The sequence below is a fragment of the Ipomoea nil genome, unplaced genomic scaffold (genome assembly GCF_001879475.1).
Source record: "Ipomoea nil cultivar Tokyo-kokei standard unplaced genomic scaffold, Asagao_1.1 scaffold2610, whole genome shotgun sequence".
NCBI lineage: Eukaryota > Viridiplantae > Streptophyta > Magnoliopsida > Solanales > Convolvulaceae > Ipomoea > Ipomoea nil.
This window is the reverse complement of record NW_017619038.1, coordinates 1897333-1969421: the sequence shown is the minus strand read 5'-3', so window position 1 is coordinate 1969421 and position 72089 is coordinate 1897333. Positions and strand designations below refer to the sequence as shown.

Genomic DNA, 72089 nt, shown 5'->3' with positions numbered 1-72089 from the left:
AATTAAAACAAGACATGACTCACTTCCAACAAGAATGGAAGCAAGAGCTAAGGCAAGTGGCCTCCATATTAAGGCAAGAGACTCAGCATCAATCTGGAACTTTGAAGATCAAATGGCTTAAGCCGCCAAATGTGAAATGAAGGAGAAAACACTTGTTATAAGACCGATGTTGGTGATTGCATGCTTGAATGTGATGATGCTTGTGCTCAAACTTGTGGTGATATTTGTGATGTTGATGTTGTTGGTGCTTGTGGTGAGAATATTGGTGAGGTTGTGGATGATGAAAATGAAGTGAAAGGAGATGTGATAGAGGAAGAAAAACATAAAGAAAATATTGCGGACAAAGAAGAAAAGGTTGAAAGTAAGAATCTGTAATTTGAGGAAATTCATTGCCAAATCGTTAAAGAGGAAGAGAATAAGAAGATGGAGTATGAGAGTGAAGAAGAGGGAGGTGAAGAAAAGTTATGAGATGAAAATTTTGAAGTGGAAATGGAAGAAGAATGGGAAAAAGAGGAAGAGAATAAGAAGATGGTGTATGAGAGCATATTCTTTCAAGTAGATCAATGCCAAACCTTGGAAGAGAATATGCTAGTATTGAGCTTCAAAGAGTTTGTGAACGCCCGACACTTGAGGGCGTATCTTGAAGAGCAAGTGGATGGGGTAAAATGACTAGTTCTCATCCAAGTGTCCATGGATGGTTGGTTGTATGTTGCGTTGAGCCAAGGACGTTAAACATGGCGCTTCTTGGGAGGTAACCCAAGGTTATCTTACTTTTTATTATTTTCATTTTTTCCATTATATTGTGTGGTTTTTAATTTTCTAGGTAATCTCTTGTTGGTTCAAGATCTTCTAGAAGGAGATCGGAACTTTGGTGGAAAAACAAGCAAATGAGAAGGGGTTTTGAATGATCGGGATAGAACGGGCATGAGGAATGTACTACCTTTGACTATCACTCCAAGGGAGTTACCTACACCCTCCAATCCCTATTCTTGCATGATTTAACCATAACCCATTCATATGCTTGTTTCATTGTTGCATGCACCACCCTATTTTATAGGCCCACCCCCACACTAGTTGTTTGTCTAATGTTTTGCCTTGCTTGGGGGTAAGCAAGTTCTAAGTGTGGGGAGGTTTGAGATTGTTGAGAGTACCTTGTGTTTTCTTTGTGTTCATGCTAAAGATTGGGTAAATAGGTGGCACATTTGAACTCATTTGTCTGTTGTTGTTCCTTTTACCCTGCATTTGTTGTGAAAGGAGTGTTATAGGTTCAATTGGCTAAAAATTTTTGGAAACAGCCTCTTAGATCGTGTGAGATTTGAATAGGACCCAACTAGGATTTATATTCGTTTTGTATGCTTGTTTGAGGTTCAATCCACCACTTACATGGACCTAGGTTAATGATCTCTAAAAATGGGAGTGTATACGGGATAGTTTTGTGAAATGTAACGTGGTAAGACCTAGAATGAATTTTCTTGGTGTGACGCAAGGCAAAATGAGAGATTTTACATTTAGTGAGTTGTGTGATTCCTACTCCCAATAAAAAAAAGGCAAGAGGGTTGAAAAAAAAAAGTCAATGGAAAAAGCTAAAAAAGAGTTTAAGCTATCCTTGCTTGAGAGGGAAAAACATGAGGTGAGCCATCTCGTAGGATTCAGGTAACCATTGAGGTTTTTGGTTTTCTTAAACTTTGAGCCAATTGAGGGTGTCACACTCGTTTCACCACATTTCCCGGGTAGAAGGAGGATCAACATGTGTTTGATTTCCTGTGTATCACCTGTTTGCACAATCATTTAGAAGAAGTAGAATTATGATGAGTATGTTTGGCATTTCTACTTGTGATTTCTTGGATTTTGTCTTGCTTGAGGCCAAGCAAGGTCTACGTGTGGGGAAATTTGATATGCCATGAAATAGCCTTATATTTGTGATCATTTATGCTTGTTTTGGCTCAAATGTTAGGTAAAGGATGGTGCAACAATGCAAATTTGATGTATCTTGATTGCAGAAAGAAAAGATTGACTAACGGTGCAAGCAAGTATGAAATGCCGCTAATCTTGGGAGAAAACGAGGGTCGAAAGAACTAGGGAAGCACCCGAAGGCACACCGGGGAACGAAGAAGCAAAATGATAGCATGAAGGTCATTTGGCGGGACTCATGCTGACACTCACACCGTGAGTGCCAACATGAGTCCTTGGCTGATTCTCTGGTTAGGAGACTCACGGTGTTAGTCTCAGCATGAGTCTGCTGATCAGATTCTGATCACTGAACTCATGCTGATAGTCACACCGTGAGTGTCAGCATGAGTCTCAATGATCAGAATCTGACCAATGAGACTCACGGTGGGTCTCCGTTTTATATTTTTGCATTTATATTACTTGAACTTTTAAATTCCATGTTTATTACTTCAATTGATTCTAGTTTTACATTTCAATTATGAGTAGTTGAATATATCTAGGGATTTGAATTGAACTTCATTGTATGGATGCCAGTGTGACATGAATTGCATACATTAGATTTTGTATTGCCTTCATGTTGAACTTGGTTATGAATTTGATGAAATTGAATGTAATCTTTCATAGTTATGCCAAATTATGCCAAAGATATTTGGAATTGGTGAAATCACCTATGAGAATAGGGTTACACCATAGCCATATCGTTCATATTTCTTACTTTCCTTTGAGAAAAGGGAGTTTGAAGGAAATGAGCACACATAACAATAGTTTGTTGTAGCAAAACGAATCAACTAAACACAAGAGGTAACACATGTAAAGGTAGATAGGGTTGAATTTATTAGTGTGGATTGTGATGCTTTTGAATCATTTAACATAGGGAAAGAATGATGCAAATGCTAAGCCCTAGGGAATGACATATGTCCTTTCGTAACATAGAGTACTAGGACTTGCATATGACTTGCCTAAGCCTTTCATCGAATACCATGCCTACATTACCTTTCATCGAATACCATGCCCACAAAAGCATACATGAATCTAAATCTAATCTAAGCAATAGAAATGAAAGAGTAGATATTATACCAAACAAGTAGATTAGAAAATAAGAAGAAGTCTTGCAAGATCTCTTGAATTGGAAGTTGTCAATCTTTTCCTTCAATGAATCTCCCAAACAATCCAAGCATAGATTTGCAATCTAGAGTGTTTTCTATCACTACAAAATGTCGAATCTCTTCCTCTATCTAAAAACGTGTAAAAGTCTAAGAGAGTTCTTCCAAAAGTGGCTTCTCCTCCTCTAAAACTCTGATCTAAAACCTTTTAAATAGCATCCCCTTTCAGTCCCTATCGCAGCCTTCAACACCCGGGACAACGCACGTTGTCCGGGAACTTATTCTGCCTAACGCGCATCACAACGCACGTTGTGATGCGCGTTGAACTTTCTGGAAATCTTCTTTGTTTTTGCCTCTCCACAATGCATGCTGAAACACGCGTTGTGGCCTTCGTGGCTTAGTCTTTGCTCGTCTTCTTGTCCCGCTTTCGCTCTGGTTGTGCGACTTTGCCTCGTTTAAGCCTGAAACTTACCTAAAAATATATAAAACACAAAACCTAGCTAAATTGGCATAAAATGGATACACAAAGGATTGTTTTAGACTTAGAATTCACCCCAAATAGACCTTAAAAGTGTGTCTTCGACACTTATCAATAACTTAAACTTTTGACTGCACAAGGTATTCTATGCAATATTGTTTGGTTCAAATCTCTCATTTATACATTGTCCTTCAATTTAATTCACTTGTTATCAGTATATGTTGTTTGAATATGAAACACTCAATTATCTATTAGTTAGCTTTCAAACACTATATGAACTCGTGGTTAACCCCTCACTACTTAAATACTCTTAAAGCCATTCCTTGAGGACGACACTCTTAATTTTAATATCTCCACTAAAACCAACTTTCAAAACCCAAACCACCTTTCTCTTTCGGGACACTTAAACCATTCCACGCTCTCCACCTTATTCCTCGTCGACCACCTGCCGATCCAGTCCACCAATATTGTAACACCCCCGATTTTACTCACATTTTTAAACTTAAATTCAAACGATAAACAACTAATCATTAAGGCAATCAAAATCGGAAGTTATTAAAACCGGGAAAGGTGTTATGCCACACCCATAAACCATGGGTGCAAAGGCTAAATCTATCACAATCATTAAGCATAACAAGTCTAGGCACACAGGCCACTAATCTAGGCACACAGGCCAACAAAAGATAAACATCTAAGCACAGGAGCTACACTATCTAGAGTCCACATCTAGCCCGCTCGTCATCTACTCAAGACCTGTAAAACATAGGGATAACACCCGGTCTGCGAATAATGCTGGTAACCCATAAATACGCGTTAAATAGCATAGTATAGATAGATATAATCAAAGCCATTTGGAACTGAGGAATACAATATATAGTCATTTCAAAACGAGAAGAAGATCAACATCAAAGACTCATCACACTCTCAATAAGTAGAGGATCATCAACCTCAACAAGACAACTACCCACAACAACAAGGGACAACATAACTCTAGATGCAACCTACCATTCACAAGGTAGAGTTCATCAAACACATGCTCGTAAGCAAGGGAATCATACAATCACATAATGACACATTCAAGTTTCAAGTACCACCAATGTCATTCATATTCACACATAGTCATCATCATCAAGAGGACTAAGGCTCATCAATATCTCTTATCAAGTATCAACAGAGGGTACACCAATTTTTACAAGAATACACCATAATCAAGAAAGTCACGAGACAATACTCAATAATCAAGGATTAAAATCCAACTTCAAAATGATTGACAACACGAGTTGCCAACCCATAACAAGAAGGAACAAACCGTACATACTAGCATATCAACATCAAGCTAGCATGCTCATCAAAAGGATAAACCAAAAGGGTTCCAACGAACCTTCAAGACTCATATTAGCCCAACGAATCACAAAGTTGGACCCTTAGCACAATTCAGGACACCAAATCCTAACACATCGTTCTAGAGATACGAAAAGTCAAGAAGACTCACAAAGAGCTCAATAATCAAGCAACAGGAGGTCAAAACATCAACACCAAGAAGAAAATAATCACGGGGAACAAATCCCCGCACCAACAATAATGGTTCCCCGCGGGTGGGGCCACGGGTAGACCCCCACCTGTGGGCCTGCCCGCGGGTACATACCTTGTTCACCCAAGTTCCCCGCGGGTGGGGCGGCAGGTAGGCCTGTAACACCCCCGATTTATCTACATTTTTAAAACTTAAATTCAAAGGTAAAAATCTAATCATCAAGACAAACATTAAGCGGAAGCTATATTAAAATCGGGAAAGCATTATGCAACACCCATAAACCATGGGTGCACAGGCTAAAGACTATCAAAACAATAAGCATAACAAGTCTAGGCACACAGGCCAACAAAAGATAAACGTCAAACATGGGATATATACTATCTAGAGTCCTCATCTAGCGCGCACTCCAGACTAGGCAAAACCTGTAAAACATGGGGATAACACCCGGTCAGCGAATAATGCTGGTAACCCATCAACAAGCGTTAAGTATCATAATATTCATAGATATAAACAAAACCATTTGAAGTTGGAATACAGTATATATCATTTTAAAACCGAGAGAGAGGAAACATCAATAGGCTCATCAATCACTCACAACAAAGGTCAAAGACTATCATACTCAACAAGACAATAGAACCACAAGCAAGAAGCTCAATAACAAGGTACAACGTACGACACACAAAGAAGGATTCACAAAATATATGCTCTTAAGCAACGAGAGGCCAGATTCACACCATAACGACTTCCAAGTCCACATAAGACACAATCACACCAAGTCATATACCATGGAGTCAGCACCACGGCTTGATTCATAGTGGATCAGTGTGGAGGGCTCCAAATCATCAATAAACATGTATCACGTAGTCATCACAACGACCCGTATCACATGCATAGTGTCATCGCAATGACATGGAGCGCAGATCAATGGAAACAAAGCTAGTTACTTTAAGTGTATACACCCCCTATTGAGATCCCGAGCTAAACGGGTTAGCTACTATCTCTGGCAACTGCAAAGAGTATCCCATGTTGCCCACAAGTCACAAGTAACCAAACGGAAATCCGGAGCTTTAAACCCACTACCGGATGCAAGCACACATAAGTCCCCACACTGTCCACTTTACCAGCTCAATCATCATATCACATTAATCCATCATCTCAACAAGAGTCAATACACACGGAATCTAGAGATACAACAACACCTAGATTCCACATAAAATGTGTGTACAACACAGGATAAGCTCAACAATAGCTTGATCAAGGAAAAATCATACACACGGGATCACATCATGGGATTCAATCAAGGGGTTTCAATGGAGGACATGAAACAATACTCAACAACAACAATGGACCTCAATCCAATATCAACATGATTGGCAACACGAGTTGCCAATCCTCAATAGAAAGGGACAAACAACACATACTATCATCAATGACACCAAGACTAGCATGTATATCAAACGGTTAAACCAAAATGGTTCCATCGAACCTTCAAGACTCATATTTGCCCAACGAATCACAAGGTTTGACCGTTAGCACGATTCAAGACACCAAATCCTACCATGGATTCATAAAACATCGTTTTAGACATATGGAACCTCAAGAAGACTCACAAAAGCTCAACAATTCAACAACGGGAGGCCAAAACATCAAGTACCAAAAAGGAAATGACCACGGGGAAAAATTCCCCGCAGTCATTAAACATGTTCCCCGCGGGTGGGGCCACGGGTAGGCCCCCACCCGTGGTTCCACCCGCGGAGTACGTCCTGCACCCAAAAATTAGCATTCGCGGTTTTTCTTCTACAAGGCTAAGTTGAACTCCAAATGACCCCAAATCTTCCACACAACAAAGATATGACTTGAACCTATGAATAGCTCAAATAAAAGCATTTAAGAACCCTAAATACAAGCTCTAAAGATGCATTATCCCAAGATCATGCATCAATCACTCAAACACATCAAGAATGTCACATAGTAGCCAATAATCATTATTATCAAGTGAAAATAGGTTTTGTGTAGCATGGGTTACCTCTTGTAGACCAAGAACACCTTCTTCAACCTCAAAGCAAGACCAAAGCTCCTATAGATCAACCTAGCACTTCACCCACCGCTAGATCTTCTACAAACCCCCAAAACCCACAAGGTAGAAGAAAGATTTAGAGAAAAGATGGAGGAATCTTGTAAGGAAAAGGTAGGGAAGGATAGATCTTACCATTCCTATCCTTGTAGTTTTGGAAAGTTGGAATGTTGGTGGAAGACTATGAAAAGCTTGGAAGTTCCCTTTTTGACATGGAGAAAAAGATAGGATTCTTTTAGAGAGAGGTTGGAGAGTTTTTAGAACTTTGACTAGCATGGAATGAAGAAAATAGGTCTTGCTAGGGAAACATGAGCACTTCTCACTAGTGAAAAGACCAAGTTACCCCTACTAATGTTAGGATGAATAAGGGATTGAGGTACAACACATAAGGCACAAGGTGCACCAAGAAAACTAGTCAATTTCTAGTCGTTTGACCATGAAGTTTCAGAATTTTAGGAAGAAGTTACCAAGGAAGGCTAAGATTAATTCCTTAATTAATCCCAATTAGCATTTAGATTTACGGGGTGTCACATCCTCCCCCCTAACAAGAAGCTTTGTCCCAAAAGCTTGGGCACGACGAGTTACCAAAAGGACTATCAACGAACAAAGGTGTGACAAGAGAAAGCAATGAACAAAGGTGTCCACCAACTAAACAAAGCTAAAGAAATCAAGGTTTCAATTTACGGTGATAAGATTGATAGGCTTAGAAATAGGTTGAAGGTTCACAAAGCTAAGTCAAGAAAGAAAGATAATGTGATAAACAAAAGAATTAGCTTTGTTTAGAAATAGTGCCCCACAGGGTCCGTACCCGCGGGTAGGGCGACGGGTGGTGCCCCGCCCGCCGTTCCGCCCGCGGGTACAATCCTGTACCACAACAACACACTTCGCGGATTTTCAACTCCAAACCCAAATTCACGTCCAAAACATGCCAAATCTCACCAAATACAACAAAATGACTTGAATCAAAGGAAATGCCAAGCAATGGCACACAATAACCCTAAACACAAGCTCTAGATATGCATTTTCACAAGACAAATGCATAAACACTCACATTTCATAGCAAAACACAAGTAGAATCCAAGAAATCACATATAGGTAAGCAAAATATGTTTTAGTAGAGCATGGGTTACCTCTTGTAGACCAAAAGACTTCACTTACACCTCAACAAGCTCCCCACAAGGCTTACTTTCCAAACCCACTTCAAGAATAAACCAAAAGATCATAAAGACTTACCTTTAAGAAAAAGACATCTAAGACGGAACCAAAAACACAAGATGGACTTAGATCTTACCCTCCTAGATGCCCAAATAGGTGAAAGGTTGAATCTTGGAAGCAAATCTTGGAATCTTGGCAAGGTCTCAACTTAGCTTGGAGAAAAAGCTACTCACCTTTCTAGAGAGAAGGTAGAGCTAATATTTTAGAAAGTGTACGGATGAAATGAAGATGTCTTCTAGGTTAGGTTACAATACTAACACTTGGTGAAAGGTCAAGAATACCCTTACTAACATTTAGAAACTGTAAGGAACAAGGGAACTCTCTTCAAAGCTCAAGGTACAACATGACTTTGAAGTTGACTAGTCAAATACTAGTCTTCAAGTATTAAAAATCAAGATTTTAGGAATTAATTCCTCAATTGAGATAGGATTAATTACTCAATTAATCCATGGATTGAATGTGGATTTTTGGGGTGTCACAAGTCTCACGACTCTTAGAGTCGTTCCTTTGAAGGCTTCTAGATGGTTCGGCACCGGAAACTGACAAACTCATAACCACAGGTGCAACACTTGTTTCAAAACTCCTCTTACGGCTCTCCCGGATTCCTTTCTGAACTTGCTGCACCCGGTAGAGGTCGGCTGCACAAAGGTATGCCTCATTGAGAGTCTTGGGCTTTGACACAGTCATGGCTTTCCTAGCCTCGAAGTTGAGTCCGGCCACAAACTTCTCTACTTTACTCTCCTCGGTAGGTACCAAAACTGAGGCAAAACGGGCTAACTCCAAAAACTTCTTGTGGTACTCCATTACCGACAAGGGTACTTGCTTAAGGTGGAGGAACTCCTCGTAATTTTCCGCCTTGACATGAGCAGGATAGAACAGCTCACGTAGCTTATCCTTCAGGATTTCCCAACTAAACCCCGGATTTTGTCTACAAGCTGGCCTTTCAAGCATCCACCACAAGTCTGCTTCTTGCCTAAGGTAGACCGTAGCTAACTCCACTTGGCGATCCTCCAGGCAGACCACTACTTCGAAGATCTTGTCAAACATCCGAATCCACTCTTCCAGCACGGTGGGATCTTCTTCACCGGTGAAGATTGGGGGACGGAGACTTCATACTTGGCGTACTACGTCCCGATTCCCATTCTGAGGAGGGTGGCTGTTGTTGAGGAGGGCGTTGCTCAGCGTTTGGGTGATTTGCGCCAGCTGAAGCAGGCTTTGAACTAGCTGATCGTTGGTGGCCGCTTCTGAAGTCCTTGCAAGACGTCTTGATGGTTCCATCCCTGACTTCTACAGAAACAGCACAAAAACGGGAGGAAGCTTAGAAGCCCGCGCCCTTACCTGGTGCCTTAACTTAAAAGATCCCATAACAGAAAGAATAACAAAGCACAGGAAGCACAGCAGAAAAAGATACGAGAACTCACAACCTCACCGTGCGTCCTAAGGTTCATAAGACTTAGGTACTTAAACACTTAGGATTCGAGCTTAACTTCTTAAGGTCTTACACTTGAAAGCACTAACCTAGCTTCCACTCTAGGTTCCTAAAGTCCAACTCTAAACATCCTCGGCATAAACCTAGGCTCTGATACCAACTGTAACACCCCCGATTTATCTACATTATTAAAACTTAAATTCAAAGGTAAACAAGTAATCAATAAGACAAATATTAAGCGGAAGCTATACTAAAATTGGGAAAGCGTTATGCCACACCCATAAACCATGGGTGCACTGGCTAAAGACTATCAAAACAATAAGCATAACAAGTCTAGGCGCACAGGCCACTAGTCTAGGCACACAGGCCAACAAAAGATAAACATCTAGCATGGGATATATACTATCGAGAGTCCTCATCTAGCGCGCACTCCAGACTAGGAAAACCTGTAAAACATGGGGATAACACCCGGTGAGCAAATAATGCTGGTAACCCACCAACACGCGTTAAGTATCATAATATACATAGATATAAACAAAACCATTTGAAACTGGGAATACAGTATATATCATTTTAAAGCCGAGAGAGAGGAAACATCAATATGCTCATCAATCACTCCCAACAAAGGTCAAAGACCATCATACTCAATCGGACAATAGAACCACAAGCAAGAAGCTCAATAACAAGGTACAACGTACGACACACAAAGAAGAATTCACAAAAGACATGCTCTTAAGCAACGAGAGGCAAGATTGTAACACCCCGTGTTACGGCCTTCAATCCCGGATTAATTATATAATTAATCCCGTTAATAATAATTAAATATGATTTAATTCGGTTAGATTTCCCTTTAATTAATTAATAAGGCCTACCATGAACCGTGGGCCCTTGCCTAAATTAGAGCCTTAAGCCTATTAGGAATAAAGAAAGTAAACCTTTTACTATTCAGATTCTGATTAGGAATCCTAGACCTAGTTATCTATTAGGAATAAAGGAAGTAGGTCTTTTACTATTCAGATTATGATTAGGATTCTCGTTAATTAATTAATATGGTCCACTATGGACCATGGAACCCAATCCTTAGTCCCAAAAGGAATAGAATTAGCAAGCCTATAATATTAGTTCCTAATTAGGACTCCTAAATATATAAATAGGGAACTTAAGAGGCACCCAGAACCCCCCACCACAATAAACGACTTACCATCCCAAAAGAGCTCCAAGAATTCCCTTAGAAGAAATCAAGAAAGCAAGAAAGCTTAAAGAAAGACCTTTCATAGCCAAGGAATTAATTAAGGCTAAGAGGTAACCCATGTCTCAACAAAACCTATTTTCATAGTTATGATTCCCCCTTAGGGTTTCCCCCATATTATTGTGTATTGGCGAGATATGATGATTATTATTGATGTTTGATGTGATGATTCCATGAGGGATCTTGATGATCTTAATATTGGGAGATTCTTGATGATTATGGAATTCTTGATGATTATATAGAGTTCTTGATGATTATGTGTCGTTCTTGATAATTGTGTGATGCTCTTGATGTTTACGTGTTATTCTTACCGAATCTTGCAATTAGAAGACGAACCCTAGGTTGTATCGTATTATCTTATTCTTGGATTATCGGGTGGGGAAATCGCATGTTTGGGTGTTGATTTTATTTAGAAAAGCATGATAGGTTATGTGCCGTTCGTTTCTTGTATTCGATTCGTTAATTGTCTACGTGTTGTCGTTGATTGCATTGTAAAGTGTCTAAGCATGGTTTCGGGTTTCACAATGGTTCCCGGGGCGTAAAGTGTGAAAAGAGTCAGTGGGGGGTAGGTGGGGGGTAGGGGACCCGCCACCTACCCGGTGTCGAGAAACACCGCCCGGCAGCGGGTGGCCGGCGGGCGGGCAGCTGCCCGCCGGCGACCCGCTGCCCGGAACAGTAAAACCGGCGGGCAGCCGGCGGGTGGCCCCCCCACCCACCGGCTACCCGCTGGAAATTCGTCCCACCCGGGATCCCGGCTTCCCCGTTTGATGTTCCCCGTTCCCCGTGGTGTCCCAACGTACTCCGTTTATCGTGCCTATGTCTAGTTGGATATTTCGGGTACCGTTCGTAGGTTTACGAGTCTACTATATTGCATGCTAGTTGGATTGGTATCCCGTTGACCTAGGTGGAAGGAGTATGAACCCCTTAGGACTATTCTTAGTATGTGAAGGATCACGCATAAGTTTTGTTATACGCTTTCTCCCCCTTCCCAATGTGCAATGTGGGTTGCATGTGCTTGCTATGTGTTATGTGTGTGTGTTACCCCAATTCGGTTGCGATCGGATTGGTTATCCTGAGCTGCGGTTCAGAAGCTGGCTGCGGTCAAATTGATACTCTTGGGCTGTGGTCCACCGTTTGGTTGCGATCAAACGTTTCTATACGAGCTGCGGTTCGTCCTTTTTCCTGGCTGCGGTCAGATGACATCCTCTTGGGTTGCGGTCCACTATTTTGTTGCGATCAAACACTATGATGAGCTGCGGTTCATCGGTCGGTTGCGATCGACCCCTCCGTGTTGCGATACGGGGCAGGGTGCTGCGGGGCCGTGTCAGAGCTATATGCGCTGACCCTCATGTATGGGCATGCGATTGGTCCTGTGGCGCCAACAAAGTGTGTTATGTGCTGTGACATGGACGAGTTGTGATTACGAGTGTCTTGGGGGATGTGACTATGGGATTTATATTGGGGATTGTTCATGTTGGGTTATGATTATTGTTTATGCTTTGCCTTATTTGCCTTATCTGTTGTGAATTGCATATGCTCGTTATAACTGTTGCTTGTGTCTGGCCTTATCTGTCGAGTCATTCCCGTTTTTAAAGCTAGAGTTCGTAGGACATATCTTCATGCTCAAAATGGTTTTCGTATATCTATATATATCTCTATATGTATTGTATTTCAACGCGTTGGAGTGGGTTACCAGCACCTCTCGCTGAACAGATATATTTGGCTTTCAGACACAGAAGATTAAGTCACTGGAGTGCGCTAGAACTTAGAAGTAGATAGTTTCCCTTTTGGCCTGCGTGCCACGTTTACGTATTTACGCTTTGAGGATATTAGTTAGTTAGCCTGTGCACTTGGGTTCTCTAGCCCAGGTGTGGCATAGCACCCCGAACGCTTGTAATTATATCTTGGGATTTAATAAGATTCTACCTTTATTATAAGTTTTAAAAGTCTTGAAAATCTGGGGTGTTACAGTTGGTATCAGAGCTTAAGTTTTACCCTAGGATAAGACTCTTAAGACCGGACTTTATGACATTAAGCTTGAACTCTAGGTATTTAGGAACATAGGACTCAGGAATCTTAGGACGCGCGGTGAGATTGTGAAACCTACACATAACCTCCCCTCACTTTATCCCTCACTAATTTAAGGAACCTCCCCCTACGCTTACCACACCAGGTAAGGGTGCGAATAGATAAGTTTACTTCCACAACTGGGTAACGTACACTTACCCGATAAATCGCCTCGTCCTAACTCCCGTCAAAAGACTTGACAAGGACCCTGACCAAAGAAAAGGAAGATTTGGATGACTACTAAGAAGAGGCGTTACAGTCAGGACTGCTAAAAGGGATGGACTGCAATACGCACCAACCCAGGGTAACCACGATAACCCCCGAGTCAGACAAATGACATGCACCTTCCGACAAGTTGCCTTATCTCGGCAAACCCGGGTTGCGGCTACAACAAACAGGAAGGAGAACTAGGACACCTATCAAAGTAGCGAAGGAACGACACCATTAGTCGGATCCTTGGGTGCAAGATAAGTATATCGCGACACCTTGCGACCCCACCACCCCAATTTAAAATATCATCCGCCCTGAAACCACAGCACCTTGATACCCCTATTTGTTGAAAACTCCCACCCCGAATCCTTAATTACCTTAAGAGCAAATTCGCAACCGTCATAACCTTGCTCACCCTTTGTTGCGCTTAACCCAAACCCTCGGAAACCCTAAATTGTTATTGCCCTTACTCTAAGTTCATATCCCCACTCCGTTTGGAAACCCTGTTAAAAACCGTAGAGGAGCATAAGGCCCTTACCCTGCCCAGGGGCGTGAAGAACCGACATTCATTGATTCAATATTAAAATAAGTTGTTAGATAGGAATCGGCGAAGTAGGTGGAGGTTACGAATACGTATCACCCCACCCTTGCACGAAAACCGTGAAGGCTTCACGAGAAACCATAGCCTGTACGTACGCCACCGAAGAACGCCATGCGTTGACAACAGCGGGCAAAGAAATACGTTCAATGTGTCAGGGGCCCTCGCTACAGAAAACATCGTCAAATAGGTGCGACAGGCCGAACCTCAAGGAGGACATAAAGCCTTGCTAAGAATTTCATCCACCAAGGAAGGGATGAAACCCAATAGAACAAGAAAGACTAACCCGAAACCCCCCTTACCCTTAAGAACCCTCGGCAAGGATTAGGAGTCAAGACCTAGGGGTTTGACCCACTAAACCGACTGGGTCCAGACTTCTGGACATCCGAGGGGAACGTGCACGGAAACCATCACGAGAATTCCCCTGGAAGCCATAGAGACGAAGGGGACTTTGACACGGGAAGAGAAGATCAAACGAAAATCTTAGAATCAAACAAAGCCAAGGAAAAGGGATCACCAGTTCGACTGCACGCCACAACTAAGCCCCAAACAGGCATAATCACTCGAAGCCAAGAGTCCTTAGCCCCTTTCCCTCCCCTTGCCAATCAAGTACCATTTCGTTAAAGAATCCGTCCTATCACTCCAAACCTCGCTCTTGATCCCTCATTACAGACAAACTCGTACAAGGTGGCAACCTTCCTTCCTGTATTACGACCTTGAGACATCGACCCTATCCGCCCCTCGACTTTGAAACCTAGCCCTTGCACTTCTTACACCCCTTTAAACCCAGACCAAGAAAACATAGATATATATATATGTATGTATATCTACCTCTAGAACTCGTGCTTAAGGATCAATGAACATTGTACGATGGGTCATCCTATGTATCCAAGTCCCTTTTATTGTGCACAAGGGCATGGGACTTGTCAGGACATGAATCTGTGCATTTCTGGGGTCTTTCCCGAAGGAATTAACTATTCCTAGTCACTTTCCCGCGGGTCCCCAACGGGTCCTTGACGGGACCTTGGCGGGTCCTTGGCAGGAGCTTGGCAGGCAGACGACCGCCCACCTCGCGCCCACTGGTACAATGTGCTGATTTATTAACCCCTCATTTTATTGATTTGTGGCGCACTTGTGTGCCTCGATTGAGGAATGTGAGTCTTGGGTAAGGAACCATGGACCACCCAAACATAGTGTCCTACGTAAAAGACCTTGACGCACGAGACACCATCGGGAAATCACAATCAATTACATTGCACGAGTAATTGAAGTTGGATCCTACGATACAACCGACTAGGGATGTTTGGCGTAAAGGATTGCGCAAACCAAGGAGGCGAGTTGGGAACTCGTGCAAAGAACCCACGAAAACCTTAAAAGTCAAAATGCTAAGGATGGACCGGGACTCCTCCAAACCATGGACATCGTTCGAGCAAATCAGAGGACTCCTTACAAGTTGTATGGAATCAAGAACTACGTAGCCCATGGTGCTAAGCAAAAGGGTGAAGAACACATTCGCGCCAAGACTTCAAGGGTCATTAAGGACCCACAATGAAATGAGGTGACTCGTAAAGTCGCCGAGTCATCCCGCAACGAGATTTGGTAACCGACTGCACTTTAAAAGAAAAAGGGCACGCAAGGACACCTTCATCATTAAAAATAACACAAACAGGGCACAACAATGCCGAACCTCGGGTAAGACATGAAGTCTTACTAAGAATTTCATCCACTAAAGAGGCGATGAAATTCAATAAGAAGAGATATTCAACCCAAAGTCCATCGACTCCCAAGAGACTTTGGGAAGAATTTGGGAAGTGCGCCCTAAGAGATTGGCTTGGTTAACCCAACTCGGTCAAGACCTTGGACGCATTAAAGAAGTAAGTGTTGAATCACCACGAGAAATTCCCTCAAGAAAGAAGAGAAGGATGAAACCTTAGCCTGGGAAGCAAGGTCTAACAAGGATCTTAAAGTCAAGCAAGCACCAACACCAAGGTAGGAGGATCATCAGCTCGTCGGCGCATCGTGATCAAAGCATCTAACCAGATTATTCACTTGGGATCGAGAAACCTTAACCCATCCTAGCCGAATTCCTTTCCCTCCCTTGGAAAATCGGCCCCTTCCTTATTTCAAAACCCTTTCTACCCTTCAGACCCCATTCTCAATCCCATGTTTTAACGATTCCATACAAGTGGCAACCTCACAACCTAAGTTGCAACCTCGAAAACTCGATCCTAATTCCTGAATTCACCGTGTCCTGAAGTTTGAAACCCACTCTCTTAGCCCTGTAAACCTAATCGTTCCCAAAAACCCAACACACATAGGCGTGCAAGTATACAATTTCCCCGTGGAATACCTTCTCTATAGGACCACGGTTCTTCTCTTGACTCGTTAATCCTGCAATGATTTCCAAGCTTCGGGGACGAAGCTTCTCGTAAGGGGGGGGAGAGTGTAACACCCCGTGTACGGCCTTCAATCCCTGATTAATTATTTAATTAATCCCGTTAATAATAATTAAATATGATTTAATTCGGTTAGGTTTCCCTTTAATTAATTAATAAGGCCCACCATGAACCGTGGGCCCTTGCCTAAATTAGAGCCTTAAGCCTATTAGGAATAAAGAAAGTAAACCTTTTACTATTCAGATTTTGATTAGGAATCCTAGACCTAGTTATCTATTAGGAATAAAGGAAGTAGGTCTTTTACTATTCAGATTATGATTAGGATTCTCGTTAATTAATTAATATGGCCCACTATGGACCATGGAACCCAATCCTTAGTCCCAAAAGGAATAGAATTAGCAAGCCTATAATATTAGTTCCTAATTAGGACTCCTAAATATATAAATAGGGAACTTAAGAGGCACCCAGAACCCCCCACCACAATAAACGACTCACCATCCCAAAAGAGCTCCAAGAATTCCCTTAGAAGAAATCAAGAAAGCAAGAAAGCTTAAAGAAAGACCCTTCATAGCCAATGAATTAATTAAGGCTAAGAGGTAACCCATGTCTCAACAAAACCTATTTTCATAGCTATGATTCCCCCTTAGGGTTTCCCCCATATTATTGTGTATTGGCGAGATATGATGATTATTATTGATGTTTGATGTGATGATTCCATGAGGGATCTTGATGATCTTAATATTGGGAGATTCTTGATGATTATGGAATTCTTGATGATTATATAGAGTTCTTGATGATTATGTGTCGTTCTTGATAATTGTGTGATGCTCTTGATGTTTACGTGTTATTCTTACCGAATCTTGCAATTAGAAGACGAACCGTATTCTTGTTGATATAAAAGTGACTAGAACCCTAGGTTGTATCGTATGATCTTATTCTTGGATTATCGGGTGGGGAAATCGCATGCTTGGGTGTTGATTTTATTTAGAAAAGCATGATAGGTTATGTGCCGTTCGTTTCTTGTATTCGATTCGTTAATTGTCTACGTGTTGTCGTTGATTGCGTTGTAAAGTGTCTAAGCATGGTTTCGGGTTCCACAACGGTTCCCGGGGCGTAAAGTGTGTGAAAAGAGTCAGTGGGGGGTAGGTGGGGGGTAGGGGACCCGCCACCTACCCGGTGCCGAGAAACACCGCCCGGCAGCGGGTGGCCGGCGGGCGGGCAGCTGCCCGCCGGCGACCCGCTGCCCGGAACAGTAAAACCGGCGGGCAGCCGGCGGGTGGCCCCCCCACCCACCGGCTACCCGTTGGAAATTCGTCCCACCCGGGATCCCGGCTTCCCCATTTGATGTTCCCCGTTCCCCGTGGTGTCCCAACAGACTCCGTTTATCGTGCCTATGTCTAGTTGGATATTTCGGGTACCGTTCGTAGGTTTACGAGTCTACTATATTGCATGCTAGTTGGATTGGTATCCCGTTGACCTAGGTGGAAGGAGTATGAACCCCTTAGGACTATTCTTAGTATGTGAAGGATCACGCATAGGTTTTGTTATACGCTTTCTCCCCCTTCCCAATGTGCAATGTGGGTTGCATGTGCTTGCTATGTGTTATGTGTGTGTGTTACCCCAATTCGGTTGCGATCGGATTGGTTATCCTGAGCTGCGGTCAGATTGATACGCTTGGGCTGCGGTCCACCGTTTGGTTGCGATCAAACGTTTCTATACGAGCTGCGGTTCGTCCTTTTTCCTGGCTGCGGTCAGATGACATCCTCTTGGGCTGCGGTCCACTGTTTGGTTGCGATCAAACACTATGATGAGCTACGGTTCATCGGTCGGTTGCGATCGACCCCTCCGTGTTGCGATACGGGGCAGGGTGCTGCGGGGCCGTGTCAGAGCTATATGCGCTGACCCTCATGTATGGGCATGCGATTGGTCCTGTGGCGCCAACAAAGTGTGTTATGTGCTATGACATGGACGAGTTGTGATTACGAGTGTCTTGGGGGATGTGACTATGGGATTTATATTGGGGATTGTTCATGTTGGGTTATGATTATTGTTTATGCTTTGCCTTATCTGCCTTATCTGTTGTGAACTGCATATGCTCGTTATAACTGTTGCTTGTGTCTGGCCTTATCTGTTGAGTCATTCCCGGTTTTAAAGCTAGAGTTCGTAGGACATATCTTCATGCTCAAAATGGTTTTCGTATATCTATATATATCTCTATATGTATTGTATTTCAACGCGTTGGAGTGGGTTACCAGCACCTCTCGCTGAACAGATATATTTGGCTTTCACGCACAGAAGATTAAGTCACTGGAGTGCGCTAGAACTTAGAAGTAGATAGTTTCCCTTTTGGCCTGCGTGCCACGTTTACGTATTTACGCTTTGAGGATATTAGTTAGTTAGCCTGTGCACTTGGGTTCTCTAGCCCAGGTGTGGCATAGCACCCCGAACGCTTCTAATTATATCTTGGGATTTAATAAGATTCTACCTTTATTATAAGTTTTAAAAGTCTTGAAAATCTGGGGTGTTACAAAGATTCACACCATAACGAGTTCCAGGTCCACATAGGACACAATCACACCAAGTCATATACCGTGGGGTCAGCACCACGGCTCGATTCATAGGGGATCAGTGTGGAGGGCTCCAAATCATCAACGAACATGTATCACGTAGTCATCGAAACGACCCGGATCACATGCATGGTGTCATCGCAATTCAGAGGTCTTGGCTACAACAAATAGGGGGAGAAGTCAAACCAAGGGTCCAAGGAGTAAATATAAAAGCAGAGCTAACAGTGGAGGTAAATCTAACAAATTTGCTAATGTTCAATGTTATCACTGTCACAGAAAAGGGCATATTAAGAAATTTTGCCGACTATGGAAGAAAAAAAATCATAAAAATAAAGACTCTGAAAATAATAATGGTAGCGATGATGATAGTGTAGCTCCTACAGTTGAACAAGATTTTCTTATCTTCTATGATGGTGACGCAGATGCCATTAATTTTGCTAGTCATGATACAAACAGGGTAATTGACAGTGGTGCATCCATTCATGCTACAGGTCGAAAGGAATTTTTTGTTAGTTATACAACAAATGATTTTGGAGTTGTGAAAATGGGTAATGATGGTAATGCAAAGATTGTAGGTGTTGGCGATGTTCAGTTAGAAACCAATAATGGAACGAATTTGCTTCTGAAAAATGTAAAGCATGTTCCAGATATTAGAGCTTACAAGACTCTGATCTAACCATTTGTTACATGAAATTTATATGGTAAAAAAAATAAGGACTGTAACGCATTGGTGCCCTGAACCTAGGAACCTTCCCATATCCATAAGGAGTATAGAAGAAAGGATTGGGACCTCGTGGACGGAAATGCTTCATGCCAGGAATATTAGTTCGTTTTGCTGATACCTTTAGTTAGAGGCCATAAAGCTCAGACTCCTTCAGAAGAAGGGCATATTGAACAGCTTCTTGTTAAAGAAATTCAACGTAGGCATATCCCTTTGGTTGCCCAAACTTATTATTAAGGGTAGTAACTCTATTTACCGTACTGCAAGCCTGGAAGTGCTGCGACGCTTCCTCAGGGGTGCATGAGTATTCCACATTGCCAACAAAGAAATAACGAGAATCCACTTCTTCCCAATTCGATTGGCTTGCAGCAGCAGAAGCCAGTTGTTATACAGTGGACCATGGTCGTCAAATGAAACTGTAGTAGATTTAAAATGATACTCCAGTGTTGCCATAATGAAACTAGTTTGTGGAAAATGAAACTAAAACACAGAGCTCATTCAACAACGTATATTGTCAACTGAAATTACTTTAATGTTGTTATAATGAAACTAGTGTGTATGAAAGAAATAATTCTAAAATTTAAAGTTATACCATAACATATATTGTCATATGAACCTAGAATGTAATTAAAATAGTACTTTAATATTACTATAATTAAACTAGTGTGTGTGAAAAATGAAACTACAAAATAGAGCTCATGCAATAATGTATATTGTCAAATGAAACTGTACCAGAATTAAAATGAAACTTTCGTATTCCTATAATGAAACTAGTGTGTGTGGAAAATGTAACTAAAAAACAGAGTAATATTGTCAAATGAAACTAAAGTATAATTAAAATGATATTTACTTCATAGACCATACTGCTATATGCACCATAGTCCACAATAAAATTTGCCAGCAGAAGCAGGGCCTTAAACATCACACATTTCCTTCTGAACTTTTGGCCTGCATTTCACGGAGCGCCGCCACCTCATCTTCCATTTCCTTCAACCTTTTTTTCAACTCATCCAATTCCACTACAACTCCTGCCTCCGCCGCAGCGGCCATTTCCACGTTTTTAGTTCATTCACAAGTTTTAGTTGACGACTTTTTTTTTTGTTCATTTGATAGAAAAATTTGAAATATTAGTTGCAACAATTTTATAGCAAAGGGAGTGTTTGGAAAATGACTGATCAGTTATTTTCCAGTTGGTTTGACCAATTTTGACGGATCTTAGTCTTTAGTGGAAAAACATATATATTGGAATAGCTGATTAGGGCAATTTGCTTATTTTGTATCTGTTTTTTTTTTTTTTTTTTTGAAATTCCTTCTCTTGTTTCTGTCGTTAACTTCAAAAAAATAAATAAAAAAATTCTCTGTTTCGTATGTATAGAATTGTATAGTAAAATACACATAAACTCCTGACATAATACACATAATATAACATAATACATTATACACATAAACTCTCCATAATACACATAAACTCTTAACATAATACACATTAACTCTTAACAGGATACACATAAACTCTTAATAGAACACACATGCACAACAGTACTTAGTGCCTCAGCCTAGAATGTCTTTGGTAACTTTGCATGTGACAGATATTAGAGCATTCAAGACTCTGATTTATCCATTTGTTACATGAAATTTATATGGCAAAACCAAACCACATATCTTTGGAAAATCACTAAGTACATGGACAGATATTAGAGCATTCAAAACTCTGATCTATCCATTTGTTACATGAAATTTATATGGTAAAACCAAACCCTCGTAAATAAGGACTGTAACGCATTGGTGCCCTGAACCTAGGAACCTTCCCATATCCATAAGGAGTATAGAAAAAAGGATTAGGACATCGTGGACGGAAATGCTTCATGCTAGGAATATTAGTTCATTTTGCTGATACCTTTAGTTAGCGGCCATAAAGCTCGGACTCATACAGAAGAAGGGCCTCTTGAACAGCTTCTTGTTCAAGAAATTCAACGTAGGCATATCCCTTTGGTTGCCCAAACTTATTAGTATGGGTAGTAACTCTATTTACCGTACAGCATGCCTGGAAATGCTGCGGCGCTTCCTCAGGGGTGCATGAATATTCCACATTGCCAACAAAGACAGAACGAGAATCCACTTGCACCCTATTCGATTGCCTTGTAGCAGTAGAAGCCAGTTGTTATACAGTGGACCATGATCGTCAAATGAAACTGTAGTAGATTTAAAATGATACTCCAGTGTTGCTATAATGAAACTAGTGTGTGGAAAATGAAACTAAAAAACAGAGCTCATTCAACAGCGTATATTGTCAATTGAAACTGTAGTACAATTAAAATGATACTTTAATGTTGTTATAATGAAACTAGTGTGTATGAAAGAAATAATTCTAAAATTTAAAGTTATACCATAACATATATTGTCATATGAACCTAGAATGTAATTAAAATAGTACTTTAATATTACTATAATTAAACTAGTATGTGTGAAAAATGAAACTACAAAATAGAGCTCATACAATAATGTATATTGTCAAATGAAACTGTTCTAGAATTAAAATGATACTTTCGTATTCCTATAATGAAACTAGTGTGTGTAAAAAATGTAACTAAAAAAACAGAGTAATATTGTCAAATGAAACTGAAGTATAATTAAAATGATACTTACTTCATAGACCATACTGCTATATGCACCATGGTCCACAATAAAATTTGTCAGCAGAAGCAAGGTCGTGAACAGCACACATTTCCATCAGAACTTTGGCCTGCATTTCACGGAGCACCACTACCTCGTCTTCCATTTCCTTCAACCTCTTTTTCAACTCATCCAATTCCACGACAGCTCCGGCCTCCGCCACAGCGGCTATTTCCACGTTTTTAGTTCATTCACAAGTTTTAGTTGAGGACTTTTTTTTTTTGTTCTTTTGATAAAAAAAAAAAATTGAAATATTAGTTGCACGAATTTTATAGCAAAGGGAATGTTTGGAAAATGACTGATCAGCTATTTTCCAGTTGGTTTGACCAATTTTGATGGATCTTAGTCTTTAGTGGAAGAACTTAGATATTGGAATAGCTATTAGGGCAATTAGATTATTTTGTATGTGTTGTTTTTTTTTTTATAAATTCCGTCTCTCGTTTCTGCTGTTAACTTCAAAAAAAATAAAAAATTCTCTGTTACGTATGTACATAATTGTATAGTAAGATACACATAAAATCCTAATGTAATACACATAATCAAACATAATACATAATACACATAAACTCTTAACAGAATACACATAAACTCTCCATAATGCACATAAACTCTTAACATAATACACATAAACTCTTAACAGGATACACATAAACTCTTTATAGAACACACATAGACACAAGTGTTATAACAAACAAAAAATAAAATAAAAATAAAAACCTGTAACGGGATTGTTACGTAATACTTATAAAAACAACGTCGTTTTGGGTAAGGGCGCACAATGCATTGTGCATCCTGGTGCACGATATAATGATTGGAGGCAATCTAGGAGGTTTTTTGTTTTTTTTCCTTTTAAATCTCTAACTCACTTGAATAAATGACAAGCAAATCTCAGTAATAGTCTTCTAAATCCTCTCTATATTCTTTCTATATTACCATTTTAGGCATGCGAACTCATTTACTCCATGGAATTGAAGACTGGATTTCTCATCACCGTTCACCTCCCTTTCAGATAATTATACTCTATTTCACTTGCATTACCTTTATTTTTGCATCAATTTAAAAATGAAAGCGTAGATCTGAACATATATAGTTCTAGCATTTCAGGCAAGTGGACTAGTTTCCTCCAACCATGACCGATTTTTTTTTTTGGTCATTTTTCACCTTCCTTTTAGGTAATTATACTCTAGCATATCATGTGCATTACTTTTAATCTTGTAGGGGTACATGAAACAAACCCTAGATCAGTAAAGTTTTTTACTATTTCAGGCTAGTGAATTTATTTCTTTGTATCATCATTGCCCTGTTGCCCACATTCTTTTTAGGTAATTATATTTGATCAATTTAACTTTGCATTACTTTTAGTCATACACTCGTGCATATCAAGACCAAACCATAAATCTGTAAATTATTTCAATATTTCTACCATTTTAAGTAGGTGAACTCATTACTCCAAGGAAGATCAAATTTCTCATTGTTGTTCACATTCCTTTAAGGTAACTCTACTCTATTTTGCTCAATCTTGCATTGGTAAAGAGCACAAAAGCTAGATGTATAAGTGATTTATACCATTTTTGTTAGTGCAGTATCTATTAATTTGTTTTGTCATGATAATGGAAAGAAATTTAATCTAAGTTGTTTATATTTTTTACTATTTTGGATGTAAACCTATATATATGATCTTACATGCATATTTTTAATTTATTGAACGTTTGGTTGTGCAACATATTTATGAAAATGTTGTAACAATATTAAGGAATTTATTAGAATGAAAGGATATATTTGACTTGTGGTGCACTACGAATTAATAAATTCTTTACCAATAAATAGAGTTTTTAGTTTCTTCAAAATTGATCCTGGGCCACTTTGGTTGGTAAGCCTCAAAACAGTTTTGCAAGACGTATAAGTAAGACTCGTAATGTTCAGTTAATTTTGAGGTAGACCTTGAGATTATTTGCGAAGTTATGGTGTATGTTTAAGATTCCAAATTTATGCACTTAGAATTTTTGGTTTGTTGTCCAGGTTGTCCAGGTTATTGGAATGCTTCTGTGACTTGACTATCTTTTGGCTATTTTGATGAGTGGGAGAGACATACATGTCAACTCCAAGCTCTTAGCCGTTAGAGGTAGTGTTTTAGGTTAACTTATAAAGAAGTCATAGAATATAGTTAGCATTATGCTAACATTAAGAGATCTTTACTTAGACATGCTTCTAAGTTTTTAGAGATCATACAATGAATTTGGATGCATGGTTTCTTCTTTCAGTTGTGCACACAACACGTTTTGAGAAACATCCCTTAAGGGACTAAGAATAAACGTACTGTTTATTCATAAAGAACCTAAGTTAGGGAATTTAAATGCATGTGATCATAGAAGATATTACTCACTTGATAAGTAGAGGACATATTACTATGGTTCATGTATTTTGTTCCCTAGTGAAGGTTGTGCCAATACTTGCACCAAGTGGGAGAATATAAGTATTTTCCCTAATATAATACTCCGTATATTATAATATATTGTATTAATTAAGTGTCTATGGTGCAAGTAGAAGATTAAGTTAGTTAGTGATTTAATCTATTAGGCAACTTAGGATATTCCGTTTAGCTTTAAATGAATATCTGTCTACATTGATAGCATGTAGGCTTCTAAACAAAACAGTCATCCCACAGCTCCCGTATTCAGAACACACACACCATCCGGTATTCGGGAGAAAAGTGGTAGACAAAAACAAACATTAACATTTATTCTGCAGATTTATCATCCCGCAGCAAGACCAACAACTATGGCAAGGGATATTCAGACGGTCCTAAAGCTTCCACTATTACGAGGTTAGGTTCCTCGTTATTTCAGTTTATGTTAGTCTGATTTGTATTGTTATCTAACAAAAACAACTAGTATACTACAATAAACCAAGTTGGTGATGTGATATAAACTTACAAAATCAGAGCTTAAAGCCCAGTGCAAAGATAAGAGAGTCGTTGAGCACTGTGGTCCAACCACTTAGTCCAAAACATTGAACCGGACACTACGTACAATTAATTAATACCCCGTATATTGCAAGTACGACTTCTTCTCCGACCAACGAAGCCATTTCCACTTCTTTGTCATCTCTGGTTAGCTTCTTCGTCCCTCGGCTTCTTGCATCAGATGCCTTCGTAATGTATGGTTCCACAGTACTTCAACTCATTCTGTACTTCCCATTCATGTGAATTCCCAGCCCCATGTTAACACACCACATGCTTCTGGATCAGGCTGGGATTACAGGTCGCCCTCAACAGCTTCAGTTTTAGTACATTCTATGGGGCAGGACAAGAGGGTTTTGAGTTTGAGGAAAATAAGAATAAGCAACACTACTGTTTGTTGCATGCCAATCTACTCTCACAAATACAGCAACAACGTAATAGCCAAGTAGCCAAAGTGGTTAAGGGTAAGGGGGGTATCAAGAATAAAGTTCCACTTGCGTTTTTCGTATGCGCAATACATACGAGAAACGCAAGTCGTATGTACTGGCATGTGTTTGAGGCAAAAAAAAAAAAAATCATAAATTTGACAAACTCACCGTTTGTGAAGTTCAATGCAAGATTTGTGAAAGAATGGTGCTGAGTGTGTGCATCAATTGAAGATTCCCTAAAAGAATTTGACGACACTTTTTGTGTTTTTTGGTGAGAGGAATATATACTCATACCCAAGTCATTTTACATATAATCAACTAATAGTAAATAACTAATTTACCAAGCATATTTTTACAACCAGCAAATACTATCAACTGGTCAAATCAGCTAACTCAATCAGCTATTAACAGTAGGCTAACTCGATAAGCTATCAACTACTAGCTATAAGCTACGAGCTATCTGCCATTTCGCAAACACCCTCTTTGAAAACTAGGTCACTTGGTGGTGCTCGCTATTTTGATACCTTCAGTGATGATTACTCAAGGAAATTATGGGTTTATACTTTGACGCATAAAAGTCAAGTTGTGAACATATTCAAGCGGTTTCATGCCCTTGTTGAGAGACAAACTGGGAAGAAGCTAAAATGCATAATGTCAGATAATGGAGGAGAGTATATTGGGCCAATAGGTATTGCATAGAGCAGGATATTCGCAACAAGAAAACACCACCAAAGACTCCTCAGTTAAATGGTGTTGCTGAGAGGATGAACAGGACATTGATTAAGAGAGTTAGATGTTTGTTGTCACATACAAAGTTACCAAAGACATTCTGGGCTGAGGCACTAAGTACTGTTGCACATGTGTTGACTCTCTCACCATGTGCTCCTTTAAAGTTTGACATACCAGATAGGGTATGGACAGGAAATAATGTTTCCAATGATTATCTACGTGTCTTCGGACAGAAAACAAAATCATGATATTAAGCAAGCCAGATCAATCGCAGGATAAACATAATCAAGATACCCCAAATGCCAAGTAGACATACATGGACATATATTAGAGCATTCAAGACTCTAATTTATCCATTTGTTACATGAAATTTATATGCCAAAACCAAACCCTCATAAATAAGGACTGTAACGCATTGGTGCCCTGAACCTAGGAACCTTCCCATATCCATTAAGGAGTATAGAAGAAAGGATTGGGACATCATGGACGGAAATGCTTCATGCCAGGAATATTAGTTCTTTTTAGTTCTTTTTACTGATACCTTTAGTTAGCGGCCATAAAGCTCCTCCTCATTCAGAAGAAGGGCCTCTAGAACAGCTTCTTGTTCAAGAAATTCAACGTAGGCATATCCCTTTGGTTGCCCAAACTTATTAGTATGGGTAGTAACTCTATTTACCATGCCGCATACCTGGAAGTGTTGCGGCGCTTCCTCAGGGGTGCATGAATATTCCACATTGCCAACAAAGATAGAACGAGAATCCACTTCTTCCCTATTCGATTGGCTTGCAGCAGCAGAAGCCAGTTATTATACAGTGGACCATGGTTGTCTAATGAAACTGTAGTAGAATTAAAATGATACGACAGTGTTGCTATAATGAAACTAGTGTGTGGAAATTTAAATTAAAAAACAGAGCTCATTCAACAACGTATATTGTCAACTGAAACTGTAGTACAATTAAAATGATACTTTAATGTTGTTATAATGAAACTAGTGTGTATGAAAGAAATAATTCTAAAATTTAAAGTTATACCATAACATATATTGTCATATGAACCTAGAATGTAATTAAAATAGTACTTTAATATTACTATAATTAAACTAGTATGTGTGAAAAATGAAACTACAAAATAGAGCTCATACAATAATGTATATTGTCAAATGAAACTGTTCTAGAATTAAAATGATACTTTCGTATTCCTATAATGAAACTAGTGTGTGTAAAAAAATGTAACTAAAAAAACAGAGTAATATTGTCAAATGAAACTGAAGTATAATTAAAATGATACTTACTTCATAGACCATACTGCTATATGCACCATGGTCCACAATAAAATTTGCCAGCAGAAGCAAGGTCGTGAACAGCACACATTTCCATCAGAACTTTGGCCTGCATTTCACGGAGCACCACTACCTCGTCTTCCATTTCCTTCAACCTCTTTTTCAACTCATCCAATTCCACGACAGCTCCGGCCTCCGCCACAGCGGCTATTTCCACATTTTTAGTTCATTCACAAGTTTTAGTTGAGGACTTTTTTTTTTGTTCTTTTGATAAAAAAATTGAAATATTAGTTGCACGAATTTTATAGCAAAGGGAATGTTTGGAAAATGACTGATCAGCTATTTTCCAGTTGGTTTGACCAATTTTGACGGATCTTAGTCTTTAGTGGAAGAACTTATATATTGGAATAGATGATTAGGGCAATTAGCTTATTTTGTATCTTTTTTTTTTTTTTTAAGAAATTCCTTCTCTCGTATATACAGAATTGTCTGTTTAAGAAATGCCGTTAACTTAAAAAAAAAAAAAATAATTCTCTGTTTCGTATATACAGAATTGTATAGTAAAATACACATAAACTCCTAACATAATACACATAATCTAACCTAATACATAATACACATAAACTCTCCATAATACACAACACACATAAACTCTCAATAATACACATAAACTCGTAACAGAACACACATAGATACAAGTGTTAAAAAAAAATAAAAAATAAAAACCTGTGACGGGATTGTTAAGTAATACTTATAAACACAACGTCATTTTGGGTAAAGGCACACAATGCATTGTGCATCCTGGTGCACGATATAACGTTTGGAGGCAATCTAGGAGTTCTTTTTTTTTTTTTTTTTTTTTTTTTTTTCCTTTTAACGCTCTAAGCTCACTTGAATAAATGACAAGCAAATCTCAGTAATAGTCTTTCTAAATCCTCTCTATATTCTTTCTATATTACCATTTTAGGCATGCGAACTCATTTACTCCATGGAATTGAAGACTGGATTTCTCATCACCGTTCACCTCCCTTTTAGATAATTATACTCTATTTCACTTGCATTACCTTTATTCTTGCATCAATTTAAAAATTAAACCCTAGATCTGAACATATATAGTTCTAGCATTTCAGGCAAGTGGACTAGTTTCCTTCAACAAAGGCCGATTTTTTTTTTCATTTTCACCTTCCTTTTATTTAATTATACTCTAGCATATCATGTGCATTACTTTTAGTCTTGTAGGGGTACATGAAACAAACCCTAGATCTGTAATGTTTTTTAACTATTTCAGGCTAGTGAACTAATTATTTCTTTCTATGCAGACTTGATTTATCATCATTGCCCACATTCTTTTTTTGTAATTATATTTGATCAATTTAACTTTGCATTCCTTTTAGTCATACACTCGTGCATATCAAGACCAAACCATAAATCTGTAAATTATTAATTAATTATTAATAATTAGGTGAACTCATTACTCCAAGGAAGATCAAATTTCTCATTGTTGTTCACATTTCTTTAAGGTAACTCTACTCTATTTTGCTCAATCTCGCATTGGTAAAGAGCACAAAAGCTAGATGTATAAGTGATTTATACCATTTTTGTAAGTGCAGTATCTATTAATATAATTTGTTTTGTCATGATAGTGGAAAGAAATTTAATCGAATGTGTTATATTTTTTACTATTTTGGATGTAAACCTATATATATGATCTTACATGCATATATATATAAATATACTTGTCATCAAAATTGAAATATGCTGGTCCAACATCATGATCGAGGATTCATGCCTTTAGCATCAAAATTGAAGTTGTCAAGTGTGCATTTGTTGGTGCAGTGTGCTGGGGTTTTTGACTGAAATAGGTAAATTTCACGAGGGATAGACGCAAATGGACAACTTTTAAACTTTGGACAAAAAAAGGAAAACTCATTTGAAACTTTGAGTTGATAAAAAATGCAACTCCCACTCGAGTTTGTCAAATTTCTGAAAAAAAAAAGAAAAAAAGAAAAAATAATAACCTAACATACAACAAACGCAAATACAACTTGTGTTTGTCATACAAATATGAGAAACATACTTAATGTATTGAACTACTACATAGAATTAATTAATATATGTTCACTTCTTTGTCATCTCTGATCTGGTTGGCTTCTTGCATCAGATCCCTCCGTAATGTGTGGTTCCATGCACAATACTTCAGCAACCTACAACTCATTCTGTACTTCCAATTCTGGTGAATTCCCATAGCCTCATGCTAGCACACAACAGGCTTCTGGATCAGGGATTACAAGTCACCCTAAACAACTTCAGTCTAATTCTATGGGGCAGGAAAGAGGGTTTTGAGCCTGAGGAAAATAAGAATGAGCAGTACCAAGCAACACTACTGTTTACTGCCAATCTACTCTCACAAATACAGCAACCAAAGTAGTCAAGGGTAAGGGAGGTATCAAGAATAAAGTCGAACTTTCGTTTATCGTATGCCATAATACATACGAGAAACCCAAGTCGTATATACTGACATGTATTTCAGGCGAAATTTTATTTTAGAAATTTGACAAACTCCTCGGTTGTGAAGTTCAATGCAAGATTTGTGCAAGGATGGTGCTGTGTGTGTGCATCAATTGAAGATTCCCTAAAAGAATTTGAAGACATTTTTTTTGTGTTTTTTTGAGAGAAAATTTTTAAATATTAGTAGCAAGAATTTTATAGCAAAGGGAATGTTTGAAAAAATGACTGATCAGCTATTTTCCAGCTGGTTTCGCTAATTTTGGTTGACCTTAGTGTTTAGTGGAAGAAAGTTTTTTTTTTTTTTTTTTTTTTTTCTTTTTCTTTTTTTTTTACAGAAAACCAAATCATGATATTAACCAAGCCAAATGTAAGATCAATCTCAGGATAAACATAATCAAGATACCCCAAGTGACAAGTAGTACATAATTTGACAGATATTAGAGCTTTCAAGACTCTGGTCTATACATTTGTTGCATGAAATTTATATGGTAAAACCAAACCCTCAATAGTTTAATATTACTATAATTAAACTAGTGTGTGTGAAAAATGAATTATAAAATAATGCAATAATGTATATTGTCAAATGAACTGTACTAGAATTAAAATGATATTTTGGTATTGCTATAATGAAGCTAGTGTATGTGGAAAATGTAACTAAAAAACAGAGTAATATTGTCAATTGTCAAATGAAACTGAAGTATAATTAAAATGATACTTACTTCATAGACCACACTGCTACATGCACCCATCCAAGATTTTTATTTTTCACTTAGATAAGATGAAAATATGTGTTGTTTCATCAAAATTATAGTTCATTCACAAGTTTTAGTTGAGGATATTTTTTTGTTCTTTTGAGAGAAATATTTGAAAAATTAGTTGCAAGAATTTTGTAGCAAAGGGAGTGTTTGGAAAATGACTAATCAGCTATTTTCTAGTTGGTTTGGCCAATTTTTACGTATCTTAGTGTTTAGTGGAAGAACAATAGCTGATTGGGGCAATTAGCTCATTTGAATTTATTCTAAAAGCCAAGAAACAAGTTAACCCAGCAAGAAAGTCATCTTCATCCTCAAAACTCATAACACACAACAAACCTAAATTTTTTAATTTACAAATTAAAAAAAAAAAAAAAAAAAAAAAAAAAAAAAAAAACTACAATAACAATGGAAAATACTACCAACTCAATTCAAGAAATGAGTTAACTCCAATCATCAGTTCGTCATCATCAATTCTCACCGTCGACTAGTTCTGAACTCACAATCTCACCGTTGACTAGTTCTAAACTCACAGTCCCTAACCAATGTTATCAATACTGCCTTTGCTAATTTCTTTGTTGTTTTCTTCGCCTTTGACTAAGAAACATAGTCTCACCTTGTTGTCAAATCTCTAATGTAGTCTAAGAAGCATAGTCTAACCTTGTTGTTCGATGTGTCAGGGAATAATGTTTCACCAAGTAATACATGTCGAGGAATAACGTTCCACCTAGTAATTGCATGATACGCAGTCAGGCAATGCATTGCACGTCTTCATGAGTTGAATGTTGTGTTAGTAGTGTGGGTTCTGTAGACATGAGGATCAATCGAGAGATGCTGAAAATTGAGTTAGGTGTTTTTTTTTTTTTTTTTTTTTTTTTTTTTTTTTGCATTTTCGTGAAGGATTTAATTTGAAGCTCCAAAACCAATTGGAGGACACGCAGCCAGCCAGTGTAACCTTTTCATTTGACACAGTGCACCAGCCTTGCTTAAATCTTGCACCAAACCACTTCACCCATTTAACTCCAATCTATCATTCAACACACATAAATTAATCACAACTGAACATAGCAACAACACGTATATCAGCAAATGAACACTCGACAACTTCAATTTTGCATCCCAAAACGAGCTATCATATATCTATAGCACCTCAAAGGTGTTGTATTGCAAGTTAGTTTGCAGGCCTTTAGCTCGTGAAGAACAGTAAGAACGAGAATAAGAGTAGAAAGATGAGGGAGAAAAGGAGGATAGATCCATTCATCATCATCCATCATAGTACAATGATATATATACAAGATACACTAAAGGCATACAATAATGAAGGATAATTACATCCGTTACAGACGTTACAAAGCTACTATATTAATGTCCACCATAAGTTTTATTTATAACACTCCCCCTTGGACATTATTTGATCATGATCTTGCCTCATTAAAAACTTTCTAGGAAAACCCTGTGGGAAAAACCTAGACAAGAAAAGAGTACAATAGAAAATATATTCATGCCTCATTAAAAACTTCACTAGGAAAACCACGTGGGAAAAACCTAGTTGAAGAAAAGAGTACATGATATATATAAAAACATATATTGTATTTGGTCGCCTCATTAAAAACCTTAACTTAAGAAAACCCTGTGGGAAAAACTTAGTTAAGGGAAAAAGAGTACAACCATAAGCCTTCAGGGCGCAAACCCCATAATCTTCAGGATTTTGGGGTTTGTCCATTTAAGCAATTATTTTGCAACTTTCCTCATTGTCATTACTATATCATACTCATGCCTTGTTAAAAACCACACTAGAAAACCCAATGGGAGAAAACTAGTGAGGAAAAAAGTACATGATATTTATGTATTTATGTGTTGCAAATAGTGCGCAATTGTTAGTCTTTTATGACTTAATCTTCAGGATTTTACGTTCAATGTTCAATCTTCCGGATTGATTCGAGTAAATGTACTTCCAGTCTCCCCCTGAAGATAACAATCTTCAAGTTCTACATATATTTCAAATTTTGAAGAGATGGATTGGACAAATCTTCTGGATTGTCACTTAGAGTAGTGTACAATAATCTTATGGCTCTTCTAGAGCTAATATAACATTTGTGCAACACAAGTGTTATTGTCCTCATTTTGAACATTTAGGGAAATTCATTGTATAACCAGTTTGGACTTGGCATTGCGGGGATCAAACAAAACAGCCAGTACCCAAGTAGCCTATTAAAACCGTATCATGGTTTCTTACATAAATGTCATGTCTTTGTATCTCGAAGATACCGGAGGATATGTTAATCATTATTCAAGTACTTCATTTGTAGGGGGAGCACTAGATTTTGCTAGCAATTTTATCGCAAATATGTTGCGGTTATGGAACTTCTGGTTCTATAATGGTGCTCCAATGATAATGAAGTAAGGGACTTCGAGTCCAAAAAGGTTCCTTATCTACTTCAAGAGATTATTAGGCAACCTTTAGTTTGATAAAAACATGACACTTATATGCATATAGACATATGAAAAAGCATTTTTAGATGTAGGCTGACTGGTGTATATAAAAAAAACTGTAAAGAAAAACTCGATCTTCAAGTCGAGATAATACTTATAGCTTTCACAAGCTTTTTGTTTCAAAAGTCTCAGTCTTTAAACATGAACTGACATCATCAAGCTCTTTATATCTTTCATTGATGTTTACACCATCAATCTTGACTGAGATAATAAATAATAAATAAGTTCATTATCAACCCTTTATCGAGCACACAATGGTACATATTATTCCTTCAATGAGGATATTAACTCCATTCGCAACCCTTTAAAGAGTAGATAATGACACATAATAATACTTAAAAATGAGAATTATGAATCCATCAGGGATTTCTCAAGATAAATTTAACTGCATATCTAAATTTATTATTCTGCCAATTGTATTATGTAGCGGAACTTAATGCCATTTACCGTGGGAGAGTATATTTGATTAAAATCAATTAAGGGTCTCTGCGTGAACCCATAGGCTACAAACTCGCTGCATATCATATTACCTTGTTATTCTTACTTCTCTTTCATGCACACACCCATTTGTAACCTTCAGGGTTAACGCTTAATGGTGTATTGTTATAAAGAGAATTTATTCATATTAGCGAGTCGAGCTATGCCTTAATTGCTCCTTTATATATTAAATAGTCATGGCACTTCTGGTGCCTAACTCTGGATCCAGATTATCATATAACGAGCAATTTGTGATGGCAATTGTGTTGTCGACAACTATAACCTTTTTGTAAAACTCCCATATCTGTAAAAGTAATGGCAATTTCTAAAACAACCAAATTCTAAACATTTCCCAAAGATATTTTGATCTGGTCGTTCCACGTCCCTAGTATTACATTTGTTTGGTGCACCTATAAGTCTTACCAGGGTTTTTCGTCATCTGGACGAACGTCTGCAGGACATAATTATTCAAGCTATTTCAAGAGTGACAATGTTTCTTTACTAGATCTAGTATTATGATTCATATCTTTTTCATCGATAGATCTCCTACACTTCTGGCGTCAAGGAGTATCGGTAGATATATTTGGTCCATGTTGGGAAAGGTACATGGGACCTAGTCACTCTTTTATGATCGGTATGATCAATAGATGTACTTGGCAAATTTTTTTTTTTTGCTAATATCGCAAATAGATTATCTTTTGAACTTCCAGTTCAATCTAACTAGTACATGGATTTAAATAATGAAGATGTTTTTATTCTTATGAAATTTCTTGGCATTCCAAAAAGCTACGGAGTAGTATATTATCTCCCCTAATGCCGAGAAACAATCTTCATTAGGAATGCAGTCAACGTACCCAATTATATGTATTGATCCTCTATCATGGGCTTTCGGTATTTAATTAATAGACGGAGGTTTCTTTGATAGCCCTTTTAGAGGTACGTTGTGGTGGTGATATAAAATAGACTGCGCAAAAAAAATAACGCAGATAGGGAAATGTTACTTCTGAAACCACGTACTAGGTGAAAAGGGGGTATAGCAATCCTTGAGGGATTGATTTGTGATATGCATTGAGTTAGACTTGGGTAAAAAGAACTTGACTCATAGTAACGTCATAGCAATCCTTCGGGGATTGATGGGATAGGTGGACCATTTTTGGTCATGTATTTATCGTCAAGGTTCATCCTAAAGGGTGACTTAGAGAATTAAAGTCCTTAATCTACCTTCTGGGCAAATAAATATACAAAAAAAATGAGGGCTATAAATTTAAATATCATATGCCCAAATCTCATGTCAAAGAGTTTCTATAGCAGAAACTAGCACTGTAAACATGTCATAGCCTTTAATTGTTACCACATGCAAGTTAAGGTTTAGCAACGACAGGTGCAACCTAACCATATTAAGAATTCATGCTATTGTCCCACTTATAAGTTGGGTGATGAATCTCAATAGCTATGGCCTATAACAAATCATAAATTGCCAACAAGAGAAATAACAAAATCTCTTATATGAACATAATCAAGAGATTATATGCTTAAATGATGTCAATTAAAGAGAAGCACATGCAATATGTGATATAATTGTCCCTTATGTCTTGGACACCAAAAACTCAATTTAGTCATGCACATCATATTTGGTACACACAACGCATGACATGACAAGAGATATTCTAATTAATTCATAAATTAGAAAAATGAGAGATGTACCGTTCGCCGAAAAATAATGAGCACATGTTTGTTGCCGGGCCCATTCATTCCTATTTTGGGGAGTCAAAAACAGTACTTTTCCAAGAAATCTCTCATTTTATCTCATAGTTTCATACAAGCATGAAAACATCACAAAAAAACAAGATATACAAGCTGAAAATGGCAAAAGATTTTCAGAATTGTGACCTGGATTTCAGAATTTTCTGGGGAAAAATGGTAACACATTTTGGCACAAAATTTTGCAGATATGTAGTTCATCAAGTCTAGAATGTACACGAAAATTTTCATTCCAATCCAAGGTCTAAAAGTATTTTTCCCAAAATTTTTCTCAACATTGCTCCAGGCAGAAAAATAATTGGCAGCACACTGCCAAAACTTTACAAATTTTTCTGGAATAACCAAAGAATATTTTTAACAAAATATTTTTACAGACATCAAATATCACGAGTCTAGGTTCTCCAGAAAATATTTCATGCCAAAAGGAGTTCAACAAGTATTTTTCACGAATTTAATTTTCAAACTGCGCCGGTCAGAATTTTTAGGCAGTGATTACTATGTGTAAAAAAATCACAACTTGTTTGCTTCAGGCAAACCAACATGATGTGAGTCAATATTGACTTTTGGAGAGTAGCATAACATTAGAAATAGAAGTTGCAAACTTCATTCATGAGTCATTAGTCACCTTAAAGATCAATCCACATTCAGGGTCTTCCAGACCTTATTAAAAAAATAGCCCAATGACCAAACACTTAGCATAATTTTGTCATGTACTACTACTGGAGTACAATACGACCATTGACAATAAGACCCGCATACACCAAATATCCTTCAGGGATTGACTTAGGGTCTATAAATCCTTTTAGATCAAATATCTATAATCGAGAGCTTGAGGCAAGATAACGGGTGACTAATAAAATTAGTGCTCTTGATTTACCTTCTGAGTAAAACTATATTAAAAAAAATTAGACATTATAATTTTGTTTAAATACTCCGATTTAAGATTTATTCTAATGCCCAAGACTCATGTGAAATAATACAAAGCCAATTTTACATTGGGGAAACTACCCGAGTGCTGATATTTTTAATTTGTGCTATGACTTGTTGCCTTCTGGGCAATGCTATATTTAGAATTTTGGCTATAATCACTTGTTGATCAAAACAATCCTTCAGTGACAGTCATATAATAAGTGCTTCATTTCTAGGCAAAAATTACATTAAGATTTAAGAAAAATCTTATAAACATTAAGAGCATTAACACTAGGGCCAACACCTAGCAACACAACATGGCAACCACTAACAGGTTCATTGAAAGCACATGCACTGCCACGAATTGGAACATGGGGCTAGACCAAAGTATTTAAATTATTAAAGTATTAATTGTGACATAAGAGTCACGAGACGCTATGGCCGAACTGGCAGCTTGACGTGCACCATTATTAGTCACGCAAGTAGGTGTGACCCTAGTCCCCAATACCAACACTAATTGATTCATTAGCAGTGGTATTCACATTAACCAGGAACAATAGCACTGTCACTAAACAAAGCAAGTACTGGCAGTGTGGTTTGATAAGTGTGGTTACATCATATGCTAGAAATAATCAAATTGGATAATTTAAATCAATAATACTATGCACTTAATTCGATTATATGCATAATAATAATCTTGAATTAAAAGTATGAATATGAGAATAAATCTAAATATTCATTCTCAACCAACATGGATATCAAAATCCAAGAATAATGATGATAAGGTTACGATACATGAAATTCTCAATTGAAAAAAAATATTACTTAATAGTAATAATGTTATATAAACATTTTTTTGTGTATCGTAACTGAAAATCATAATATCATCATTATTACCACATAAAATTTGAATAAGCAATTTCAATAGGAATTCTAAAATATGATTCCCATATCATAATCAAGATTATTATGGCAAATCAAAACAAATGCAATATCTAATTGCCACAAAACAATGCCTTTTCCAAAACCATGATACAAAATCACATTTCTTAGCATTTAATTGAAGGTCAAATTTTTTTGTTTTCAATGTGAGAATAGTCATTGAAACAATTTGGTTGCACAAGGCACATCATTGCTAGCTATATGAACTCAATATTAAAGGTAATATAAGGAAGATCACTACAAGATGACAATCATCTTTAAAAACCATCTATGATAAGGAAGATCACTAGCAAATCCATTCTCATATTATGGATTTTGTTTGTACTCCAATCCAAGGTTTTCCCAAAAAAAAATTTTTAATACGAAACATATACATATACGCAATATGTAAAAGAAATACCGAAAAAAAAATTTTTGAGAAAATCGTAAAGCATATGAGATAATATAAATACCATTTTTGTGTGTGTATTTCGAAAAGCAGATCAAGTCAATGTAGCAGGTATCTAGACAACTATGATTAATACGGGAAAGAAAAATGTATATCATGCATTCATACCATACGAATTGTCTAAAAAGCATATAATTCAAGAAATATATCCACTGATCATAAAAATGATAGTATATGCAGTTGCATGTAGCATTTCAGGATAATGATAAAAGTTTCTAGAATGCTTTAAACGAGTATAACGTGCATTAGAATAACATAAAATTACCGTTCACCAAGTTTGAGCGTGCTGATAACGTGTTGTATTGCAAGTTAGTTTGCAGGCCTTTAGCTCGTGAAGAACAGTAAGAACGAGAATAAGAGTAGAAAGATGAGGGAGAAAAGGAGGATAGATCCATTCATCATCATCCATCATAGTACAATGATATATATACAAGATACACTAAAGGCATACAATAATGAAGGATAATTACATCCGTTACAGACGTTACAAAGCTACTATATTAATGTCCACCATAAGTTTTATTTATAACAAAAGGTTCATTTATTTGACGACATCCATTCCAAACTTAGTAGATCTATATGGCTTTGGCTGGGTAAGAACATAATTGCAAATGGGACATGGTTCAAGTTGTGCCATGTCCTACAAAGTTTAAAAAAAAAAAAAAATGAAACACAAACATTGTTATACTAACCTCTACAATACACATGAAAACTAGAATTATAGGTAACTATATGTTCCTCATACAACAAAAATGGTTGTTTAGATGGGTAAAACATATGTGGGAAGATAATGGAAGAGAAAATATAAGAAAAGGAGCATAGAGATATATGATGGAAACTAGTGAAAAATAGGTTCTCAATCTTATTTTAGTCTTTCAGTTCAAATTCGAGTTATATGTTTACAATTAATTTTTATATTAAATTTATTGTTAATGGGAAATTTTGTATATTTACACATATATTAAAAGTTGTATTGTTAATAAAAATTTGAATTTAAAAATTTTGAAAACAATATTTAAGAAATTAAGTGGATAACTTCTTTTTATTGTAAAATATTATTTCTTGTGGCCATTATTCTATCCACCATCCTATTTTCTAGGATCATGGTTGGATAGTTTAGGGTCTTTACCCTATTGTATCCGTGTAATTTGACAATGATCAAATGAGAGTGGTTTTTAATTTCCCTGGGCTCTTACTTCTCTCTTTTCAATTTTTTTTAGTTGTATGGTATTGAATTGTATTATGATGTATGTTCAAGCGAGAAAACACGATTTTTCATAACACGTTATCAGCACGAAGTGTTCTATATCTTTTTGGTGAACTTAAAAAATGATTCCCATTTGCTTCTGCGTACATTTAATTCCAGTGTTCTTCGCGAAAATTCCCAGGCTGCATCGAATATCTATTGTCATGCTACTCTTTATTTAAAATGGATGTGCATGACTCAATTGAGATTTTGGTGTCTAAGACATAAGGGATAATTGATATGCATATTTTACACTCTTATTTTGTATACATTTTTATAATATTTTTGCATTAGTTATTTATAATTATTTAATAATTATTTCATTTTAGAGTTTAATAATTAATTAAGTTAAACTAGTGTTTGCCAAGCACTTTGTGCTTAGATGGCATATAGTGACCTCTCTCATATGAAAGGTCATGAGATCAAGTTTTAGTAGAGGCATTGTTGACTCTTTGTGTTTTTGTTCTTCTTTATGTTGAGAAAGTATGTTTGAACAGATGCTACAATGTAATAGAGTCAATAACATTCAAAAAAAAGTTAAATTAGTGTTTTATAATAATATTTAGTTAATAATATGTTTTGAGTCCATTTTCTTAATTCTATCCTAATCCTATAACATTATGGCCTACAAACCACCCAAAATCTTAGAAAAGACAAAACAAATAAAATAAATTGTGTTCTTTGTACAGAATGAATGGCGCAGCAGCAAAAGAAGTAAATTGGCGCTATTCCAACGGCATTATTACAAGGATTTTCGGAAGACCATGTCGTGCGGCACAAAAATAGGAAACGAACGGTAGGAAAATGATTGGAAAATATTCTCAGAGTAGTATAAATAGTGAAGGTTTTCTATTGTAAAACGTACGTCCATTCTTCTTCCTCTAGATAACCTTAATTCTTCTTTCTTTGAAGTTGTAAAACGTACGTGACTAATTTTCTTTAGCTTGGTTTAGTAAATTGAACCCCCGGAATTGATTATGCTGTGAGATTATTTATTTATTTTTGTTATATAATTTTTATGCGTTTGAGCATTAAATATTCTTCTAAATTATTTGAATAGTTGTATTATTTAATTGCTAGGAAGACCTACTAGTTATTTATTTGATATAATTATTTGCTATATTAGATAATATTGTGCTACAAATTATTCTAATTTCAGTAATAACTGAGATTAATTATTGACGGCTTTAGTGATAATTGGTCTCAGGTAGAATATTTTCCAACATTAAATGCAACCGCTTGTACTTGTGTTATTTAGTTTGTTGGTTTTCCTAGTTCTTATTGCTGCTATTAAATTAAATCAGTAGCGTTTGTCTTAGATTATTTAGTAGTTAGAGGTAATTAAACCACTTGTGCTTTAGTTACCTACAACTAAGGGAAAACGGAAATGAACTAATTTCACGACAAATATTCAATTGCATATTTGTGATACCCCGCAAATATTTATATTGAATATAAATATTTCTCAAATAGCGCTATGTATTTATAATTAATTATGTTACAACAAATATATATATTTCGGATCAAGTGAGGACCTAATCTGATCCTTTCATTTAATTAAGCCAACGGTTGTGATTTAATTATATGCAATGAATTTAATTTTTCGTACTCATTTTGTTTTGCATTCGTACTCAGTTTGTTGTGCATGCATTCTCAGTTTGTTGTGCATTCTGTGTTAGTTTGTTGTGCATTCTGTCCCAGTTTGTTGTGCATTCGTAGTGTGATGATGTAAATCCATCCCACTTTCTTTGGCAGCGCGTTTTTGTTTTGTCGTAGCCTTTATATCACTCAAAATCGATGATCTGGATTAGTCCTCACGTCCTCCCCTAAAGATAGGTCCTCACCTGATCCAGAACATATATATATATATATATATATATATATATATATATATATATATATATATATATATATATATATATATATATATATATATATATATATATATATATATATATATATATATACACACACACATATATATATATATATATATATACATATATATATACATATATATATATATATATAGGGATGCACTCAGGTGCGAATAAGTGTTTAGGAGGGAAATGCGAACGAATCAGCGCGCAACACGTGTCCAGATGTAATAACTTTAAAAAAAAAACGCGTTGGCATTTTCATAAATAATTGAACATCGAAGTGCAAGTAAAATCACTTACAAGTGCACCTACTTTCACCTATAAGTGCATGTAATTTTGCCTTGTTAACATTCACTTTCCGCAAACATTCATGCACTTGGGTGTGCTTATAACTCTATGTGTAATGGTGAGCTGTCGTAGTCTCCCAAATTAAAACCATACAAACGTAGTAGCGGGAGTAAAGATCGATCCCACGAGGAGTAACTAGTTTAATGTATGTGCTCAAATTAAAGTAAAGGGGGGTTTGGTATGAAGATGATAATCAAAGAAAATAAACGAATAAAGCAATGAAAACAATATATTGAAAGCACCTATAATAGAAAACCTTGGTTAGTAAAGATCCACCACCGGAATTTAACACTGATCATTGATTCAAAAGGTAATTACTATGCAATTGAATATTTGTTGTGAAATTATTTCATTTCTGTTTTCCCTTAGTTGTAGGTAAATAAAGCACAAGCGGTTTAATTACCCCTAACTACTAAATAACCTAAGACAAGCGCTATATATTTAACTTAATAGCAGCAATAGGAACTAGGAAAACCAACAAACTAAATAACACAAACACAAGCGGTTGCATTTAATTTAGGAAAATATTCTTCCTGAAATCAATTATCACTAAGCCGTCAATAATTAACCTCAGTTGCTACTGAATATTAGAATAATTTGTAGCACAACATTATCTAATATAGCAAATAATTATATCAAATAACTTAGAAGAATATTTAATACCCAAATGCATAAAAATTATATAATAAAATAAATAAATAATCTTACAGCATAATCAATTCCGGGGCTTCAATTCACTAAACCAAGCTAAAGAAATTAGCCACGAATGGACATTGACAACAACTTTAGAGAATAATCGAGAGGGAAAGAATGAACATTTTACAATAAGAAACTTCTACTATTTATAGCATTCTAAAAATAAACCTAAACTATTTCCTACCACTTGTTTCCTACTTTTGTGCCATATGTTGAAACTCCTTGTAATAATGCCTTGGAATAGCTCCCATTGACTTTATTTTTGCTGCTGCACCATATGTTTTGTTAGGAAAGCAAACAAATTAAAATATTATATTTATTTAATTTATTTGTTGATTTCTAATATATATATATATATATATATATATATATATATATATATATATATATATATATGTTACGTACTGTATACTAAACATATATAATATATAATATATAATATATATATATATAAATATATATTATATAATATATAAGAATACATACTAATATATATATTACGTACTACTAGTAAATAAATAAATAAATAAATAAATAAATATATATATATATATATATATATATATATATATATATATATATATATATATTTATATATTAATTATTATATATATTATATTATATTATATATATATATATACATATATATATATATATATATATATATATATATATATATATATATATATATATATATATATATATATATTTAGTACAATATTTAGTTCATTAATTGTTAAACTCCAAAAAGAACAAATTATTAAATAATATTAAATAATTAATGCAAAATTATTATAAAGATGTACCTAAAATATGAGTGTAAAATATGCCCGTCAAATTCCCCCACACTAAAACGTTTGCTTGTCCCCAAGCAAAAATATTATTTGCGAAGCAAATTAAAATGAAATTCCCAAAACTCATAACATATCATGAACAACAATCTGAAGCACCCTGCAATTAATAAGTTAGCACCCTGTTTGAAAATGGAGAAAACTAAATAAGTAAGCCCTCACAGGAATGTCACTCATCACTCAAGTGTTTGATGGGTATAAATTTCACTCAAGTTCATTCCTATAAAATTGCTCTACCATAGGCTTGCATATCTTCTCAATCACCACTACAAGAGTCATGCATGACACAAATCATAAGGACTTTTCACAGGTTGTAATGGGGCTAGGGTTAAGGTAGGAAATATTTAGGAAAGTAGCTCAAATATAACTTCCAAACTAGAGGAGCAAAATATAAGCAAATAATCCAAGATACTTGCTCAACACCCTCAATTTTTCACTCAAAGCATTTCCTATTGAGGCTCCAATATGACTATCATTCTCAAAAGTATAGAATGCTTCCCCAGTATTACCAGAATTTCCCCTTACTTCATTTATTTAGAAGTAACTTCAACTCAAAATCAATTGCTGATTCTTTTTCATTTTCTCATAAATTTTCAGCAATATTCTTCTTTTTCAAACGTATATTCTTCATTTTTCCATTTCATTTTTTTCAATTTTTCATGCTTTTTTTTTTTTTTTTTTTTTTTGAATCGTGAACTGCTTCCTCTTTTCTTTTTTCATAGAAGACCAACGACATATTGGCAACGAAGATACAACTCACCTCACTCTCAATCATATTAATAAGAGTAAGTGATCTCTCCCACACTTATCCTTCCCAACCTCACGTAGATTACAAAAATAATCCAAAATTTGCTCCACTAGTTATTCAGCTGGGTGAAGGCATTATTTTAGATATAAAAGGCTTGTAATGTGGTTCAAGATAAAGAAAAGAATGGTCGTAAAGCTCAAAGTGGGTTAACGAAGGAAAATAAATCATGGGACAAACTGGTTATTTGGCTAGTGAAGCTCAAAATCAAATAATGGCCTTAATCACACTTGAATCATGCATGGTCTAATTAGCTTTAAAAGAGAATCAAGGCAAGTTCTAGAGAAACAAAATTATGGAAGAAATCACACAATAGAAAGAAAATAAGACCGAAGTGTCAGTCAATGGCTCAAAATCTCATAGGTTTATTGCTTACTTAATCTAGCCACTACACATCGAACAGGAAATGCTAACAAATTAATCACAACTTGCCAAACTATTTATTCAATCATGTTATGAATTCCAAGAAAGGAAAAATAAAATATATTTTTTTTCAAAATAATACTTATTTTGCATAAAACACTAGTAAAATATTTGTGAAAATTTTTGAAAATTTTGACATATGCAAACAAATAATAAAAAATCTAAATCCCCTCCCCCACACTTATTATCAACATTGTCCCCAATGTTGAATAAAAAAGCACAGAAAAAGGATATTAAATGTAACAAAAAGAAAAGAAAAAAAAATTAATATTAAAACAAACTCCCCTTCTAGTTGTTCATATTATTCAAAATAGCTGGGATCTTCAAGAAGTGTGTCGGCAATATATTCAACTTGAGCCCCTTCATGGTAAGGTTTAAGCCGATGGCCATTAACCTTGAATATCTTTGAAGTCTGTAAACTTTGAATCTCTATCGCCCCGTGAGGAAAAATATTAGTGATAATAAATGGACCAACCCAACGAGAACGTAACTTACCTGGGAATAGCCGAAGACGTGACTGGAAGAGGAGGACTTTTTGTCCAATTGAAAATTCCTTTCTCAAAAGCATCTTGTCATGGAATGCTTTTGTCTTTTCATTGTAGATTCTTGAATTCTCGTAGGCCTCATTGCGAATCTCCTCCAACTCAGAAAGTTGCAACTTGCGGTGTTCATATTAAAGCTCTTGACAGCCCAATAGGCTCTGTGCTCATATTAAAGCTCTTGACAGCCCAATAGGCTCTGTGCTCCAACTCAACGGGAAGGTGACAAGCTTTCCCAAACACAATGCGATAAGGGGACATACCAATAGGTGTTTTGTATGCGGTTCTATACGCCCACAATGCATCATCTAATCGCAAACTCCAATCCTTTCTGTTTGGGTTGACTGTTTTCTCAAGGATTGACTTCACCTCTCGGTTGGACACCTCTGCCTGCCCATTAGTCTGTGGGTGGTAGGCAGTTGACACCTTATGGGTGACATGGTACTTCTTAAGCAATGCTTCGATGGTGCGATTACAAAAGTGAGTACCCTGATCACTTATTATAGCTCTTGGAATGCCAAACCTGGAAAAGATGTTAGATTTGATAAAATCTACAACAGCTTTAGAGTCATCAGTCCTGGTAGCTCTAGCTTCTACCCACTTCGAAACATAATCAACAGCAAGTAAAATATAGACAAAACCAAAAGAGGCAGGAAATGGGCCCATAAAATCAATACCCCAAACATCAAAGACCTCACAAAATAGGATCGGAGTTTGTGGCATTTCATTTCTCCGGGATAAATTACCTGACTTTTGGCAAGCATCACAACACTTGCAAAATGAGTATGAATCTTTAAATAAAGTTGGCCAATAAAACCCAGAGTCCAACACTTTCCTTGCTGTTCTCTTAGCACCAAAGTGGCCGCCACAAGCATAAGAATGACAAAAGGCAAGGATTGAGGCAATTTCGCTATCAGGTACACACCGCCTTACCACTTGGTCAGCACAATGTTTCCAGAGGTACGGTTCATCCCATACATAGTACTTGACGTTACTCCTGATTTTATCTTTTTGGGTTTTAGACGAATTATGAGGAAACTTGTTGGCAACCAAAAAGTTGACTACGTTAGCATACCAAGGTAAAACCACAGTCGCAGCCAATAAGTGCTCATCAGGGAATGCTTCTTGCAGCGGAGGTTCAGGTTCAATGTGTACCAACCGACTCAAATGATCGGCCACAAGATTCTCTGACCCCTTCTTATCTTTGATCTCCACATCAAACTCACTTAAGAGGAGAATCCATCTTATCAATCTTGGTTTGGCTTCCTGCTTTTTCATCAAGTAGCGAAGAGCTGCATGGTCAGAATAAACGATAACTTTGGTGCCCAGCAAATAGGACCTAAATTTTTCTAAAGCAAAAACAATGGCTAAAAGTTCTTTTTCTGTAGTAGAATAGTTTTTCTGAGCATCATTTAAAGTCCTAGAAGCATAATAAATAACATGGGATGATTTCCCGATCTTTTGGCCCAACACAGCCCCTACTGCGTGATCACTTGCATCACACATAATCTCAAATGGGTAGTTCCAGTTAGGTGGCTGAATGATCGGCGCAGACGTCAACAACTCCTTCAATTCGTCAAATGCTCCCTTACACTTTTTGTGAAACTCAAAGGATGTCTCTTTCTGCAACAATTTGCATAAAGGTAGTGCTATTTTCGAGAAGTCTTTGATAAACCTTCGGTAAAAACCTGCATGTCCAAGAAAAGAGCGGACTTCCCGCACAGTAGTAGGATAAGGCAGAGACTCTATAATATCAACTTTGGCTTTATCAACCTCAATCCCACTAGATGAAATAACATGCCCCAAAACATTACCTTGATTAACCATAAAATGACATTTTTCAGAATTTAACACAAGATTACTCTCTATGCATCTTTTCAAAATAAGTGAAAGGTTATGTAAGCAGGAGTCAAAAGAGTCGCCATAAACTGTAAAATCATCCATGAAAAATTCAATCATATGCCCAACATAATCAGAAAATATGCTAACCATACACCTCTGAAAGGTACCCGGGGCATTACAGAGGCCAAATGGCATGCGTCGATATGCAAAAGTGCCGAAGGGACATGTAAAAGTCGTCTTTTCCTGGTCTTCCAGAGCGATTGGAATCTGGAAATAACCTGAATAACCATCAAGAAAACAAAAATAAGAGCGACCGGCCAACCTTTCTAGCATTTGGTCAATAAACGGTAAAGGGAAGTGATCTTTTCTTGTAACAGCATTCAACTTCCTATAGTCTATACAAACTCGCCACCCATTTTGAATACGAGTGGGGACAAGTTCATTATTTTGATTTCTGACAACTGTAATCCCTGTTTTCTTAGGAACCACTTGAGTTGGGCTAACCCATTTGCTATCTGAAATAGGATAGATTATCCCAGCTCCAAGGAGTTTGAGGACCTCTTCCTTGACTACTTCCATCATGGGCGGGTTTAGCCTTCTTTGTGGTTGACGAGATGGTTTTGCTCCTTCCTCTAGAAGAATTCGGTGCATGCAAGTGGATGGACTTATCCCTTTGATATCTGCAATTGTCCACCCAATGGCAGTTTTGTGTTCTTTTAGCACTTGGACAAGTTTTTCCTCTTCTATTGCAGAGAGTTTAGTTGAAATTATGACTGGCAATGTTTTATTTTCTCCTAAGAAAGCATATTTAAGATGGTTGGGAAGAGGCTTCAACTCAGGGATAGGTGCCTGCACGACAGATGGTAACAATTTTTTGATAGAGACAGGTAAAGCCATATAAGAAACATTATTTTGTTGGTGCAATTTGGGACAATGATTCAATGATGCAATAACTTCATGTAAATTGGCACTCAGAGAAAACTCATTATTTCCTTTTTCAAGGTGTTCACAAATAACAACTTCTAATTTATCTTCACCATGAAATTCAAAAACTTCTTCAACCAATGAATCAATAATATCAACAGAATAAGCAGAGTTATCACCCCTAGGGTATTTCATAGCATCATAAATATTGAATGTAACAACATTACCATCAAATTCCATAGTAAGTGTACCACTGTGAATATCAATTTTTGTTTTTGCAGTTTTTTAAAAATGGTCTTCCTAACAGAATAGGTGCAGAATGATCATTATTTTCCATATCTAGCACATAGAAATCAGTAGGGAAGATTAAATTATTAACTTGCAACAATACATCTTCAATTACACCCTTGGGGTATGCATTAGACCTATCAGCCAACTGGATAACTACACTAGTTTCATTCAAAGGTCCAAGTTTTAAAGAGGCATACACAGAATATGGCATAACATTAATAGATGCTCCTAAGTCTAGCATGGCTTTCTCAAGTTTAGTATCGCCTATCATACAAGGAATAGTAAACATACCTGGATCCTTGCATTTTTTAGGAAGCTTGCTTTGAATCACAGCAGAAACATTCTTACCCATTAGAAATATATTTTTGCTGCTGCACCATATGTTTTGTTAGGAAAGCAAACAAATTAAAATATTATATTTATTTAATTTATTTGTTGATTTCTAATATATATATATTTTTATTTATTTATTTATTTACTAGTAGTACGTAATATATATATTAGTATGTATTCTTATATATTATATAATATATATATTTATATATATATATATATGTATATATTATATTATATATTATATATTATATATATTTAGTATACAGTACGTAACATATATATATATATATATTTATATATTAATTATTATATATATATATATATATATATATATATAGTACAATATTTAGTTCATTAATTGTTAAACTCCAAAAAGAACAAATTATTAAATAATATTAAATAATTAATGCAAAATTATTATAAAGATGTACCTAAAATATGAGTGTAAAATATGCCCGTCATGCAACTATTATAACTATAGGTGCAACTACTTATAACTATAGGTGCACCTACTTTCACCTATGAGTGCATGTAATTTTGCCTTGTTAACATTCATTGATCTGAGTTCAGTTGGTAGTAATACCCCTGAAAACCACTCGCAAACATTCATACACTTGGGTGCAACTACTTATAACTATGTGTGCAACTACTTAGAACTATAGGTGCAACTACTTAGAACTATAGGTGCAACTAAGTATTGATGCTCTGTGTAAATTTTTACTTGCACCTATAATACATTTTACATGCACTTGTAATACATTTTACTTGCACTTCGATATTCAATTATTTACGAAAATGCCACCGCGTTTTTTTAAAAAATCAGTGTTTCTCATCCATTAGATCTGGACACGTGGACGGACAGAATCTATTCCTATTTCGCGCCTGGGCGAAGCATTCGCACCTGAGTGCGATCCTATATATATATATATATATATATATATATATATATATAAGCTGTTAGGAATATATTGTAATAGATTCTGATATGCCAAATTGTATTTTAGAATCCCCAATTTTATTTGTTAAGTCTAGGCGTGTCATAGACCATGAAAGGAAAATTAACAAATATGAAGAAAGGGAAAAATACGAAGAAGAAGATGTATGCGTATGATATGTATACAAAATAAGCCCACACGCCCAACTCAAAGAAGAAGTCATACTGATGAATCTCATACGAAGAAACGAGAAGCAAACGAAAATTCATGAAGTTATCTTGAAGATCATGCATCTATGGAAAGAAAGAAGTACATCAAGAGGAATGCTATATTTACTAATAATCCGTACAGCTGAGATGGATGAAAGCTAAACTGCATGGTTTCAGGTTCAAAACTCACTCCCTACAATTTTATAAAGAGATGAAGTTGGAGCTGAGGTTTCAATAGAGGTTTCGAAAATAAAGAAGAGATATTTCATGAAGTAGGAGCTGAGCTGAGGTTAGAAGAGATGAAGAAATTAATTCAAGTAATTCGAAACTAGGAAAGAGAATAGAACTTGGAGACAAGGTGGTTTCGAAATTAATTCAAGTAATTCAAGTAAATTCGAGTGAATAATTCGAAACTAGGAAAGAGAATAGAACTTGGAGACAAGGTGGTTTCGAAATTAATTCAAGTAATTCAAGTAAATTCGAAACTAGGAAAGAGAATAGAACTTGGAGACAAGGTGGTTTCGAAATTAGGAAACTAGGAAAGAGAATAGAACTTGGAGAGTGGTTTCGAAATTAATTCAAGTAATTCAAGTAAATTCGAAACTAGGAAAGAGAATAGAACTTGGAGACAAGGTGGTGGTTTCGAAATTAGGAAACTAGGAAAGAGAATAGAACATGGAGACAAGGGGGTAGGAGCTGAGGTGGTTTCGAAATCAATCAATTAAATAATAGAACTTAGAGACAAGGTGGTTTCGAAATTAATTCAAGTAAATTCGAAACTAGGAAAATAAAGAGACAAGGTGGTGGTTTAATAAAGAGACAAGGTGGTGGTTTCGAAATTAATTCAAGTAAATTCGAAACTAGGAAAGAGATGAAGTAGGAGTTGAGGTTTCAATAGAGGTTTCGAAAATAAAGAAGAGATGAAGTTGGAGCTGATGTTTCGAAATCAATTAAATAATAGAACTTGGAGACAAGGTTAGAGATGCGGTAGGTGGTTTCAAAATTAATTCAAGTAAATTCGAAACTAGGAAAGAGATGAAGTATTCGAAACTAGGAAAGAGATGAAGTAAATTCGTAACTAGGTTAGAGATGCGGTAGGTGGTTTCGAAATTAATTCAAGTAAATTCGAAACTAGGAAAGAGATGAAGTAGGAGCTGAGGTTAGATGCGGTAGGTGGTTTCGAAATTAATTCAAGTAAATTCGAAACTAGGAAAGAGATGAAGTAGGAGATGAGGTTTCAATAGAGGTTTCGAAAATAAAGAAGAGATGAAGTTGGAGCTGATGTTTCGAAATCAATTAAATAATAGAACTTGGAGACAAGGTTAGAGATGCGGTTGGAGCTGAGCTGAGGTTATCAATTAAATAATAGAACTTGGAGACAATGTTAGAGATGCGGTTGGAGCTGAGGTTTCAAAAGAGAACTTGGAGACAAGGTTAGAGATGCGGTTGGAGCTGAGGTTTCAAAAGAGGAGAACTTGGAGACAAGGTTAGAGAGAACTTGGAGACAAGGTTAGAGATGCGGTTGGAGCTGAGGTTTCAAAAGAGGTTTCGAGACTAAGTTGGAGCAGAGGTTTCAAGATCAGTTTCGAAATCAATTAAATAATAAATATTGGAGATGAAGTTAGAGATGCGGTTTGCAAAGTCAAAGTCTTCATAAGTCAAGTCAATATGAATTATGAGATAAAGTTAGAGATGTAGTATGAGATGAAGTTAGAGATGCAATTTACAAGTCAAAGTCAAAGAGATGAAGTCTCATCAAGCTATGTATAGTAAGAGTTGAAGTTGGAGATGAAGTTCCAAAGCTATATATAGTAAGAGCTGAACTTGGAGATGATGTTTCAATCAAGGATTGAATTCTCACCATCAATATGAGACCCAGATCAAGAGATCTCATTGGCCGAAACACTTCATCAGTAGCCATACAGAGAGAATAAAATACACAGAAGATGAAAGTCCCAGAAGGCGCATGAAGAAGTTCGAAGATTTCAAAATGCTATCAAGTGAAAGCATTGTTGATATGGAAGCAAGAATGATTAAAATTCTTGGAGAGATTAATGATCTTGGCAAAGAAATTAATCTCAAGATTCTACGAGGCTTACCATCCGCATGGGACATGAAGGTTACGGCTATGCGAGATCACTGAGATATAAGAACGTTGTCAACCGACAAATTGTTTAGTGATCTTAAAGCATATGAGTTCGAAATGAAGGCCAAAAATGATGAATATTATGAAGTTCGAAATCCATCTCTAATGGCCGAACCGTCAACCTCCAGGTCAGTAGAAAATATTGATTTTATGACTGATGAACAGTTTGCTCTCTTTGTTAAAAAGTTCAGGAAATTCATGCGAAAAGGAGACAACAAATATTCATCATGAAGAAATCAAAATTTCTCTCGTGGAAACCAAAATGCCGCATGGAAGCCAAATGAAGAAAAAGTTGATGAAATGAACGATCTATGCTACAACTGCCGCAAACCCGGACATTTTAAAATAAATTGTCGGCATCCGATCGTTAGCAAAAATCAAGGCAAAAACGTTGAATCTACACCGAATAAATTCGATAACAAAGATAGAAGATTCAAACATGACAAAAGAAAGGCGCTAATGAGCAATGAGCCGAATGAAGATGATGAGTCCGACGAATCGTCATCAAGCGATGAAAGTTCAAGTTCAAAGAATGATAGAGCGCTAGTATGCAAATCAAATGAGTTGAGTACAAGTGAAGATTGTCTAATGGCTCTTGGAGCAGATGAATAAGAGGTAACATCTAATTCTTTTACTTCAGTTAGTTCTTCCTTTTCTCGTGAATCTATTGGTAATCTAATGCGAGATTGGCAAGAGATCTTGGCCACTCATTCTCAACTCAAGGAGCGCAATAATATTCTAATTCTTGAAAAAGAAGAGATGAATAAAAAATTGCAAGATGCTTTACTTGAAGTGAGTAACTTGAAGAGTAAAAATATTTGCCTTCAAGAAGAGTGTAAAGCTAGAGAGGTTAGAGAACAAAATCTAAGAGCTACCATTGCTACGTTTACTAAATCGTTCAAAATAATGGATAAAATGGTAAACATGCAAAAGCCATCAGGAGATAAGACCGGACTAGGTTATGACTCCGCATGTTCTCAAACCCCTCCTAAACTGACTAATCTTACTGCTACTTTAAATAATAAAATGCAAGTGGTAAAATTTGTGAAAAGTCAGGATAGCACAATGAAACGAGGACTTGGCTATCAACTAAATGCAAAATTGAATATTGCTAGGCCGAATCATTACAATATCACGGCTAAGCAACAAAAATTCAATAAGTACAAAAGATATGCCAATGAGTTAAGTGCAAAGATATTTCATAGAAAAGAGGGAAGCTTTTCTAGAAACAAAGTTGGGAGATTTTATCCCACTCAAAAGGATTGGTTGTACAAACCTTGTTTAATGCTCTTTATAAACCAAAACAACAATCCTCTTCCCAGGTGCCAAAATATAAAAATGATTTTCAAAACCGGGCACCAAAAATATTTTCTAGAATCAATTATGATTATCAAGTCTCAAATGGTTATAAACCACCTTATCTTAATTCAATAAGATCTAAGTGGGTTTGGCTACCAAAAATCACTAACAACAAAGGACCCAAACAAGAATGGGTACCTAAAAATAATTAATCTTTTTTGTAGGATACTTGGTACATCGATAGTGGCTGCTCCCGCCACATGACGAGAAATAAATCATATCTAGTGAATTTGAAGAAAATCGATGGAACAAAAGTGTTTTTTGGAGGAAATCAAAATTATGGAATACCAAAGGAGTTGGTACGATTGAAAGAAATGGAATAAAAATTGAAGATGTATCGTACGTGGAAGGTTTGAAGTTCAACTTGCTGAGTACTAGTCAATTTTGTGATAAAGGCTATCTTGTGGAATTTTCCAAAGATAAATTCCTAATCAAAAATGAAACAACAAAGGAAGTAGTACTCACTGGAGCAAGGAAGAAAAATATGTACGTTATTGATTGGAGCACAAGCAAAGAGTCTGTATGCTTAATGGCCAGAAATTCGAATGAAGCTAATTGGGAATGGCATAGGAAGCTCAACCATCTAAACTTCAAGACAATCAATCAACTTGCAAAGAAAAATCTTGTTGAAGGATTACCAAATATTGTCTTCAAGAAGGACCAAGTGTGCGAAGCATGCCAACGTGGAAAACAAATTAAATCGTCGTTCAAATTAAAGACGCAAGAGTCAACGTCGAGACCGCTAAGCTTACTACACATGGACTTGTTTGGACCGGTCGATCCAATAAGTGTAAGTGGTAAGAAATATACTCTTGTTGTTGTTGATGATTTTTCCAGGTACACTTGGACCGTGTTTATCAAGAAGAAAAGCGAAGTTGAGCAAGTGCTGCCAAAGCTATTGAAACAACTACAAAATGAGAAGGATATGAAAATATCAAAAATCCAAACCGATCGTGGAACCGAGTTTGTGAATAGCATGATTCAATCATTTTGCAATGTACAAGGAATTTCTCATTAATTATCTGCCGCAAGAACGCCGCAACAAAAAAGCCGCACGAGTGATGATCAGTGCATCCGGTCTCCCGAAAAGATATTGGGCGGAAGCTATCAACACTGCTTGCTACACACAAAATAGAAGCATCATTCACAAGCAGTACAAGAAGACGCCATATGAATTATACAAAGGGAGAAAACCAAATATTAATTATTTTCAGATTTTTGGATTCAAATGTTTTATTCATATTAATGATAAATTGCATCTAAAAGCTTTCGATGAGCATGCAGATGAAGGAATTTTTCTAGGATATTCGACTACCAGCAAAGCATTCAGAATATTAAATAAAAGATCAATGGTGGTTGAAGAGTCCATACACATGGTGTTTGATGAAAAATCGCACGTCAAAAATAATGCACTGGACGTGGAGGACATGCAAAATGGTAACAGGTGTCAAATTGATTTTGGTGATACTAATGATATGTGTGAAGATAATATTTTGCGGGGTTTAGATGAGCTGGAAACCAATTCTCTAGAAAATCCTATCTCTCATCCAGAAAGTGCATGTGGCACAATTAATTATAATATTAATAGAGATGAGGTTGGAGATCCAATTAGAGATGAGGTTGGAGATCCAGTTGGAGAACCAATTAGAGATGAGGTTGAAGATCAAGTTGGAGATCAATGAATTAATGCTGAAATTCGAACCAACACCTCCAGTTCTCAACCAGCGAACTCATCCAGTATCATGCACCCATTTGAACCAGATTTGAGATGGCTTAAAAATCACCCTCCAGATTTAGTCATTGGAAATGTACGCGACGGTGTGAAGACAAGATCCTCAACCATGGAAGCATTGTTCACGTGTTATTTATCTCAAATCGAACCAATGGAAGTGGACGAAGCATTAAATGATCCAAGTTGGATTGACGCCATGCAAGAGGAGCTTGATCAATTCAAAAGGAATGACGTTTGGGAACTTGTTCCAAGACCATGTGATCATAATGTTGTAGGAACAAAATGGGTCTTCTGGAACAAAGCCAACGAAGACGGCGTGATTGTTAGGAATAAAGCAAGGCTCGTTGCAAAGGGATATTCGCAAGAAGAAGGAATAGAATTTGATGAAACCTTTGCACCCGTAGCAAGACTTGGAGCAATAAGAATTTTCCTAGCTTATGCCGCACACAAGGACTCCACCGTCTACCAAATGGACGTCAAGAGCGCATTCTTGAACGGATTACTTGAAGAAGAAGTTTATGTTGAACAACCCCCAGGTTTTGAGGTAAAAGGTGAAGGTGACAAAGTCTACAAACTTAAAAAGGCATTGTATGGGTTAAAACAAGCACCAAGAGCTTGGTACGATACCTTGTCAATGTTCTTGATAAGCTGTGGATTCACCAAAGGCAAAGTTGACAAAACTTTATTTAGAATTCAAGATTGTGATCATATTTTATTAGTGCAAATATATGTTGATGATATTATATTTGGAAGCACTAACAATTCTTTATGTGAGAAGTTTTCAAAGCTTATGCAGAAAAGATTTGAAATGAGCATGATGGGTGAACTAAATTACTTCTTGGGCTTACAAGTTAAACAAATGAAAGAAGGAATTTTCATCAATCAAGCCAAGTACACCCGCGACTTTATCAAGAAGTTTGGCCTTGATGGGAAATCATCGATCAAAATTCCTATGAGTACATCATTAAGGCTAGACAAAGACGAAGATGGAAAAGATGTCGATCAAACGAAGTATAGATGAATGATTGGTTCACTACTATACCTCACTGCAAGCCGGCAAGACATATCTTATGATGTGGGAGTGTGTGCGAGATTCCAAGCAAATCCAAAAGAAAGCCACCTCACCGCAACAAAGAAGATCATAAGATATCTAAAAGGAACGATCAACGTAGGATTATGGTATCCTAAAGGTACAGATTTTACTCTAACGGGTTTTTTCAGATGCGGATTTTGCAGGTTGTAAAATAGACAGAAAAATCACCTCCGGGACATGCCAATTCTTGGGGGGAAGGCTTGTTTCTTAGTTTAGCAAAACGCAAAATTCCATCGCAACTAGTACCGCCGAGGCCGAATACGTTGCTGCAGGGAGTTGTTGTGCTCAAATATTGTGGATGAAGCAACAATTGAAGGATTATGGAGTAAATTGTGATGATGTTAGTATTTATTGTGATAATACTAGTGCAATTGTGATTACTCACAATCCGGTGCTTCACTCAAGAACCAAACACATCGACATTCGACATCACTTCATAAGGGATCATGTTGAAAAGAAAGATCTAAAAATTGAGTATATCCCTACGGAGAACCAAGTTGCAGACATTCTCACAAAGCCTTTATGCGAAACGAGATATGCTACCTTAAGGCATGAATTGCGAATGATCGAATTGAGCTAAGTATCACTGGACTTAATTTCCTAATTTGAATTGATACATGCGCTTAATTTAATTTATCTAGTATTGTTTGTTCATGTTTTTGTTTGAAAATTATGTGAATAATTTTGCAATATGTGTTATCTATTTGTTTATATATTTGCATGTGATGTTTTACGTGTGTTTATGTGCCATGCAAAATTGTTTGATAAATATGCAATTTTCGGAATTTTTGAGGTTAATCGCATGATGGTTTAATTTGTTACTTGAAATGCAAGTAAATCTTTCGTACATGTGTATTAATCCTCTTGAATGATTTATTTACATGCCTAATTGCTCTTAAGTTGATTTTAAATTATTTGTGGCATGATAAATAATTGTTACGTAAATTGCATGTGCTATGAGTGTTTAATTGCTGTTTAGAAATTTACCATACGAAAAACCTTTTTCAAAATTGGTATCAAGTTATTTTTGGTTTCTAAAATTTGTTTTTGGGAAGAAGTTACAAAATTTAATTATTTACCAAAATTTGTGTGATTTATATATGTATTACCGTGTGTACGTGTATATATATGAATATATAAATATGTTTGTTTCCTAATTGTTTTTGGTAACTCAATCCCAAAAGACTTTTGATACCACCAAAGTGTTTAAATTATTATTTTATCGTATGGTTGTTATTTTATTTATGAAAGATGGAGATATTTTATCTGATATTATTTATTTTGTGAGAGAACTAACCTGTTTGTTCGAGAATCCACCTCCTAAATCGTCTCTCCAACCTAATCTCCTCTCAAATCCTAAACCTCCTCTCCTACTCAATCTCCACCTTATGTGTCCTTTCGCGAATCAATTACGTGCTTAAAAGAATTCTAAGAAACTGTGAGCATTAAATGCTACTGTCTAAGTAATGATTGCATTGTCTCTCTCCTGACTCACCCTCACTAAACCACTACTGTGATTGGTGATTTAAATTTGGTCAATGTTTCTGTCACTGAAGCCGAAAGACAGACAAATAATGACCAAATTTTGAGTAATGTTGGTGGTCCACAAACCGAATTGAATGACTTTGCTAGAGATGATGTTGACGTGGTCAGAGAAGAAATACGAGAAAATGTTGGAGATGAGATTAGAGAAGAGATGGAAGAACAAGTAACCTGTTTGAAGTGGCAGTCCAAAATGTCTCTGTCAAGGCTACTACAAACTTCCAATCCCCACTAGAAGACAGAACTTTGTCTAAGCAGCCTATTCTCTCAAATCCAAGTTTCTCTCAAGATATTGAAAATTATCAAGGAGAAGAGGAAGCAATACAGAAGGAGAAAATCCTGAAAAAGAAGCCAGTTGTCAAGAAAATACCACCACGGCCGAATCATCTGAAGGAAGAAGCTTACAACTTGTGGAAACTCCAGTTCTAGCAGATTCAAGAAGGAAGTTTCTCAGATCCCTACATAATCTAAACTGGACAACACACCACCGGCCTGAAGAAGATGAAGATGATATTCTGACAACTTTGTTTGCCAAAGTATCCGAATCCGGAGATACAATCTGCCACAAGATCGGAACTACTTTGAAGGATCAAGGACATTTGGCGATTCAAGAATTTGACAACACAAGGTCAAATTTCATGCAAATCTTTGATAATCATATATCTTTGGAGTCCAAGATCGACAGAACATAAAGCCGTTTGAAAGCTGACATCACTGCCAGTTTGGTTGAAGTGATCAAAAATCTGAAGAAAGAAAAGGAGGAAGCCGAGAAGATCAACTATGAACGCCATATAAGGCAACTGAAGGCCATACAAGATCAAGAACGAAGAATCAATCAACTTGAAATTGAGTTATCCTCTATGACTCAGAAGTTGGAAAACATGCAGAATACTTCTGACGTAGCCAGTGAAGGAATCAAGATTGTGAAAGCCAACCAAGACCGAGATACCTGAGTTCTTAATTTCCTTGCTGATAAAGCCAAAAGGGGGGAAGAATATCTCAGTCATATGGCAGCTCAACAACAAGAATACTTTTTTGGGCAACCACAAGCTACACCACCAAGTGGCCGAGGCCGAGGCCGTGGACGCCAAACATCTCCAAGTGGTTTGGGTTTTGCTCAATTTTCTAACTATGGTTTGGGTGCAGGTTCATCTAAAGGAAAATCTGATGATTGGTTCAATTGCTCCAAAACCGATATACCATTTATCGTATGGACCAAAGAAAACGCACATGTCATGATCAAGAAGCAATCCCCAGCTGAAGTAGCTCACTGGGTAACTAAAAAGAATAAGGAAGAACATAGAAAGAGAAAGAATATGGATATGTAGTTTGATTTGTAAAAACTCACTGGAACCACAGGAAATTCTCTTGGACATGGTAGAAGTTTCAATGAATGCATTGAATGGATCGAAGCTGGAGTTCTACTGGGAACAACTTTGAAAGAAGCATATGAAAATTACCTCGCCGGACAAGTCAACAAACAATTCTTCTGTGAACATATCAAGGATGATGTGTACAAGATGAGGGAACACATCAAAGATGTCCTGAAGAACGGATGAAGTGATAAGAGGCAAAAGAGGTAATGTGATCTTATTTTTCGAAACTTTTTGTAAAACTACTGTTTCAAAATTTTCAAAGTATTTTCCCTGATTATGATCATACAAGTTATGTTAATTTCCTAAAGCGGTCTATATTTGTTTTTGATATCTTAACTTGTAATTAGTATGTGAATTAAAAGACAAGCATGTAAAACGCATAACAAAAGAGAAAATTGACTAGAATTTAAAATGCAATATGCGTATTAGAAACTTGTCTAAAAATAATTCACGAGTCAATTTATTTTCCTAGAACATATTTGTTAAACTCATCATGGCTTTGTCAAATAAAATTGAGCAAAAATATTTTTCGAAAAGACTTAAAGCCAATGACTTAGTATAGGATTTTGGCATTATCAAAAGGGGGGAAATTGTTAGGAATATATTGTAATAGATTTTGATATGCCAAATTGTATTTTAGAATCCCCAGTTGAATTTGTTAAGTCTAGGCGTGTCATAGACCATGAAAGGAAAATTAACAAATATGAAGAAAGGGAAAAATACGAAGAAGAAGATGTATGCATATGATATGTATACAAAATAAGCCCACACGCCCAACTCAAAGAAGAAGTCATACTGATGAATCTCATACGAAGAAACGAGAAGCAAACGAAAATTCATGAAGTTATCTTGAAGATCAAGCATATATGGAAAGAAACAAGTACATCAAGAGGAATGCTATATTTACTAATAATTTGTACAGCCGAGATGGATGAAAGCTTGATGTATAAACCGCAAGGTTTTAGGTTCAAAACTCACTCCCTATAATTTTATAAAGAAGCCTTAAATCTGTTCCAAGAGATGAAGTAGGAGCTGAGGTTTGAAAAGAGGTTTCGAAATTAAATTAATTTGAAAGAGATGAAGTAGGAGCTGAGGTTTCTATTAGAACTCTATGTATATGAGTTTGTTTAGAACTTCTTATCCTTGTCACACTGTGACTCTCTACTTCTTATCATTGTCACACTGTGACTCTCTATTCTATATATTCACATCATCTGATCACATTGTAATCAAGTTCAGTAAATACAATACAATCAGTTCTCATCTGGTATCAGTAAGCTAGGGTTTTTTCTTTGTCTCTCGTCCCTATGGCTGACGGATCTGTTAATTCCTCCGAACGAACCGTGTCTGATGCTGCTATGTCGTCAAATTTGTCGTCAATTGTGTCGCTATCCACTGCACATCACTTCATCAGTACGAAGTTAACCTACAAGAATTATTTGTTCTGGCGTACGCATGTCGTCCCGTTTCTTCACGGGCATGACCTAATGGGGTTTGTTGATGGTACAAAACCCTCACCGGCTGTTCTTCTTGCTGCCGACGCCGACAACGCCGACGCCATGCCACGGCCGAACCCCGCCTATACCGTTTGGATGCGTCAAGATCAAGCATTGTTGTCCATGCTTGTCTCCTCCCTCTCCGACGAGGTCATGCCAATCGCCGTCGGACGTCGCATGAGTCGTGCCCTTTGGGAGGCCATTGTTCAGACGTTGTCGTCTTCCTCCCGCGCCCGCGCGTTAAACCTTGTCGGCCAGTTGCAGGGACTGGACCAGGGTGATTCGTCGGTTGCGGATTACATCGGGCGAGCTCAGGTGATTGTTGAAGAGCTCACCCTCGCCGGCTGCGTCGTCTCCCTTGACGATCAGAATCTCTTTATTTTTCGCGGCTTGAGACCGGAATTTCGTGCCCTCACCGTGTCTCTTGCCGTCTGTGGGCAGCCGGTCACGCTCCAGGAGTTAGCGGACTTCCTCGGCGCCCAGGAATTTATCGCCAGCCGTGATTATGGCGGTGCTTCGGCGGCTCTTGCTGTTCTTGCTGTTCAGCGCGGTGGCGGCCGATCAGGTCGGGGAGGTCAGAACCGTGGCGGCGGACAACGAGCAGGCGGTGGCAACGACATGTCCAATCGTAGTGGTGACGGTAGACAGCAAGCTGGCCGTGGGCGTGGTGGTCGCGGTCGCGGACGCAACAGTGGTGGCAATCAGGTTCAGTGCCAGATATGTAGACGAACTGGTCACGAGGCTCATGTGTGCTATAACCGGTATGATTCCCCACCTCAGGCCAATCTAACATATCAAGATAATTCAAATGTTGGTACCCCTCAGACATGGATCCCGGATACAGGGGCAACTAATCATGTTACTCTGGACATTGCTGCTTTGACCACCTCAGAAGAATATGTTGTCAATGACACCTTGCGTGTCGGTGAGGTATGGGTTTATCTATTAGTCATGTTGGACATGCTTCTTTTATTACCCCTTCTAGATCATTCACATTGTCTGATATACTTCACGTTCCACGTTTGTCTAATTCTTTATTATCTGTTCAGAAGTTTGCATCCGATAATAAAGTCTTTTTTTAGTTTCACCCCTCTTTTTTTGTTGTGAAGGATATCAATACCAAGGAAATACTTCTTCGGGGCAATAGTTCTGGGGGACTATACACACTTTCCATTACCTAGTTCGTCTCCGTTAGCGTTTCTTTCCGCTTGTGCCTCGGCTTCCACTTGGCACAATCGTCTGGGTCATCCTCATAACCGTGTTCTTAGCCATATACTTCGATCTTGTTTAGTTAGTGGATCTCGTGATAATATTCGTTGTACTAATTCTTTATGCAATGCGTGTCAATTAGGCAAATCTGCCTGTTTTCCCCTCCCTCGTGTTGCTTCCTCTAGTTCTCATGTACTAGATCTTATTTACACAGACATTTGGGGTCCTGCGCCCACTTTATCTACATCTGGCTTTTGTTACTTTGTTATCTTTGTGGATGACTATTCCCGTTATACATGGTTCTTCCCTATGAAATTAAAGTCTGATCTCTATGTCATCTTTGATAAATTTCGTACTCTTGTTGAACGGTCCTTTAATTGCAAAATAAAGGCCATTCAGTCTGATTTAGGTGCTGAGTACAAAAAGTTGCATTCTTCGTTTGTTCAATTAGGAATTCAACATAGACAATCATGTGCCTATACACATGAACAGAATGGTCGTGTTGAACGAAAACATCGTCACATTGTTGAAACTGGTCTGGCTCTTCTAGCTCATGCCTCTGTTCCTTTGAAATTTTGGGATTTTGCCTTTGAGACTGCTGTCTATTTAATTAACAGAATGTCATCTTCTGTATTAAATAACTCCAGTCCTCATCTCCTATTACATAAATCCCCTCCTTCCTATCTTTTTCTTCGTGTCTTTGGGTGTTTATGCTACCTTCATCTTCGACCATATAATCGTCATAAGATGTCATACAGGTCTTCTCCATATGTCTTCCTAGGTTATCCTGAGTCATTTAGGGGGTACAGATGCATGGACTTACATACTAATAAGATTTACACATGCAGGCATGTCAGATTTGATGAAGAAGTTTTCCCCTTTGCTACTAAAACTTCTTTGTAGGATCTATCTACTCCGTTTTCTAGACCTTGGGCGAAATCTGTTCTCAGTCACAGCACACCTATTCCTGTCGTGTCCAATGATGAGCTGCCAGAACCGCCGCTACCTGCTTCATTCGAACCAGCCGTGGATCCCGGACAGGCTGCCTCGTCGGGTGATCCTGTGGAGCCTGTTGCTCGTCGGCGAGGCCGTCCACGTCGGTGGTCCATCAGGCCCAATGTCTGTACTCACTCTATGGCCACTCGTAGTAACGCAGATGCTCCTCTTTTTGCTCTAGCAACTCAGTTACATCCCACGGAACCCACATGTCACTCTCAAGCTGTCAAATATCCTAAGTGGCGTGAAGCCATGGACCAAGAATTCAATGCTCTCCTGCATAACCACACATGGTCTCTAGTTCCACCCACTGCAGGTATGAATATTATTGGTTGTAAATGGGTGTTTCGTACGAAGAGAAAGGCTGATGGTGCTATTGAAAGGCATAAAGCCAGGCTGGTTGCGAAAGGTTTTAATCAGGTTCCAGGTCAGGACTTCTTCGACACTTTTAGTCCAGTGGTAAAGCCTACGACTGTAAGACTCCTTCTATCTCTAGCTTTATCATCTGGGTGGTCTATCAAACAGCTAGATGTTCATAATGCTTTTCTGAATGGTAATCTGGCTGAAACAGTTAATATGAAGCAACCCCCTGGTTATATTGATGCTAACTTCCCGAATCATGTTTGCTTGTTAAAAAGATCTCTGTATGGGTTAAAACAAGCTCCCAGAGCTTGGTTTAATCGACTACATACGTTCTTACTATCGGTTGGCTTTCAAGCATCCAAGACAAATGTCTCTCTGTTCTAAAGACTCTGCTTTGGTTTATCTATTGGTGTACGTGGATGACATTCTTGTAATGGGAAGTGATCAGGGTATTATGTCTCAGCTCTTGTCCAAACTGTCTGCTACATTCAAAATCAGAGATCTTGGTGAACCAAATTTCTTTCTGGGTATTGAAACAGTTAAGAGTGACAATGGGATTATTTTATCTCAACAACGATATATGAATGATATTTTAAAACGGGCTGGAATGTCTGAATGCAAACCCCTTTGTACACCTATCTCTGTCTCGAAAACTGTCCCCTTCAATTCAGATCTATATGATGATCCCACACAGTACAGGAGTCTAGCTGGAGCACTGCAATATCTCACTGTCACACGACCTGACCTATCCTTTGCAGTTAATCAGTTATGCCAGCATATGCATGCTCCCACCATATCACACTGGGAGCAGCTCAAACGGGTACTCAGGTATGTTAAGGGAACAGTTGATCATGGTTTACGCATACGACAGTTCTGATCTAGAGACATCATGCTTTCTCTGATTCTGATTGGGCTGGTTGTCCTGACGATCGAAAATCCACGAGTGGTTTTGCTGTTTTCTTGGGGAGTAATCTTATATCATGGGTTTGCAAGAAACAGAGAACTGTTGCCAGGTCATCCACTGAGGCTGAATACAAAGCTCTTGCAGATGTTTGTGCTGAGGTTCTATGGATTATGTCATTACTGCGTGAGATACAGATTCCGGGTATTTCCGTTCCAAAATTATGGTGTGATAATCTAGGAGCTACATATATGAGTGCCAATCCAATCTTTCATGCGTGCACCAAGCATGTGGAGATTGATTATCATTTTGTTCGTGATTGAGTAGCTTCGGGCGATATCCAAGTCAACTTCATCTCCACAAAAGATAAACTTGCTGATATCTTCACCAAAGCTCTGCCTGGACCTAGATTTTCATCCTTAAGGGACAAGCTACAGGTTACTAGTATACACTGTGCTTGAGGGGGAGTATTAGGACTCTATGTATATGAGTCAGTTTAGAACTTCTTATCCTTGTCACACTGTGACTCTCTACTTCTTATCATTGTCACACTATGACTCTCTATTCTATATATTCACATCATCTGCTCTCATTGTAATCAAGTTCAGTAAATACAATACAATCAGTTCTCATCGTTTCAATAGAGGTTTCGAAAATAAAGAAAGAGATGAAGTAGGAGAAGAGATGGAGTAGGAGTTGAGGTTTCAATAGAGGTTTCGAAAATAAAAATAATGAAGAGATGAAGTTGGAACAGAGGTTTCGAAATCAATTAAATAAAATAATAGAACTTGGAGACTAAAAAGAGGTTTCGAAATTAAATTAATTCAAGTAAATTCGAAACTAAGAAAGAGATGAAGTAGGAGCTGAGGTTTCAATAGAGGTTTGAAAAGAGGTTTCGAAATTAAATTAATTCAAGTAAATTCGAAACTAAGAAAGAGATGAAGTAGGAGCTGAGATGAAGTAGGAGCTGAGATTTCAATAGAGGTTTAGAAAATAAAGAAGAGATGAAGTTGGAGCAGAGGTTTCGAAATCAATTAAATAATAGAACTTGGAGACAAGGTTAGAGATGCGGTTGGAGCTGAGGTTTCAAAAGAGGTTTCGAGACTAAGTTGGAGCAGAGGTTTCAAAATCAATTAAATAATGAAGATTGGAGATGAAGTTAGATATTTGGTTTGCAAAGTCAAAGTCTTCATAAGTCAAGTGAATATGAAGTATGAGATAAAGTTAGAGAGATCAATTTACAAGTCAAAGTCAAGCTATATATAGTAAGAGCTGAAGTTGGAGATGAAATTCCAAAGCTATATGTAGTAAGAGCTGAAGTTGGAGATGAAGTTTCAATCAAGGATTGAATTCTCACCATCAATATGAGACCCAGATCAAGAGATATCATTGGTCGAAACACTTCATCAGTAGCCATACAGAGAGAATAAAATACACAGAAGATGAAAGTCCCAGAAGGCGCATGATATACATCAGAATACAAGATCTGCATCAGAAATATTTTAAGTCTCTTCGCATGGACCACATGCTAAGCAACGGCCAAAATATCAGAGATATCATTTTTAATATGAGCTTCTGAGAAAGCTACATATCATCTGCAAAGGCTACAAGAATTCAAATCTGAGATTTGGAATTCAAATTTGAGATTTACAATTCAAAGTTGATATTGTCTTTTTCCAACGGACAACTTCTCAAAACCAGCTATAAAAGGATGAAGAATGAAGCAGATCAACTCACTTCGACACTTCCAACACAAGCAACAAGCAATACATACGAACGAGTGCTATAGTCAAAAGTGAGAATATATTCAAGTGAGAAAAACACTCAGAGAGCTCAAAGAGAAAATATTCAAGAGTGTTTAATTCTTCATCATTGAGAGACTTGCTGCATAATGAAGATCCATTCAAGAAGTCTCAAAGTTGGAAAGTCAGTGAAACTTGTTTTTCTACAAACAAGTGAATCAACAGTGTTGGAGAACACTGGACGTGATTAGTGCGGGCTTTGTGATCAAAGCACTAGATCACGGGATACGTCGAAGACAGGGGGAAAGTAGCACGGAGTTGTGAAATCCTGGATTGTCACACGGAGCTGTTAGATCCGAAATAGCAGTGTCGAAGGCACTGGGCATGATTGGTGTGGGCTTGGTGATCAAAGCACCAGATCACGGGATACGTCGACCTGATCGTGGAAGACGGGGGGAAAGTAGCACGGAGCTGTGTAATCCTGGAAAGTAGCACGGAGCTGTGAAATCCGAAGCAGCAGTGTTGGAGGCACTGGGCGTGATTAGTGTGGGCTTAGTGATCAAAGCACTAGATCACGGAAATTCATTGTATCTAGGAACCAAGAAGTGGTGGATATAGTGAATTGCTCTTGGACGATAAGAGCAAGTGGAGTAGGAGGATTAAATCACCTCCGAACCACTATAAATTGCTTTGTGTCATTTACTGCTTTATTCACTTACTACTAATCACGTTGATATACTTGACACAATCACACAACTCGTATTTAAGTATTCCGCTGCGTACAAGACTCTAACAATCTAGTTAAGAGTCTTGATCTCTCTGTTGCCTTAGCAATTGTTGCATTCGCGAAAAAGTTTAAAAGTCTATTCACCCCCCCCCCCCTCTAGACTTTTACCACACCCCCTTTTGGACCAACATAAGACTAAATATGTTAATATGGATCTCGGTTAATTAGTATATAGGCTATGATATTAGATACCCAAACCCTGAGCCCAAATATATTTATAGGACATATATGTATGTTCCATATGCACAACAGGTATTGTCTAGCTCAAATGATTTTATCATCTAAACTAACCCAATCCCACTAAGAAAAAATATATATATATATATTTAATATAGATAGATTAGAATACTTAGTATACGTGTATATATATATGTAGATATAGTTAGATTAGGATACATACTATACGTATATATATAGTATTAATACCTTACCCAAACCAATAAGAATACGTACGGATACATAGATATACATACGCACGAGCCTCTCCTCCTCCTCGCACCACCACCCTCACCCTCTCTCTCTCTCCCTCGTTCAATCCTCTCCAAACTTAACAACGACAACCGCCAAACCCCCATTCCTTCCCTTATCTTCAACAATGTAGGAAGCACGACAAGCCAAGAAGCGGGGCAGTTCGGCGATGGCAACATAGGACAGCGGCGGTGGGTAACGGCGGAGTGGCGGAGTTGCACGACGGCTGCTTCCCTCTCCTCGTCGACGGCATTGCCCGAAGGATGCCCTCCGGCTTGGTGGCTGCGGACACACCGACGGGCGATGGTGTTCCCGTGGAGTCGCCGCTGTCTCTCGGCACACCAAAACGAAGCAGATCGAAGAAGACGAAGGTAAGTCCTCATGCTGGGTCCATCGTTCTGGAAAGGGTAATTAGTTTAATGTTGGATTTTAGTCACCAAGAGGCTGCTTAGCTTGATTTGTAAAGCGTGTGGTTAATTATGCGTTTGGCCAGGGTTCGAATTTGGAAGAGGGGGATTTAGTTTAGTTTTGTTAATTATCAACCCTTTTTCTCAATGAAGGCAGATTATTGGTAATTAATAATGATTATGGTTACCAAATGGATGTTTAGCTTAGTTGGGTAGTATATAATTAGTGTTGAGAGAAATCTAGGGTTTAAATCCCTTAAGGTTTGATTATCTTATTAGCTTGATTATTTAGTAAAAGTCCAATTTGATTCACAAGTTCCATTGACTATGTTCCTTGCTATATCTTATTCGTAATTCTATGATAGATTTTGTAATTTTTCATTTCCTCATTTTTAATCAAATTTACTGGATTAACCAACTGATGAAATGGACTGACTGATTCAACGATGAAGTCAGTCAGTAAGGCAGATCATTGAGATGTTTATAGAAAGAGATAACGGCACAGAGTAACACACAAGATGTTTACCCAGTTCGATACAATGTGTATCTACGTCTGGGGGACGATCACATAGACATCCAATCCACTAAATAATAATCCAATGTACAAAGGTAGAGAAACAATAATCTCACCCAAGTGCCACACACAAGGTATGTACCCAGTCTACACAGGTTTAGTGGATTGTTGAAGATGGAGAACCATGCATACAGAAGTCCAATGAAATCCCTTCACTTGGAGAGCTAACTCTGATGCAGTCCACTTCAATGACACTCTTCTCGGTTGTTCCCACAACAGTGTGATCGTAGTGTCCTTTCGTTTAAGCAACAGTAATTCTTCTCAAGTTCTTCATCATAATCACCATGAACATTTTGTATTGAGAAGAGGCATGATAATCAAAGATCTGATCTCGTAAAACTGGTTTGGAGTGTTTCTTCCTTCTCAAAAGCGTAACCCTAATTCTTGTCGAACAAGAGTACTTATAGTTCTATAGTATGAACACTCTCCATAGATATCTTTTATTGTAGATGGTAGGACAATATTTGAAGAATGTGATCTTAAAGATTCGTTCCATACCTTTCCAAAACAGATACGTTGATCTTCTTTCCAATTCAGTCTTCTTTAAACCGCGTTCAGCCTTTAAGGAAACAGCTTCCTAAAACAGATCTTCAGTGTCAGTCCCTCTGTTGTTGTATCTGATTGATCAGCCTCAGTAGAACAAACCGACACTAAGCTAACCCTATCTTAGTTTGCCATTATAATATTGCCAATTATAAGTTGGGGTTTTTAAGCAATTAAAACACTAACAGGTTTCTTAATATTCCTGTGGTTCAGGATACTCTTGAACCGTTATATGATTTATGTTGAGTCTTGGCATGTTTTGGGATCGTGATTGAACGTATTTTGTATGATTCTTGGTTTGTTTCCATTAATTGAACACGTGGTGTTGTCGTTATGTGTCCGGACATGGTTTCGGGTTCCACGAGTGATCCTGGGATCGAAAAGTTGTCTGTGTACCAGTGGGGGTAGGGAGGGGGGTGACCACCCGCCACCTACCCGTTGCCCGTGTTCACTGTTCCAGCGGGCAGCCGGCGGGCGGTGGTCTGCCCGCCGGCCACCCGCTGGAATAGCGAGTGGCCACCGGTGGGTGGCTGACCACCCGCCACCTACCCGCTGGAAACCGGGCGTGGTTCGTGGTGTTTTCCCCTTTTGATGTTTCCCCGTGTCCCGTTGTGTCCCGTTGTACCCTGTTTTTCGTGTATGAGTCTCGTTTGGTGTTTTGGGTATCGCCCTAGGAACTTATGTGTAATACGTGTCGTTGTTGTTGTGTCTTGATTGTTATTTGCTTATGTGTTGAATGATTGAATGGTGATGAGTATCGTGGTCATTGTGCAATGGCCGGTGCGACTGATGATGATGATGAGATTGTGATTGGTGGAAATGAATTGTTGGAGATTGGCACCACTTGTGCCTAGTCATTGTACTAAAGGTACAGGCCATAGCAGTGACTGTGCTGAAGGCACACACCCACCTTCGACTAGCTTGCCGTTGAGCATGGGTCAGGTTATAAGTGTCACAGTGTCATGTTAGAGTTATAATGGCACTAGAGGTGCGGATCATTGAATGACACTGTGGCACCATCTTTTCGATCCCGGGATCACCCCCGACAAACCACCCGACAAACCACCTATCAACCACCAAAATTTCAAAATAGCCATTTTCCCTCCATTAAAAATTTTTGCGATCAATTGGTGTTTGAGTAAATTATTTTGGACTCATTTTAAATTAATACAACACCAAAACTTATTTTATTTCAAAATCCTAAATCTTCGGGTACTTCGCGTACCAAGTTTTAAATCGAGAAATCAATCTGAGTGAAACCAGGAGAATTCAAAGAAAGCTTTAAACAAGTGTTCATCTAGAAAACTTTTTGAGAAAATTCATTTTCAACCCCAAAGTGTTTTAAAATAGCAACTCTAGCCTTAGTCCATGATGCTAGGTGAACCACACCACTCAAAGAAATGTTTGCCTGAGAACACTTTCTAGCCATGTTTTTACCACTTTGCCCTCAACCAATCATTGGCCTTCTTACCTAGGGTTTTGCACCCTATATAAACAACACTATCCATTTGTTATTCCTTGATCTCCAACCTTGCCTCTCCCAAGTTATTGTCTGATAGAAGAGAGAAACATTGCAGTAAGTTTCCAACACTCATTTCCTCTATCCATTCTCCATCATATCTTAAGGTTTCCTCTTATCTTAGCCTTCAATCTCTAAGGTTTCTTAGTCTTGGCTTGTTTAGGTGGTGAAGGAGGTGGTGTTTGAGTAGAGAGGAGGTAGAGATCCATACAATAAGAAGAGGCAACAAGAGGTATAACCCCATGGACTCCCTCTTTGATTTTTGGCTCTTTAAAGCCTCTTTTATTGAGTATAAATGAGTAGAAATGATGAGATTTTGTGGTGTTTAAGCTTAGAAATGATCTAGTATTTGTCTTTGAAGTGTTGAGAATGTTTTGGATGTTTTGGACGTGATTGGAATAATTTTTGCAAGTAAAAATCTCCATCTGGTGCACACACAGTGTGCACCAGATCAGAGCAGCGGCTCTAGCCACAGGCCATCAGGAAGGCCGCCGGCTAGAGCCGGGGCAAACCGGCCCTAGGGCACGGCCCTAGGAGAGGGCCGTTGCCTATGCTCGGCCATGTGACGGGTTACTTGGGGCGGCTCTTGAGGTGTCCCGCCGCAGGTCCCTAAGTTTCATTCTGGAAGGTTTTTGTGGAGTGGCCGGGCCCTTGTGGCTCAGCTACATTTCGTTTCGGGCCAGGTGTCACGGGCCCTTGTGGCTCGGTACCTCGGGACCGTATTGACGCACGTGTAGGCTTTGATTTCGTTGAATTTGGATAAAAAAAAATGAGTATGTTATGATGGTTTTATTGAGGATTTTGTTACACAGTATACATTGTTGAGTTCACTGTGTATTGAGACATATTTTGCTCTGTGATCTGATGATTATTTTTGTATTGAGTAGAGAAGCATGATCACTTGAGAATATGATTTATTATGAAAGCATGACTAAATGTGATATTTGATCAATGAGTTTTGAAGCATATTTTGTTGATTGGAATGTATAGAATTTGTTATGTTGCAAACCGAGTATGATATGATATCCTTGAGAATTTTATGGATTATATACATAGATTTGGAGCATGTTGTAGAGTATTTTGCATCTCACATATATCATATTTCAAAAAATGCATAAGTGGCCAACGTGAGCCCAAGTATTACTTTCAAAAATCCATAAGCATGTGGTATATCATTATTTGATGCATTGAGAAGTTGTAGAGTTGTTGCCTGCATGAGATTGATGCATGAGGGATATATTTATGTATTATCTATATCGGTGAGGTTTTGGAGGACCCCGTTTGGACTATGTCCTCTCGGATGATTTTATGGACATTGTGACGCCGTGCCCCGATAGGTTCATTCACATGATGAAGTTCTTACCTCGTCCATTTAAAGAGAAAGTATGAGTCTTTGAGACTCTAAAAGAGTAAGAATGAGTCATTGCGACTCTAAGAAAGAAAGAAATGAGTCATTGCGACTCCAAAGAAAGGAAGAAAGTAAGCAAATCATTTATGACTCAATGAGACCTCCACAGAAAGTACTCTATTTTACAACTAGTGTATGAGTATATTTATAGCATTGCACGAGATTGCATATGAGTATAGTATTGCACGAGATTGCATATGAGTATATTTATAGCATTGCACGAGATTGCATATGAGTATATTTATAGCATTGCACGAGATTGCATATGAGTATAGTATTGCACGAGATTGCATATGAGTATAGTATTGCACGAGATTGCATGTGAGTAGAGTATTGCCTGAGATTGCATGACGAGAATGTTGATTTAAGAATTGTATATCGAGAATGATTGTTTAGTTACATTTGAAGTCTTGTATATCCAGTTTCTTGATGTGAACTTAAGAGCAAGAGATTAACTTTCGTATGGTTTATTAGCATGATATTACTTGTAAGCATGAGTTGCTTGATAATTTTGTTGTGACATTTATATGCTGAAACATTTAAATTGTGAAGTCTTTTGTATCGAAGCATGCATGTTTGATATTATAGGTTGCAAGCATATAGAAGTATGTGATATGGCTAAAGTTGCCTATGAGATGAGTTTGTTGTATACGAATGTAATCAAATGTTTTCCAAAGTATATTCTATAGTACTTTACAGGGTTGAGTGTGGTTATACTTAGCTTCGTGCTAACTGCTGTTTTCCTATTTCTCTATGTGTTACTTGTAAAACCCTTTTCAGGTGGGCCCAGCAGTGAGAAGTGATCGAGTTAGACTAGTCTTTTAGATTGGGATGTCTAAACTATTTATGACTAGTTTATGTTGTTATCTATAAGATGTTAGACTTATGATATTTTGTTGTTTTTCGATGATGTAGACATCGGGGTGTGTTTATCCCCCTTATGCTTATTTAAGTTGATGGATGGTTAGTTATTTATTGATTTTGTAGTCCTACCCTTAGCCTGTGCAATAAACTACGTAGTGGTGATTGTGGCGGTGACATTCCCACGAGTTATCTTATTTATGTTATTTATCCGCTGCTTAGTTATGTTAATTATGGATTAGAATTGTAATTAAGTTTTAGAAAAAGTGGGGTGTTACATGCGTGCCTTGATTTGT

General features: G+C 37.3%; 2 protein-coding genes and 2 pseudogenes across 2 annotated transcripts; all 4 read right to left on the bottom strand.

Annotated features, from left to right (window-relative positions):
- Window positions 1–3450: 3450 nt before the first annotated feature.
- Window positions 3451–9629, bottom strand: LOC109154201. Its single transcript, XM_019302041.1, has 3 exons — window positions 9468–9629; window positions 8907–9386; window positions 3451–3525 (listed from the first exon to the last, which is right to left on the bottom strand). Exons 1-3 carry the CDS (start codon window positions 9627–9629, stop codon window positions 3451–3453), a joined length of 717 nt encoding a protein of 238 aa, XP_019157586.1.
- A 9921-nt stretch (window positions 9630–19550) lies between these two features.
- LOC109154200 lies at window positions 19551–20650 on the bottom strand (annotated as a pseudogene).
- A 676-nt stretch (window positions 20651–21326) lies between these two features.
- On the bottom strand, window positions 21327–22442 carry LOC109154199 (polyadenylate-binding protein 2-like; the record flags this gene model as incomplete). Its single annotated transcript, XM_019302040.1, is given in 2 exon segments — window positions 21327–21742; window positions 22295–22442. Coding segments are annotated over 2 exon segments (564 nt in total), but the record flags the coding sequence as incomplete, so codon positions are not given.
- Window positions 22443–26769: 4327 nt separating this feature from the next.
- Window positions 26770–27876, bottom strand: LOC109154198 (annotated as a pseudogene).
- Window positions 27877–72089: the final 44213 nt, after the last annotated feature.

Excerpts from the sequence above, each read along its gene's own strand:
- LOC109154201 (XM_019302041.1), bottom strand. The coding sequence starts at position 9,629 with ATGGAACCATCAAGACGTCTTGCAAGGACTTCAGAAGCGGCCACCAAC. Across the intron at positions 9,387-9,467 it reads ATCGGGACGTAGTACGCCAA|ATCTTCGAAGTAGTGGTCTG; the intron begins GTATGAAGTCTC and ends ATGTTTGACAAG. Across the intron at positions 3,526-8,906 it reads AAACAAGTGTTGCACCTGTG|GTAAGTTTCAGGCTTAAACG; the intron begins GTTATGAGTTTG and ends ATATATTTTTAG.